This window comes from Rhinopithecus bieti, unplaced genomic scaffold (assembly GCF_001698545.2).
Source record: "Rhinopithecus bieti isolate Rb0 unplaced genomic scaffold, ASM169854v2 scaffold_53, whole genome shotgun sequence".
Lineage (NCBI taxonomy): Eukaryota > Metazoa > Chordata > Mammalia > Primates > Cercopithecidae > Rhinopithecus > Rhinopithecus bieti.
Window position 1 is genome coordinate 461,243 of NW_016803161.1, and position 67,293 is coordinate 528,535.

At 38.5% G+C, this 67,293-nt stretch overlaps 1 protein-coding gene and 1 pseudogene across 6 annotated transcripts; both read right to left on the reverse strand.

The window, feature by feature from the left end:
- Window positions 1-2,397: 2,397 nt before the first annotated feature.
- On the reverse strand, window positions 2,398-46,362 carry STAMBPL1 (STAM binding protein like 1). 6 transcript variants are annotated; one of them, XM_017867452.1, is made up of 12 exons: window positions 46,276-46,362; window positions 45,665-46,033; window positions 24,777-24,859; window positions 20,812-21,029; window positions 17,746-17,821; window positions 15,190-15,285; window positions 12,771-13,128; window positions 11,569-11,693; window positions 9,373-9,510; window positions 4,795-4,907; window positions 3,754-3,853; window positions 2,398-2,717 (listed from the first exon to the last, which is right to left on the reverse strand). In XM_017867452.1, exons 3-12 carry the CDS (start codon window positions 24,804-24,806, stop codon window positions 2,661-2,663), a joined length of 1,311 nt encoding a protein of 436 aa, XP_017722941.1. In that variant the 5' UTR covers window positions 24,807-24,859; window positions 45,665-46,033; window positions 46,276-46,362; the 3' UTR covers window positions 2,398-2,660. The 6 variants fall into 6 exon arrangements, with proteins under 6 accessions (XP_017722941.1, XP_017722948.1, XP_017722974.1 ...); XM_017867459.1 differs by lacking the exons at window positions 45,665-46,033; window positions 46,276-46,362 and adding exons at window positions 43,685-43,845; window positions 45,425-45,580; XM_017867485.1 differs by lacking the exon at window positions 46,276-46,362 and having other exon boundaries at window positions 12,975-13,128; window positions 45,665-46,235.
- A 2,894-nt stretch (window positions 46,363-49,256) lies between these two features.
- Window positions 49,257-49,974, reverse strand: LOC108526461 (pentatricopeptide repeat-containing protein 2, mitochondrial pseudogene; annotated as a pseudogene).
- Window positions 49,975-67,293: the final 17,319 nt, after the last annotated feature.

Here is a 67,293-nt window from a genome sequence, read left to right on the forward strand (position 1 = left end):
AAAAAAAAAAAAAAAAAAAAAAAAAAACCTACCAAAAAACTACAAAAAATGTGCCAAGAATGTCTCCCTTATTTATGAAATGCAATATACTTTCTTAGTGAAAAATGGGTTCTCTTCTAACTTGCTATTCAGAAGGGACATAATGGTTTTGCATACTCATAACTTCTCTTTCTAATCTTTCTGGAAATCTAAGATGCTAAATGTTCTTGGCTCTCAACTGAGTCCTTTCTATCTTTAGGCACCATTCAATGTCCATAGCTTTTTCATCGGACAACTCTCATTTTACATCCTCTTAGTGTGTTACCATAATTTTTAATTCTATAAGGAGGATCTCACTCATTTCTCAACTATCCATTGTCCCAACAATTATTTTTACTTGAATAAAGTATATAATATTTTCCTTTGATTAAGTATATCAGAATATCATTGTGTGTTTAAGTGTTAAGACACTGAGGACAGCACCACTCAGGAAAAAGTGAGGTGTCTATGGAGCTAGCCTTGCAGAGTTAATCTGCTCTTAACTAGTGGTGGCCATAGACTAAAGTGTCCATGCACAAGGCAAGCCAAGCTCTACTTCTGAAGTCTGAGACTTCAGCTCTCCATAGCTAGAAGATGCCATGAAACAGAAACAAGCCATTGATCTGCCCATAGTAGGTGATTCTGTATAAATGAGAACAAGAACAGAATTCAGGTGACACGATACCAGAATTGAGGACTAGACAAGCAGGGAGGGATGCTGCATTAGTCCATTTTCACGCTCCTATAAAGAACTGACCAAGGCTGAGTAATTTCTAAAGGAAAGAGGTCTAATTGACTCACAATTCTGCATTGCTGGGGAGGCCCCAAGAAACTTACCATCATTGCAGAAAGGGAAGCAAAACACGTCTTTCTTCACATAATGGCAGGAAGAAGTGCTGAGCAAAAGGGAAAAAGTCCCTTATGAAACCATCAGATATCCTGAGAACTCACTCACTATCACGAGAACAGCATGGAGGTAACCACCCCAATGATTCAATTACCTCCCACCAGGTCCCTCCTACTATGATTTAAGATGAAATTTGAGTTGGGACACAGCCAAACCATATCAGATGTTAACCCATCCAAGCACAGTGCACAGGAAATACCACTCTTTGGAATGTGGAAATCATTGAACTAAGCAGTGGAAGCTAGTACATGGAAACATGAGTTGTTTAGGCAACTCAGATACAATGTCATGAGGAAAGCAAAGGAAGGGAGAGCTGAGGCTGGCACAGAAGACAGTGGGAAGACAGAAGGTTACATAGGATTAGTTTGGCCCTGTTGAAAAGTCATGGAGATCCAGGAAGAGATGGCTGGAGAAGGAAACTTAAGCGCTGAAAAGAAAAAAGAAGAAAGCTGGACTAGAGTAAGGCAAGGCCCTAAAGGATGAGAAGGGAGATTAAGAAGTGATCACAAGTTTCTTGATCAAGGAAAGGGTTGTCAGCCCAGGATTTCCCAACGTGCCTGGGAGCAATGTCTTCCAAGATAAAGATGTCACCTGCAGAACTAGTCTTCAGTGTCCTGAAGGACCTATTCTCGAAGAACTCAACAATATCACTTCCATTCTGCCCTCTGTGTATCTGCAGCTAACATTTCTCCACATTGCGTCCATCCTCAGGTTTTTCCCACCAACTCGGCTTGCTAACAGAGTACCCAAGTTTCTCATTCCTTCTATTTAATCTGTCTCTTTTTATCCAGGTAAATGCTTGTACTATCTAGGTAATAGCCACAAATGCCATTTCACACCTTACTAAAACATTACATTTATGTCACCCTATTCAGTTTCCAACTTATTTGATTCTCTTTCTCTGGGGACTAATTTATATAGAGATACCTTTAATGACAAAACTTTCCAAACTATTTTCTGATTCATTCTTTTCGACTAAGAATTACCAGTTATCTCTTATGTCTCATTTCTTCTTCCTATCACCTCTGTTCATGTTCACAGTAACAGGCTTCGTACTTTTATCTGAGCCCTTTTTAAAAAATTCCTCTCTCAAGCTTCTCTACTTTTAGTCTTCTAAATCAAGTTAATGAATTGTCTGCTATCTCAGGCCCTCTGACACCTGATCCCCTGAGTAGAAGCCTTTTGTTCTTGTATCTTACACAGTGATTCACTGCAGAGATACCTCTCCGAGCCTGGGATTTCATGACACTGAAAACATAGAACAAGCTTTATAAATGGCAGCCATATTTCATCTACACATGGAAGCTGCTCACCTACCTCAGGGGAAGGTTTCAGAAACAGATGGTCTGCTTTGGAGACTACATACACTCAGAATTTCTTATTTGGAATTACATTTTACATGAATAAAAAATACAGCAAATCATCTAAAGCTCTAAAAATGTATGCAGAGACCTCTATAAATATCAGACATGTTGTTTGCAGCACAATTTATTATCTGGTCATAGTATTTGGGCAAATTATTAGGTACCGATTTAACACCATGTAACCTCTCTTGACACAGAGCAACCCAAAAAGAAAACTTCAAAATGTGCAACAGCAATAAATATCAAGCTTTCTGATCTAAAATGTATAAATATAAAATATCAGTCATTTCTGGAAACATCTTAAGAAAATCCGGCAACCACATGTCCGTGAGTAGGTGTCTGATGTTGACGGTGCTTACATTCACAACATATCACCTCAGATCCAACACAATTATTTTTATGTCTTTTACCAACACATGTTTGCATATCTAGGAAAGAAAAAATTGGTTTTACTATATGTTTGATTTTATCATAATGTTTACCATATGATTTTCTTTAGGGAGGGAGTATAGATTTCTTAATTTTAAATTGTTCCTGATTTTTAAAATATTTCCAATCAGAACAAATACAATCACATTTATTAATTTCTTTTTTTTTTTTTGAGACGGAGTCTCGCTCTATGGCCCAGGCTGGAGTGCAGTGGCCGGATCTCAGCTCACTGCAAGCTCCGCCTCCTGGGTTTACGCCATTCTCCTGCCTCAGCCTCCCGAGTAGCTGGGACTACAGGCGCCCGCCACCTCGCCCGGCTAGTTTTTTGTAATTTGTTTTTTAGTAGAGACGGGGTTTCACCGTGTTAGCCAGGATGGTCTCGATCTCCTGACCTTGTGATCCACCCGTCCCAAAGTGCTGGGATTACAGGCTTGAGCCACCGCGCCCGGCCACATTTATTAATTTCAACAAAAACAAAAATATTTACAGGTGTTGCCAAATAATTTTCATTTTAAGTAAATTCTAATTTCAATATAATGTTCTCTGATGTTGCAGCCACACAACTGCCAAAAAATTAGGAAAAAAAAGACGTAGTCAAATGTTTCTTTTGGACTATGCAAAAGTAATCAAGAAATATGATCGTAGTTTTCATACAATTGCTATGAAAAAACTAATTTGGCCATATCAAGCAGAAAGAATTCATGCAACATTTTTAAATGCCGTTTTCTATGATAATTGTTTACTTATTTGGACTCTGAAGAAAACTTTTAAATATCATACATATATATAAGTGCAAAAGTAACTTTGTGCACCATTAATTCTGCTATAGAAATATTGATGTTTCCTTGTAAATACAATTATTTTGAGAATAAACCAGAAATTAAGTATACAGATGGATTAATTTTCTCAGATAAAACTCCAAACTAAGCAGTACAGTATTTTATCTTATATTAGACTGCTACTATTTATTTAAAAACAGGTTGGGGGGCAGTGAATAAGAAATACCTGGAAAAATAACTAATATGATGTACTCACACTGAACAGCCTGGGCTCCTTGGTGTGTGGATGAAAGCCCTTTTTTTTACAAGCAGAAACCTCAAGCATGCCAGCATTGGTGAGCCTGAAGATGCCAGTGCTAAATTTCAGAGTGAAAACAGGTAGAAAAATTAAGGATCATTTGGGCATTCCAGATGCTTTATTTGAACAGCACACACACACATATTTCTCAAATGGGATTGAGAACTCACAAACTAGGAATTCCATAGTGATTTTTTTTTTTTTAACCAGTGACTGGCCCAGAGGAGAGAAACCCAGGAGGAGACAATGCTGTTGCTAGGAGCCTGCAGGACCGTTAAGGGGACAAGGCAAATAAGCTATTGTGTGTGACCCCACAGGAAAAGCCAAGGCCCCACCAGAGAGTTCCATGAGAGGAAATTACAAGTGGCAGATATTTCGAATTCTTCTAACAACGTTAATACAGATTATAGCAATAGCAAATATGTATTGAGTGCCTGCTGTGGTACCAGGCACTATGCTAAGCACTATATATAGACTATTATCTAATTTCATCTTTACATCCATCCCTGATGGGCAGGTATCAGGGATGAAGAGGCAAAAGCCCACAGTGGTCAAGTATCCTGCCTTATACAACACTTGAGGGGTGGAGCCATGATTTCCATATGTTTGTTTGATTCCCATGCTCATTAACTACTCTACAATAATCAGTGTCCCCAAAGCTAGAAAGGTTTTTTCTCAGCTAAGGCTAGAACATTTCTTATGGTAGAACATAATACAGTAGAAATAAGTCCTAAAAAGGCTAACTGGGATAGCATCCTTCTTAAATGTTATTCACTTCAAGGTCATGCTAACTGAATAAAGAAAATCAGTAATTCTGCCACAGAATGGACCTTAAACTGCAGAGCTGCAGGTCGATGGCAGCTGACTGCCACCCATCCCTTTTTCCCGAGGGTGTTGTGTGTTGCCAATCCAAGTACCACAACCTGGTGTCTGGACACACAGGAACCCAGCAGCCCTAGACAAAGCCTTCTTTGGGCTCCCCTGAAGAGTCACACTTACTCTTGATGCTTTGGTGAGCAAACAATGGCAATGGCCTCTGGTAACATGAGTTGATAGGAACAGTGAGTGTGAAGATCAACGCTGGATAAGAATGCAGTTTGAGTGGGATGTGTCTATAAATAGAAAAGAAGACAATCTTACTAGGATAGCTGTCTTAGGCAAGGCCACAGCTTATTTTAATAGAAAATTCTATTTATCTGTTTTTTTAAAATTATGTTTAACCATCAATCAAATAAAGGATTTTTAAAAAGGTTTTGCTGACATAATCCTTCCCTTTATGCATTCCTATTATTTGCTATTTTGGAATAACTATGACTTTGAGAAGAGGCTCCTAGAAGTGTTGGTGTACTTTCTTCTTTTGGGGAAAGAAAGAGCTGGAAATTAATTTGCTAGGGGCTTTAAATAAATTCTCATATAATTATCACAACTCATTTATGAGATACTTATTTTATTATCTGAATTTTACATACAAGGATCCCAAAACTAAGGGAGGTTACATAATGTGCCTGTGGTCACACAGCTGGTAAGGAGCAGAACTGTGATTGGAAACCCTGGGCACAAGATATGTATATACAACATTAGGAACATTAAAAGGAAGTTTTCACTAAATAGACCACATGTTGCTGTGTATCGTTTTGTGGATTGCCATTTCCTATAAATGGGAGAATGGGAGACTCCAAGTTGTTAAAGGTATTTGGGACTAATCTTGCATAGCAACTAAATATATTCGGAGGAAAAAAGGGGGATTACAAATTAAAAGAAATCTGCCAAGTTTCTGGCTACATACAAATGTGTTTATGCATGGTCAATCAGAGGTTCATATTTGAATATAAAAATAAATGCACATCTAGTTATTTTAAAAATTCATATTAAACCCTAATTACTCTTGAAAAAAAGAATGTGACTATTTTAATCATGAAACAAAGATTCTTGGCACCACTGTCTAGGTCCTGACTCCATTACTCACTAGCTATATGACACTGTGAAGATTACTCAGCCTTCTCTTGCCCATTTCATCATCTGTAAAATTGGGATAATATTTTCTGCATGGGATTGTTATGAAGATGAAATATGACAGTCCATTAAAACTTTTGGAACAGTGCTTAGCACACAGAAATAAAAGTTATTAGCTGTTGTTATTGCTGTTGTTATTTTAATGTCTTTATTAACTAAAAGGCATAGATCCATAGTAGTAGCTAAATGTCTTTACACAAAACTATATTCTATTAAAGAAATGTAAGATTTTAAAACGATTTTTAGGCCAGGCATAGTGGCTCATGCCTGTAATCCCCACTTTGAGTGGCCAAGGTGAGAGGATCAGTTGAGCCCAAGAGTTCAAGACCAGCCTGGACAATATAGGTAGACTCCATCTCTACCAAAAAAAAAAAAAAATTGTTTTAATTAGCTAGACATGGTAGCACGTGCCTGTAGTCTCAACTACTTGAGGGGGCTGAGGTGAGAGGAGCACTTGAGCCAGGGAGGTTGAGGCTACAGTGAGCTGTGATCACTCTACTGCACTCCAACCTGGACAACAGAGCAAGACTCTGTCTTGGAAAAAAAAAAAAAATCAAGAAAATGTTTTTTTCTGCTTTAATAGAATGAAGGCAAAATCAGATGATTATTTACAGAAAGGTACATGTTCTGCAAGGAAAAAAATAACACTTGGCCTATAAAAACTTAGATCAACAAAGGAATGGAAATTATCCTAACTTTTAAAATGCAAATCTTCAGTAGGGGGTACGAGTGGGAGTATCTGACAGCCTGTTATCTTACAAGGAATATCTTCTCTTTGTAAAATAGAGGCTTCTATGTCTTTGTGAGAAATTAAAAATTGTTCAAAGAAACTATAGTGCTGTGGAGGCAGCAAGCAGGTTATCATACAGACAAATCACTCTGTTTGTCAATTTATTTCCACACGGAATGCACACCACATGACCTGAGTCCTTCATTTCTGCCAAAGGGAATTATGTCTATTCCAATGAGAACAGTTTTCCCATGGGAGAATGAGGCTCCCATTCCCTCACTCTACGGAAATGAAAATGATGATGACAATGATAACAATGGCAGCAGATGCCATTTATTGCAACTGTATAATGTGAACTAATCACTTTCCATGAGTCATATCATTGAATTCTCACAGCAACAAGATAAGTGCTATTATTATCTCCATTTTGCAAGTGAGGAAACTGAGGTAAACAGGAAAGTGAGTAACTTGTGGATGCTCATAAAGCTAGTTAAACCAGAAAGTCCAAATTCAAATACATGTCTGTCTGATTATGTTTCAGACCTTTTTTCCCTATGACTAATTTGTATTTGAAAAAAGCCAGCTCTAGAATTTGTTGCTATTATTATACTTAATAAAAAACATCATAAAAAGTCATTACAATCACTGAGGTTTAGAAATGTAACATTTTTGTATTTTCATCCAACCACAATAATTTGATACAGTGAAATGAGTTTAACAAAAAGTCCTAGAATTCAAGAATTACGCTAAACTTATTAAACAACTTACCTTCATAATTGCATGCAGTATGTTCACAGTAGGTCATAAGGGGAAAATTTTTGTTTCTAATTTGGAAAATGTTTTGTTAGATAAACTAACATTGACTTGTCAATGTAAATGCATAATTTAATGGACTGTCATTCTTGCTAGAATTTGTTTTGCTTTAAAATGCACTCTTGTTACAGAAATCATGTTAAGCTAAATAAGGCATTCTTTTTACAGAAATCATGTTAAGCTAAATAATACAGCAATTTCCAGGCAAACTGTAATGCATATTACTTACTGTTAAGTAAAGCAAATACACATATGTAGAGTTTTACAAACTCTTCATTATAAATAATTTCTTGCATTTGAGAGGCAGTTTATACTTTCCAAAGAGTTTTTTGCAAAGAGTTTTTGCATATCACACCTGGTATCTTGTTTCCTGTTTACAGAAATCCAGTGAGGAGAGAAGGCATTCATTAGCCTCACTCAGCCAATGAGGGAATCTGGAAACTAGGCTAGAAGTCCTGACTGATAGAACATAATAATTTACAGATGGAGTTGAGACTAAAGTCTCCTGTACCCTTCAGAACTGCATAATACCAAATGCTTAGGAAGTGTGTGTGTGTGCGTGCGCGCGTGTGTGTATGCTGCCCCTCCCCAGTGCTTCTCTATAAAGCAAGTAAAAATGATCATGTATCATTCCTCAAGGGCACTTGGAGGTCCCCAGAATGTGTCCCGGAAATTTTCTTGGCCAGTATCCCATCTCAGAGGGATGGCTTATCCCAGCCTGCTATGGTTTGAATGGTGGGGTCTCCACCAATATTCATGATGAAACTTAATCCTCAATGCAACAGTATTAAGAAGTGTGGTCTTTGGGAGGTGATTAATCACAAGGACTCGACTCTAATGAATGGTATTAAGACCCTTGTGAAAGGGCTTAAGGTTGAAGGGAGTGCTCTCTTGCCCTTCTGCCTTCCACCCTGTGAGGACACAGCAACAAGGTGCCATTGGTGTCTAGTGAAGGCTGCTTGTGGAAGCTGAGAGCAGCCCTCACTAGACACCAATGCTGGTGCCTTGATCTTGGACTTCCCAGCCTCTAGGACCAGACAACACAAACTTCTGTTCTTTTTAAATTACTCTATATCAGGCATTTTGTTATAGCAGCAAAAACACACCAAGACATTATCCTAGATCCAGCTTATGTGAGACTGAATGGAAAAAATTTCCCTCAGCTGGATTACACTATGGCTAGAAAGGATAGATTATTATCACCAATTACAACAGGTACAATTTTCTGAGTCCCTCAAAAAATGTGCTGTGAAATTCACCAATAGTATCTCATTTAATATGAAACATCCTGTGAAGTCAAGTATTATGATCTCCATTTTATGGATGATAAAACTAATGCTCAGATTGCTTAATAACTTACCGATGCTTCTACAATAAATTCTTAGCACAGCCAAGATTTAACCTCACGTCTATTTGACTGGCTCCTATGATGGCCTGGTGGATGTTAGAATTCAATGTTTTGGGCCCGATCCTCTTGCCTTACTCTGTGGCTGTTTATACAGTGATGCATACATCGTTTGCCTATCTGAGGGGTGTCAGGGAGTGTAGCTGATATATACAAACATGTTTAAAAGAAACATTTTCAGATATTTTCTTAAAATAATCTAATTTAGACCCACATTAAGAGTTGTGTAGCCAAATCAGTTAACAAGTTGGCTAAGCCTTCATTAGGCTATGTAAAATCATCTAAAACAAGTCACCTGATTTCCAAGTGTTACTCTCTTTCTTCCTACATCTTTTAACTTTAGATGATACAAAACAGCAAAACACACACGTTCTCCAAATCCAGATGTGACAGATTTAGACACAGTCTAACACTGAAAAACATGCCATAATATGATGAACTTTATTTTTTTAATATCTGTTATTCTTTTCTCTTTGCTTGAGAACCACTACTTAAATGATGACCTTTATTACATTTGAAAATTTAAAAGAAGCTATTTAAATGAAGCCAAACTTTTTCAAGGAGGAAAATAGCATGCCACACAAAAATAAACTGAAACCCAAAAGGTCAAACGTACATGGATCCATCCCAGAGTGAGGAGATCATGTTGATCCTGCACATTGAATAATTCCTCTACATTCTCCACGTCACAATAGTCTGGTCCCGCAGACTGCTTTGGCACAATTACATGAGTAATAGTAAATTCATTATGTGTCTAAAAAACAAGTAGCAGAAAGAATGACATGCATCTGACAGAAAAACAAACAAACAAACAAACAAAAAAAACAACTGAACAGGAAGTGCAATGTTTAAGACTAAAGAGTCCCCCAATAGGGGTGTGTGTCCAGGTACAGGGACCACTTACATTTATCACTCCCTGTACCTGGACACACAACCGTTCTCAATTCAAAAACAAAGTCCTAACAGTAAAAATGGATTCTTTGCCAAAAGTTTGAGACTCAGTTGTTTGTAGCTTGAAACCCACTTTCACAATAGAAAACATAACATAAATAGGAATTTGCATGCCAGGCTTCTGTGGAAGTTTAGTTAATAAATGATGTCTTGATATATCTGTAATGGAAAAACTGAACAAAACAAGGACAGATTTGTTTGGAGGGGGAGATTCTAGTTAAATAATTTTGTGGTGTTACCAAAAGGCATTTCTTAGGGTTGTGAAGGTTGATGGTTTTGTTTTTATATTATTAATTATATTTAATGTCACTTCAAGATTTAAGACATTCTTCGAATGTTGCGAGGACTCACTAGGATCTTCTGTAATTAAGATAATGTTTTGGATTTGCAATCAGATGAAGAGAAAGGAAAAAACAAATTACCCCCCTTTGGCAAAAGATAAGAGTTGAGAGGAAGAGGGTTGTGAAGTGCCATGGGATCCTGAAGGAAGAGATGTTTGTGCAGTGAGAGGCTGTCTTCCCCCAGGCAGGCTGGCCTTTCTCCGTCCAGAGGATCATCCTCTCTCTAGCCTTAGGGCTTTCCTGCACACTATGCACTGCTCCTTTGCCCTGATTTCAACTCTTCCCTCCATCCAACCTCCTCCTTTATGTATTCTTCAGGCCTAGCTCAAACATCACTTCTCAGGGAAACCCTTCTCGACCCTTCAGACAAGGTTAGATTTACCAGTTACACACTCCCATGATTCCCTGCACTTGCACAGACAACACTCAGTCCCACTTATCATTAGTCATCTGTCTGGGTCTTCACAGCATCATAAGTATCGTGAGGCAGGCTGTTGCAGGACACCAACTGCTGATACCCAGCACATTGCCTGGCACATTTAGATATTCGGTAAATGTTTGTCTGACAACGGAGTGAATGAATCACTAATGAATCAATAAATCAATCTGAATACAACACATGATGTGGGGGTGGATGCTTCAATAGCACACTGTCTCCTTAAGTGCAACAGAGGTGACTGTAGATGCCCATTCTCCTGTGCTTATGGCTTCCTCTCTCTTGGAGGGAAAGCGATGACAGAATACTGGAATGCAGGAGGAGATTGTGTACTGAATACAATGTAGTATTATTCAATAAAGCAGAGGTTCCTAAGCTAAATTTTGAGGACTGAAAATATACCTGGACCCAGATATATAAACTGGCACTCAAAACAGACTATGAAAGGACACGCCCAAAGAAACATTATTTATCTTTGTTATAGATAGGAAATAGAATGCATCTCCTTTCTTTCATCTCCTTCTATTATGACATTGTCTTTCATCACATACTTATGATGACATCTTCCATAATTAAATATGTCCTCGCCTATACGCTTTTGTTGAAACTACTGCCTTAAACTAAGGAAACAATAAAATCCTAGTTTTATTCCATGTATATCTCAAAAAGGACAGCAAGATAATACATGCCACAGATAAAGTTAATTATACGAATGTATGTGAAGCTAACAATTGTAATGAAAATTTGATTTGGCAACCAGATAGATCTGGAAATCTGAAGACCTATATTTCATACCATTTTTCTAATCAAAGATTTAATTTATAGGTTGATCCTTAGGACAAGTTTTATAGAGTCTCTGAAATTTTACAATCTATTTTCTTGAAGGATCATTCCATTAATAATGACAGTAGTTTTATAAAGTTAATCTGTGTAATGTTAATTTCATAATACTGCTAACTCTTAGCATGCTTTTATTCTGTTCCACTTATCAGAAGAAATCTAGTACTATTAAAAGTATCCTATGCAGATATATATATACACACACACACATATATATATATATATATAAATATAAAGATCATACCAGTTTTCCACAGAGTATTCCACAGGTTTCTATTCCTCTCACTGTATTAGATTCTGCCAGCTGCAGAAATTTGTGGCAAAGATCTTTTGGCAAAACTACACATCGCAGTCCTTCAACCACTAAATCTAAGAAACAAAAAACAGAGAAAAGGCTAAAAAACAAATTGTATGTCCCATCTTTCAAAATTGTTATTGGCAAGCAGCTGCAGTTGGACATAAATTTCAAAAATAAAAGTATCAGGTGTTCCACTTTCCATATTTTATTTTAAAACTCTTAGAAGTAAACATTAACTAGAAGTAAAATTAAATTATGTATATAAATTATTTTATAAGCAAAGTGAGGAGGTACCAGCACTTTTACATGTTTGTACCTTGGGTCAACTACTTACATGTTATTTTATCTTTTGGCATGAAGCAAATATAGGGTTAAATGCATAGGCTGCGTAGAATGCATCTCATACCCCGTAAGACATATGATAAATATTGTGTTTTACCACGTTACTTATATCTTTATGAAAGTTGGTGATCAGCAAGTAAAAGCACAACGTTTTGGTAAACAATTAGCAGTAAAGTAACTTTAAAAATGGTTGCCTATTATCACTCATTTCAAATAAATGGGAACACAAACTCCATCTGACAGTGTCTGTGAAGAATAATTCTGTATTTTGGAAACCTGCCAGCACTGATCTGGCAGTACGGAGCAGCACTAATTCTTGCAGAAACACACAGGCCATTTGGAGGTTAATTATCTATGTGTATGAGATTCTCTCAGTCTAAGGATGATGCTAAACATACTGAGTATAAACATTTACTGCTGAGCAAAGGTCTGGATAAACAATTTTCTCAACACCTTTTCTCTTCAGAAAGATGGATGTATTTAAGATGTATGTATTTCTTAGACAAAATACATAGAAGACAAAAGTACTTGAAATTCTTCTCATTTAAAATCTCTTCAATGACAAAATACTTCCCATTAATGACAGAGTCTCTGCTCTATCGGGGGCATCATATTTCCTGAATTTTAAGGTTATATACAGTAAAAGCCAGAGAGTATTGAAAGGTTAGTTCTGTCATGCATACCATATTATGCAGGGGTCCTACTACAATTAGTAATGAAATGAGGAGGACCCTCCCAGATGCTATAGAAATATGGTTCCATCCGATGAGCCTCAGTGTCTCACGGGGGTGCATTTCATCACTTACTCTGAACAGCACTTAGAGTAGCAGCTGGCGTTAAGGCCCTGTTTACAGGAGGAGAGTGGCTAGCATAATTGGTTGCATCACTTTTATTAGGTTGATCTGCAAATACATTCAGCAAGGAATTGTTCTGGTGTGTGGAAAAGCAGGACAAAGCGCTCCCATCAATCTGCTCCGACAGCCCCGAGGTTTGCTGACTTCGCATCTGACCTCGGGCTAACTCTTGCTTCTTGAGTTGATCTTCGAAAAACAGAAACTGCTCCGATTCTAGCTGCTGCTGGCGCATCTGAGCAATCCGCTTCCTTTCTGCCTCTATCAATCTCTGATGCTCCAGTTTTTTGAGAATTTCAGCTTTATATTTGTTCTATAAAGTGTGGCAGCCAGAAGAGAAGGTTAGTTTCCAAGGAAAAACATTGAACTGGAATTAGACATTTTCAGTCTTCAAGCAGACAAGAGAAAAGGCTAGATACTTTGATATACCCACAGGGACACTCAGGGAACAGTGAGAGAAATACATAACATCAGGGCAAAAGCCCCTTGATCTGATTAAGATAGCAGTTCTAAATCCACTGATACTTTACCAGAGACAGGCCATGACAATCAGGATCCCTCCATTCCCTTATGCTTTTAAATACGGGATAATCAACGTTAAGGTTGTTTGCTCAGTCAGACTGACAAGACCATATGAAACAAAATACCTCACCCCTACTGCACTTTCAATATAGTGACCACTAGCCACATGTGGTTATTTGAACTTGATTAAAATTAAACAAAATTAGAAATTCAGCACCTCAGGCACACTAGTCACATTTAAGTACCCAGTAGCCACATGTGGCTAGGGGGTACCATATTGGAAAGTGTCAAACAGAACATTTCCATCATCACAGGGAGTTCTATTGAACAGTGTTGCCCTAGAACCTTTTGCATTTGACTCTAGAACTCATACTCTGCTGGAAATTTATGGATAAGAAGGAATCACTAAAAAAAAAAAAATGGTTATTAAAATGTGTTCCAACCTTCTCTGTCACCACTAACCAAGAGTTTTGCTAAAAATGAGGAGTCCCAAGCTCTCCAGTCCTAACAAAATATTCAGGCTTATTAGGTCAGATAATATGAAGTATTAATGAGCCTTTCAAGTGATTTTGATAGAAGCTAGATTTGGGAGCTACCATAAGATGGCGGTAGCATAGGGGACACAGCTTATAGCTGCACATTCAGGTGCATACAAATCACCCTGGGGCTAATTGCAGTTGCAAATCCTGATTCAGAAGGTCTGGGATGGGGCCTGAGATTCTGCATGTCTAACAGTCTTCCAAATGATGCTAACGCTGGCTGAAGCAAGGGCTCACAGGCATCGCTGTTCATCTCTCTTAGGCTCAGTCCTGCTATTCTAACCCCACAGAGATTTCTACATGGGACACTACCGTAGGCTATGAAGTGACTGGTATCAAAGGCAGAACATGCAACAGCTGCAGAGCCTGTTCCTCCCAGGAAGATCATGAAGAGGAAGATCACACACATTGCCGACTGTGGAAGGGAGACTTGAACTGGGCTTTCGTCTGCCTTGCTGTTGCTTTGTCTTACCCTCCAAGATCATTTCTATCTTTCATATACACACTTCAGGGACAATTCCAATTTCAACATTCCCTCTACCACTTCGCTAAAACTTACCACTCAAATCAGCCTTCCACCTTTGCCCATAGAAAGTCAAAAAGCTCAACGAGCATTCTCAGAGCTGATGAGATTGAACTGAAGTGGGAGTCAGTGAAGGTGGTAACTTCCAAAGCAAATAAAACACAAACAAAAAAGCAAAATAGCTTTATAATAATGCTATGTTGAATGTGAGTATCCGATACACTGACTGGCCAATTTCTTCTTCCAATGCCTTTCTGCCTCTCAGACATTATCATAATGTTCACTGTTTATTCATAACAATCCAGAAGCCACCACTTTTGGGTGATACAATTACATTTCAACCACATGGTTAGCTGTTATTCCATCTCAAAGCAATCCTGACTGTAACATTCTAAGAATCAAATTCACATTTCTGAGGCCTACATCATTAGGCATACCAAAAACTATATACTGCTCTCCCTACCTCCTACTGGCTGTTCATCTGGCAAAAGAGCAGCCATCTGGCTCAAGGTTACATTGGCAAGAGTCGATCAAAAAGTTCTACTTAAATCGCTGTAGGAAATCTCTTTTCTAACACATTGCTTTGTTAGATGTAGGGAAATAGAAATACCACATTGTTGGTGCAACTGCTTAACCTGGATATCAGCATAAATTTTGTATTGCTTTCACATCACTGCATCTTTAATTTTAATTTAAATGCACAGAACATTTCAAAACTCATCACATAAAATGAAATTCAAAACACTTGTACATAAAATAGTCATGAAATAAATGTACCAAATGAACTTACTTTGCTTTGCAAATATTCTTGGTATTCTACGTTATATTTCTTTAAAAGGTCGTTTTTCAATTCATCTGTCCTTGGGAATGCAATCTCCTTCAGTTTCTTTTAAAAATATATATACATATTGATTAGTGGGATTTTCAATACACTCTTTCAGATCATCAGGTGAGAAAGAAAAACAGCTGGTAGGTGTGTTGCAAATAAAGTCATAAGTAACCAAAGATGATGGCAGAAAAATAAATCTTTTTTATGGGTCCAAAATATAACTTTCCAGTAGAAAAGAAACACTATTATTCCTTTTGTAAGAACTTTATTGGCCCCACTGATTAGATAAGCATTTTGTTATAGCCCAATGCTATACAAAGTAAATAGCTAGAACTTCGTGGCTACCTTTGTGGTACCCCATTTTTAGACAGTGAGTTTGAGATCAATCATTCGTTCTACAGTACATAAATCATGCAGCATCAGAATTAGAAGGGATGTGAGAGAATATATGGTGGATAGGGATTTCTACACATGCTAGACTGTAAAAGAACAGCTGGGGCACTTTTGTAAAATACAGATTCCCAAGCCTAATCCAGATCTACTCAATTAACACCTAGAGAAGCGGTCTGGGAATCTGGATCTTAAACAGCTTCCTCAGAGATTCTTAATGGCAGGAATATCTGGTAATTCTTATAAAGTCCAACTACCTCTTCCTTTTTAGAGGTGAAGAAGCAAAGGCCTGGAGAGATTGAAAGTCCTGTTCGGTATCATGCAACCAGCTAGTGGCCCATTTAGGACTGGAACTCAAGTCTCCTGACTCTCTAGCTCTTTCACCAAATTTCGATTCTCTTAATCCTTTGTCATTCATTTATGTATTTATTCATATATCTATTCAATAAGCATAAACAAGGGAGATGTATATGGTTTTGGAGAATTTTTCTCCTACAAAAAAAAATAAGCATAACCCTAAATTATAGTACATGAGTCACCTTGACAGCCTGGCACCTTTGGTTTCCAAACAGAACTCCCTGAGGTTGAATGAACAAGAGAATTGAGGGGAAGTGTTACACAAAGACATGATAATAAATGATACTTCAGGTAAGTGACTGTAGACATTAAAAAAGTTGACTGGGCGTGGTGGCTCATGCCTGTAATCCTAACACTTCAGGAGGCAGAGGCAGGCAGATCACCTGAGGTGAGGAGTTCGAGACCAGCCTAGCCAACATGGTGAAACTCCATCTCTATTAAAAATACAAAAATTAGGCTGGGCGCGGTGGCTCACGCCTGTAATCCCAGGACTTTGGGAGGCCGAGGCAGGTGGATCACTAGGTCAGAAGTTCGAGACTATCCTGGCTAACATGGTGAAACCCCGTCTCTACTAAAAATACCAAAAAATTAGCCAGGCATGGTGGTGTACACCTGTAGTCCCAGCTGCTGGGGAGGCTGAGGCAGGAGAACGGTGTGAACCTGGGAGGCGGAGCTTGCAGTGAGCCTAGATCGTGCCACTGCACTCCAGCCTGGGTGACAGAGTGAGACTCTGTTTCAAAAACAAAACAAAACAAAAAAACCCCAAAAATTAGCTGGGCATGGTGGCAGGTGCCTGTAATCCCAACTACTCAGTAGGCTGAGGCAGGAGAATTGCTTGAACCCGGGAGGCGGACATTGCAGTGAGCCGAGATTGCGCCACTTCACTCCAGCCTAGGTGACAGAGCAAGACTCTGACTCAAAACAAACAAATAAATAAATAAATAATGTAGATGACCATTTGACAAAATGTGCATTTTGCTTATGCATCCTCAGGTCTGAAAAGACTCATAGGAAAGCCTTTATTTCATTATTTGGTGAAGTGTTTTCAAAATTATTTAAAATTTCATGCTACAATTAGCTTTGTGTACATGATTTTATCTTCCTTCATAGAAGACCAACACAAGCTATTAAAGACAAATAAATGGGAAACATTGTAAATGCTTATCTAAAAGAATATATTCACGGCCAGACATAACCAAAATTATAGATATAGCAATTATTGGTGATAAACAAATCATTTAAAATTGATGATAAATTGCAACACTCTTTTTCCTTGATAGTATTTTAGCCTTCCACCTCCTGCTTCCCCCACAACACTTTATAATCTATAGTTACAGTTCTATAAGATGTAAATAGCTAGAACTTCGTGGTTGCCTTAATAACTAACACTAATTTTCAAACAGTTATTGAGTTCAGGGCTGTATAAAATAATCAAAAGCAGCCAAAATGACTGTCTGCAAAAAGTTCGGAGAAATATACAACATTCTCTTAATCTCTGGGAGAGATTATTGTAAAATAATTCCTTCTTCACACCATTAGGTAACATTTTTCTTTCTTTCTTTTCCCCCAGCATCAATTAGACAAACCACAGTGGCTCAGTGATGATCATTAAACGTCTAAGAAAAAAATCGAAACATCATGGTTAATGGAATGAATTTCTCGTGCTCAAACTCTCAAGAGAAAGAGAAAGGGGAGGAAGGGGAAGGATGAATCAATAATGGATACTTATAGAGCATTTGATTCCACAGTGGATAAGCAAACCCATAATACCTTCATAATATCCTGCTTTTCAGGTACTGCACATTGCTGGTAATCTCGATGGTTAGGAAGCTTTTCTACAAACAAGCTAAGAAAGAGAAAACATGTTCTTAGCATTATGTAACAGCAAAAGCTCAATAATGCTTTCTAATAAGGGAATGAGCATCCTTTTTCAAAAATGACATGTTTAATAACTTATTTACCTACAGTCCTTCCGTCTGCCTTTTCACTAAAGTCTGGCATGAGTATTATTTTGGTATTAACGGTTAAGCTCAACAAATTAAGCACCAGAGCTAACAAGGTTAAGGTCAGGGTACTCTCTAAACAGATCAAGTTGTTTGATCTTTCTCAGGTACTGCATGCTTAACCCCAAAAGAGCACCACCTTACTTTTGTGTACTGCTGGCAACACAGAGAATCACATAAAAATATCAGAGCATGGAAAGAGTGGTGTAAATGCCTTCTCACTCTTGAAAAGAACTCAAATGACCACTGATGAACCAGCAGCGCCATCATGTGTGTATCAAAAAACTCTTAACTGAAAACTCGTAACTAAAAAAAGTAACAACCAGAATCCCTAGTGAATTAGGAGGTGCTAATTAGGAATTCATTATTTTTCATCACCATTTGAGGAACAAGAGACAGCAGCAGTGAAAGGAAATTCCTACAGGAAACCAGGTGCATCGCTTCCAGGTAAAGTGAAGAAACTGCTACCACAAGGGCAGGGAATTCTCTTTTTTATGCACCGATGTATCCTCAGCCTGAAGAATAGAATCCAGCTCATAATAAGTGCTCAATAAATATTTGCAAAATGAATGAATAACCCTTCCTTGAAAAATCATAATGAGCTGTAAATGCTGTTTCTGATCAAGTAATATGCCTTATACTTACTGATTCTGTAAACCAAATAATACACACGTATACTCATCATTTAATTTCCTCTGACGACAGGCTATAGGTTAAACAGAAATGTTACAGTAATTCCCATTTTAAATGAGAAAATTAAGGCTTAAAGAAGCTTTAAAAGTTGTTAGCTATCTAAGCCTTTATAAATAGAATAAATTCAAAGACATTTAGAGTAGAGGGGACCTCAGAGATTTTCTCCCCTAAATCTTTCATTTGTAGATGATGAACTAAGGCCCAGGAAGAATGAGTGAATTACAAATTATCACACAAGAGAATTCAAATATTTTGATTACACAATAATTCTGAGATATAGGGGCCTTTTCCCTTTCACCAGGCTCACAATTACATAGGAGCATATGCAAGATCAGAGCAGAAGGTGAAAAAGAAATACTATTAATTGGTAACTTATTCAGAAACAAAATTTATTGGAAAAGCTTGGCTATCAATGGTGGAGAATAAAGTGGTTTTCCCAGGTAGGGTAAATACTGCCAACCATTCTCTAAATTTTCAAGTTCAGTAACTTGGATAAAATTCAGATCTCAATTTGTATACGATGTAAACCACCTCTAATTTTGCCCTTGGTAAAATCATGGAAGGCAATTTTTAAAATATTGTATCTTTCAACTTCTTAAATGTTCTCAGGCTAAGCCCCTGACTAAGCTAGTGAAATTATATGTGAAATAAGCCAGGCACAGAAACACAAACACTGCATGATCTCACTTACAATGTAGAAGGAATCTAAAATAGTTGAATTTATAGCAGGGCAGAGAGTAGTAAGGCAGCTATTAGAGTTCCAGTGGGTGAGGATAAGGTAAGGGGTGAGATGTTGGTCAAAGGATACAAAATTTCAGTTAGACAGGAGGAATAAGTTCAAGAGGTCCAGTGTATACGATGATTATAGTTAATAACAATGTATTGCATAATTATGCAGCTTGGGTCTGGCACAGTAGCTCATGCCTATACTCCCAGGACTTTGGGAGGCCAAAGCAGGAGGATCACTTGCATCCAGGAGCTGGAGATCAGCCTGGGCAACATAGTAAGATCCCATCTCTACAAAAATAAAAAATTAGATGAGCATGGTGACACATGCCTGTACTCCCAGCTACTTGGGAGGCTGAGGTGGGAGGATCACTTGAGCCTGGGAGGTCGAGGCTGCAGTGAGCTATGATTGTGCTGCTGCACTCAGCCTGTGCAACAGGGAGGCCCTGTCTCAATAAAAGGTCTGTGAGGTAATAAATATGTTAATTGGCTTGACTTGGTCATTCTACAATATAAGCATATATGTATCAAAACATGTTGCACACCCACAATATATATATAATTTTTGTCAATTTAAATCAAATTAATAATAAGCTAGCAAAAGTAATCGACATGTGACTTTCAATTAAAATAAAAAAAAAGAAGGTTCAGCTTAGAAGATATAATTATTGATAACAGGACATCCTTTCAACTAGTAAGTTACCAGATTTATAGTAAGGCAAGTCCAAGTCCCACTTCCATTAACTCTTCAACTAGGATATGGCACTAACAAATATCTGTCTAATAGGAAATTTGATAGTTTGATATGGCTGTTTTGATGTAGCCACTTTTACTCAACATTTTGACAGCTCTTTTGTACATAGTGCTCTTCACAGCCAAATAAAATGTTTTTAAAAAAGAAATAATAAATGCTATATGAAACTTGAATGAGTTTCCTGAACCTATCCCTGAACCTGAATCAGATCTTTCCTGTGTCTCCCAACTTGTTCCCCAGACTCAAACCACCAAATCAATTTTTTTAAATGTTGATGACATGCTCTAGGTGTTTTAAGTAGAGCTGCACTGTAGTTCCTGCTTTCATAAAGCTTCAGTTTCTGAAAATCGCATGAAAAAATGCGATGGAAAATCGCATGAAAAAATAAATTATATTTATGAAGAGTGAAGCATGTATTAAATAGATTATTGTGCTGGCCTTGGAGCCTCCTGCCTTCCCTGACCCTAAGCGTCAGACATGGTGTTGGGATGCCTGTGAGTACATTAGTCGGTAATTTAAAAACCTGAACATTTAAAGCTCTTAGAGACTGTGCAATTGGTCTGAATATGAAAACATTACTGATACTCAAACTGCCACATCAAAATAACTATGTAAATATTTTTCCAATTTTCTCACTTCAGAGGCCTTTAAAAAACTTACGTTATAAATTTATTATAAAGAACAAAGGCATTTTCCAAATTTCCTTCTTCCAAATACACAGACGCCATCCTCTCCATCTCTACTCCAGACCTAAAGTAACGTCGTGGAGTGATGTCTTCACTGATGGTGATATTGCAACCAAGTTTGCTTAGGGCACGGACTCGTTCTTCTGGGCTTAGGGAAACATCTGTATGGTCAGGCATAGCAGCTAACTTTTTCTGCAAAGCAAAATTTAAATCTCTGATTAATTGCTGATTATAGTAAGAAAAGGATATGACTAATATTACAGATGTATTTTCTTTATGAGGAACCTAACACCATCATCTAAGGAAATCTTTTCATAAGTTAATGATATGATCAAAGTAAAGCACTTTTGGGTAAACACATGGTTTATACAACAAAAAGACAAACCTCCAGGGTAAACATACAGTTTTATTGGAGTGGGATCTCACTTTAGGTTTCAGGGTACAATTATCTGGAAGTTCCAGGGTATGCAAATGTTTCAGGTCATTTTAGGTAAAATATCATTGCTCCTCATATCCCTGTGCATGCTTCTATCTGGGATCATGTGAAGCAGGTCATAAGATGAATTCCTGCCATTGTAGGGTTCATGTCAGTCTACTCTGAACGGTCTCCAAGGAGGTAACTCGGTTTCAAGTTACTGTAAAGATTCAGTTCTATTCCAGAATAAGTGTTGTTTAGTAAGAAGTTTTCAGGGCCTCTCTGCATCTTCGTTGAGTTAAAAGAAAAAAAAAAAAAAAAAAAAAAAAAAAAACCAAAAAACACAAGTAAGTACTGGAGAAACCTTTTCAAGCATAAGGATGCCCCTCCCATTTTTTTAAAACATAAAAAGAACCTCAGACGTCCGTATAATAGTGATTACACTGTTAAATTAGTCCTTAACCAAGAAAATAATGATATGTTACTAAGAAATGTCAGTGATAGTAATTTGAATTTTGTTAATAAAAACAGCGTCTATACACTTTTGGTAAAGCACAGAACATACACAATTCAGAATGATTATTCAATAAAAAGTCAGTGCTTCAGAAAGGAAATTTTCTCTGTTAAGTGCCAGATAGCAAGTATCTTAGGCTCTGCTAGCCATATGGTTTCCATTGCAACTTGAATTCAGCTCTCAGCATGAAAGTCACCATAAACAATATGGAAAAAAATGACCCTGGCTGTGTTCCCCCAATTTTTATTTATAAAAACAAGCAGGTGGTTTGGCTCTTAGACCATAGTTTGCTGACCCCTGCTTTAGATCAGCATGTTTCAAAGCATGGTCCATGTACTGGCATCAGCATCAACTGGGAGTTTCTTATAAATGCAAATTCCTAACAGGTCTCACCTCAGACCTACAGTAAGGATCTCAGGATCTCTGGAGTTAGGCTGGAGAACTAATGCTTTAATCCATCTTTCCAGAGGTACTTATGCACGTACAGTTTGAGAAGCAAGGCTTTAGACCAACCACTTCTACTATTGCTGGATGCTCCCAGAACAGAGTGAGCCTAGAGCAAATTTAGCTTCTCAAGGCCTCCTTGGTCAGTTAAGGGTAGGTTGCAAGTCTGACTACTGTGTGGGTGGAGCACTTAATTCAGGTCTGTAGAAAGCTATGAAAGAAGTCAAGGTAAGCATACTTTTAGTCTAGCCATGAATTACTGAGCCAACCTTCAGGGGCAGGGCATAGTGAATTAGATATCTGGAGTTCTTCCAATGCCATCTGGGCTACTTTGGTGGTAAATGTATAGCCAATAGAACCCTAGAGATCTGAAATGATTCTTGGTCCTAAAGGTTTAACATGTAACCGGAGACCCATAAACTTGTTTCTCAAGGCTTCATTAAGTAAGAACCATACCATGTCCCTTGTACGTTTTATTATATGGCTTCACCACATCAGAGACAGAAATTGGAGTTCTGAACTATGAGCCTCAGGCTTCAGTATATGGTCTTTTCCAGTTGAGATGTCTCAAATCCTACAGCAATCCATCCACTTTTCCCTAACCATACTCACCTATAGAACTTGACAGTACCAAAAGAAAATATTGTCATTTGACCACAGATAATTGCTTCAATGACATCAGAAAATGACTAGAAAAAAAAATCTATGAAAATCAGAATGTCTTCTAAAGGGGGTTCCAGCCTCTCGTATGTATAAAAGAAATGTGTTCATATTTTACTACTATATAGTCCACACTGAGTTACAATTATTTCTGTACAAATGTGTCCGATCCCTTATGAACTCCTTGGGTTTTTAAAAGGGATCACTTTCCATTTATCTCTGTTCCCCGTAGCATCTTCCCTGCCACATATGTGATAATAAGTATATCAAATAAAAGAGAGAAAGAAGTGAGGGAAGGAAGCAACAAGAGATTATAATTAGTTTTTTCCCTGAAAATGAAAATTAGATTGATTTTTCCTCTTCTAAATGGTCCTATCCTTCCCAAATTTAAAATTGATTTCAAAGATAAGCTAGAAAATAACCTAAAGTCTTCATCAATCTATAGTTTTTTTTTTTTTTTTTTTTTTTTTGAGACAGAGTCTCATTCTGTCGCCCAGGCTGGAAGTGCAGTGGTGCAATCTCAGCTCCTGCAACCTCCACTTCCCGGGTTCACACCATTCTCCTGCCTTAGCCTCCCAAGGAGCTGGGACTACAGGCGCCTGCCACCGCACCCGGCTAATTTTTTGTATTTTTAGTAGAGACAGGGTTTCACGGTGTTACCAGGATGGTCTCAATCTCCTGACCTCGTGATCTGCCCACCGTGGCCTCCCAAAGTGCTGGGATTACAGGTGTGAGCCACCGCGCTCGGCCAATCTATAATATTTCATTTGCATGCAAGCTTCTTAGATGAAAACACAAATTTTCCAGATACAAAGTCTTTGTGTTCATTTTCACAGTGACATATACAATAAAAATTGTAATTATTGTTATATAATGTTCTAGAAAAACACAGAAGACATCTCATAAGGATGACTCCTTCCTCTGAAGAGGTGGACATGGGTCAGTCTTTATTAACCATAGTGGAACAACAACATGGGGACAGAAAATGAAAACATTTCTGCAACTGTCTACTTTCCAAACATACTCTGAAGACAACTAAGCTCTGTGAAGCACTTTCTTGGTCAAGAAAAAACATCAGGTCAGAACCTATTTCAGTGCAAGAACCAGGCCCTCTCTCTCTTTATGTCCTGGTGCTAGTCTCTGTGGGTACAGGGTATTTAGTATACTGCAGCCCATGGGGCTACTGGTACAAGGTCGCTGTGAGTGGTTGGGAAGGGTCATCGGGAGGAGGAAAATGGGAATGACAGTTTCCATTTATTGTACCATCCTGGTAGGCTAGGAGCATCAAAAAATATTGTTTCCAATTGTCATTGGGCAAAAAGTACAAAATTAGGGCCATGGAGATTACATAATGTGTCTATATTCACACTCAGAGACTGATCTAGGACACAGAATAAGCCCATGTGATGTAGCTAGAGAAAGTGTGCACAGTGCTGGGCAGTGAGGGGAAAAGTGAGAAGAACAAGAGCTTCAAGTACAAAGACATTTACACAAGGATCCAAAGCAATACCTAGGTGTTATGTATGTTTTTCTCAGCTAACGCCACACAAGGTGAGCCTCCAATTTTTATCTATATAAAGAAGCTGAAACACAAAGAGTTTTAAGTAGCTCCTCAGATATCAACTCTGAAATTCTTCTCTCTGGTGTTTTGCCAAAGGACTACACTCCTGGAATCTAGCTAGATAAACTAAAATTTTAGACTTTTGTGGAAAATAAAAAGTATTTTTAAGTCTTACAAAGATAGCTTTATTAGTCACTTCCTCAAAGGAGACAACCACACAGATGGATGAAAAACTACAAGTGCTAAACTTCTTAAAGTAATTGTGACTCATTTCACATTTGTATGTTTCTGTTCTTCTTTTTGGGCTTTCCAACCAAATGTTAGATATCAGCTGGTGCGACCTACCAGAGAATTCACAGTAAAAGGCTGATCCATGCTGTCTTATCTGTGAAATGAGGATGTTCACTGTTTCTTCTCAATCACTTCATCTGTTTCAAAAACAAGAAGCAGAACTAAAGTTATTTTTGGAGACCCAAGTTTGAAATCCCAAATCCCAGGGCTATCTCTGCCTCAGACAAACAGGAGCAAATGGAAATAACTTATATAACCTTAAGTTATAAGTTCAGAGTGTTCAGAGAGACTGTGGGAAATCTCTTCCTGAAAATATAAAACTGCAAGTGGTTATGGTTTCTCGAAGCTGACCTCTGAAAGTGAAAGTGTGAAAATAATTAACATTTGACTGGCACCCAGTATGAATCTTCTGGGGGATACCTTACTTAGAACTCTATGCAAGGTTATAAAGTAGGTTCGCTTTCTTCAAAGGAATAAAGAAGATCATATTGATTATGAGCATGGACTGTTAAACCTAGAGCCGGTCTGGATTTAAACTCAACCTCAGAACTATGACAGGCAAAATTCTAAGATACCTCTGTGATTCCTGCCTCTTGATATCTGTCGGTTTGTATAATCCTCTCTGCTTGAGTGTGGTTAAGACCCATAATTGGCTTCTAACCAACAGAAGATAGCAAAGGTCATGTAATATTATTCCCATGATTATGTTGAATCATATGGCAAAGATGAAGAGATATTGTAAATATATGAGTCCCCCCTAATAATGTTAAGTTAATTAAAAGAAAAATTATCCTGAGTGGTCTGGATCTAATCAGGTAAGACCTCTAAAAGAAGTAGATTCTCTCCTGTTGGCCTTAAACACTCAGCCACCACAAGTTCCAAAGCTGCAAGGAAATTAATTCTGCCAATGACCACACAAGCTTGGAACATGACTCCAAGCCTCTGATGAGACTCTAGCCCATCTCAACAAGTCAGCTGCTGCCTTGTGAGACCATGAGCAGGGGACCTAGATAAGCTGTGCCTAGACTCGTGACCCAAAAAGCAGCAAGATAATACATGTATATTTAAGCCATTAATTTCATAAAAATTTGTAAAGCAGCAATAGAAAACAAATACGTTTAGCTGTGTGACTGTAGGGAAGTTATGTAGACTGTCTGCGCATCTACAAAATTGGTGAAACAGTGGTTCCTACATCACATGGTTGTGCTAGGATCAAATGAGTTAGCACATAAAGTCCTTAGAGTATCAATAGCTCCCAGCATACAGTCAATATTTTATCAATGTTAGCTATTATTAGAATCTTTATTTTATAGTTGAGACAATTGAGGCTCAGAGAAGTCAAGTGAATGTACCTAAGTTCAAATATTAATTCAATAAATATTAGTAATTCCCATCCTTTTTATGCTCGTTTAGGTCAAGCTCTGCCTCACCACTTTCCACTTCTAAATTTATTTTGTCCTTTATACCCCACTCATCACTTAGATGACTTTGAACATGGATCATCTCCTGACTTCCTCATTTAGGAAACAAGGGGTTAAGACGGATTATTTTCAGTTATAATATTCAGTGATTCTAGAAATCTCAGAAGTAGATCAATCAACACCTCCAGTGCTATTTTCTGGCCTAAATCCATGGTGGAGGAACCCTTCAAGAAAAATTACTTTTGTATTCCAGTCTTTCTCCTCCATTGTCTCCAGTAATCCCTGGGGTAAACACTGAACTCTAAGCCTGCAGGCTACAAAAATGCCCAAGAAAGAGAAAACATGGTTCATCACAGTGCAGTTTAGAAGTCGAGTTAACAATTTTGGCACCACTGAATGTAGGCAATACCAACTGAGGAATTAAAACTTCTCAGTGAGAAGAAGTAAATCAGGAAAAGACGTTAAAAGAATTAAAAAGACAGAGCAAAGGTTTATGGGGAATGTGAAGCCGGGGAGGGAGGGGAACAAGGAAACACTAGTAAGTCATTTATTAGGACCTTATAAAAGAGTAGAATTGGCCAGACACAGTGATTCACACCTGTAATCCCAGCACTTTGCGAGGTCGAGGCAGGCGGTTCACCTGAGGTCAGGAGTTCAAGACCAGCCTGGGCAACATGGTGTAACTCCGTCTGTACTGAAAATACAAAAATTAGCCAGGTGTGGTAGTGCACACCTGTAATCCCAGCTACTAGGGAGGCTGAGGCAGGAGAATTGCTTGAATCCATGGGGCAGAGGATGCAGTGAGCCGAGATCACGCCACTGCACTCCAGCCTGGGTGACAGAGCAAGACTCCAGCTCAAAAATAAAATAAAATATAAATAAAAAAGAGTTGAATTATTCTTTTGATGATTGCTCAGATTCATAAAGAGAGAGCATAGACTTTAAAAAGTTGAAAATACTAGGATAGGGGTTTTTAAACTTTACTGCATCTAAAATCACATAACCCTGAGATCTGTTTAAAATACAGTTTCCTAAGACCTACTCTAAGGATTCTGAATCCATCGGTTTTAAGCCCACAAGTAGGTATTGTCAGATATGGCCCAGTGATTCCAACACATGAGGTTTCCAAACAATACTTTGACAGACACTGCATTTCAGAATGAATTAAGCAGGATTCTTAGTTGCAGGCAAAGGTCTGACTCTTGAATTCACAGAAGGATAACGAAGAAACACAAACTTCTAGGAGGGCCAGAGAAATCAGGTTTGGAAGCTACATATCCAAGAACACTGCCCCAGACTACACAGCAGCATTGGTCTGGTGAAAACACCTCTGCTATCTCTATCACTTGATGAACAGAGGATTCTACAGCTTCTACTACCAACCAGCAACTCTAGCAACTAGCTGCTACCCTGGGAATAATGTGCAGCTGCCATGTACTTCTCTATGTCTCTAGTTTCTATTTCAAAGCATGAGATGCAGGTGTCTGACTGGCAGAGTCTGGGTCCCATGCCTGCAGCCTGGCTGAAAAGATGGCCGAAGATGTAAATATCTAGCACTTTATCCTCCTGTAGGAGGCAGTGGGATATGCCAAGAGGGTAGAGGTGGATTCAGGGCTGGTTGACCAAAAAACAATGGTAAGTGTGAGCAGAAACAATGAAATAAACATCTCTGTAATGAGCTTCCATATGTATGAAATGTTTAAACATATTTTAAACATCAGAGTTTATTAAATTACTATAGATAAAAATTATTCACTCCCACATATGAATATATTCAAAATTCAGAAATAGAAGCCAACTCCCCTCAAATCTAAGATGAAAGAAGTTTACAGACTGGTCAGTAACTATTTTTTAAGCCATTTATTACCTGATGGTCTTGCCTTAATTCCTTTATTTTTTGCCCCCAGTCCTGGCACTTACAGTTGCATTATAAACAATTGCCAATATCAACATACACAGGTGTGTTTTCTAGTTCAGTGGCTCTCAAAATATGGTCGAGGTTCCCCACAATCCTGTCAGGGAGTCTGTGAGGTCAATATTACTTTCATAATATTACTAAAACATTATTTGACTTTTAAAATATCAATCTTTCACAGTTGTATAGTGGAGATTTCCAGAGGGTACAAGAGTTAATGGAATGCTTACTTGCATACTCTTATAAATGTCTGTTTTGATTTTTAATACAGTAAATATAAATAGATATAACTCACACAAACAAAGTCTTTTAGTGTCCTTAGTACTTAAGAGTGTAAAGGGGTTCCAAGACCAATAAAGTTTGAAAACCATGGCTCTAGATCAACAATGCAAAGAAATAAACAAAATAAAAACTCACCATGCTACCTCAATCTAATCAGAAATAAAGTGGGCCAGGAGAATCTAAAACAGGAAACATTAATGGCAAGTACCACTTTCCATTTGTGCTACTGTGGTCTTACTAAAACAATTAGAAAATTTGAACTGAGGGTACAGTAAGAGGTACTTCACCTCATAGTACTTGAGATCCACAGATGCTAACTAATGGGAAGTATTCAGTATCATGCAAGAATAAAACAAATTCCCCCTCCAAAGTGGCGGTCCAAAGTGCTAGAAAGCACATGGTGCAAACAGCCTTTGAAGTGAGATAAGCCTGGGTGTGAGTCTAGGCTCTATCATTCGTCTGCTAAATATCCTTTACCGAGCCCCCTCCAAGGTTTACTTTCCTCATTCGCCAGGGGGCTTGTCCCGGCCCCACTTTACCGCTTTCAGCGTGGTTTAGAACTAATGGAAAACATTAATCAGAAATGCCTGTTTTAATCTCAGCCTACTCCCTAACCTCTACTTCACATTCTTGTGGCTTGATAACAACTGAAGATCTGAACTGCAGCCTTGTGATCTATTTAACCTGTAAGATACCTCTTGACAGTTCTTGCTTCAGAGCTCTTGCCTTCTTGCTTTTATTGCTAGCCCCTTTTCCTGACCATAATCTCCAAAGACATCATCTTTTTTCTTTAATCTGTCCTTTTATAGAAGAATAGGGGAGTGTCTGATTTCTGTTAATCCTGACTCACAAGAATGAGGGGAATCACGATGTCAGGATCCTACATATTCACAGTGAGCACATGGAGGCCAACTCCTGTCCCAAAGATTCAGCTAACAAGTAGCTCCCAGAACCAACTGAGCAGTCGACTGTGCCCAGAGGGGATGTGGCAAAAACGTTCTCATTCATGAGTGGCCTGGGAGGGGGCAGGTATCCTCTCCAAATTGATATTTCACAGCTCTAAGCTTGTAACAGTTTACTCTCTATATAACCATAGCAAAATCCTCTTGGCTTTTGTGTCCCTGCAATGTCTCCAAGTCTGAAGTCCCCCATGGAAACATGGAAGAGTCTCAACAATTCTGCCCTTTAAAACTAGCAGCAAACAATGCAAGAATGAACAGAGGAAAATATCTGACCTAGCATGGTGCTTATTTTGTGATTTTTTTCAGCCTTAATTTCCTTAACTTCTTCTTTCCTTCCTTCATTCCTTCCTTCCTTTTTCTTTTTTCTTAAAATAGGGTGTGTGTGTGTGTGTGTGTGTGTGTGTGTGTGTGTGTGGCAAAGTTCAGAATCCTGACCCATTTTCATCCACAGAGAAATATTTTCCAGATTTCAGAAAGGAGGTGACTATCAGGCAGCGAACGGTCTCCTAAGAGACTCAGCATACAGTAAAGAGCCAGCGAGACCATTACCCAAATGTGCCATTTTCCCCCAGGCACTTCTTTTGACTTGAGTGCCCTAGTGACCTGGATAAGGAGATGTGGCCCACTGGCAGTTAAGAGAGGACAGAGTACCTTATACTTCCTCCTGGAGTCTCATTTCTAATTGGCCAAACCAACAGCCACTGGGTTAGTGGTCATGTTTTCCAGGAAGAATATGGTGCAATTTACTCAGTTGGAGATAGATAAAGAAAATTATTGTAACTGAGCCTATAGGCTTCAATGACCTAATCTAATTTAGATAAAGGGAGGTAAAGCATCATTCCCAGGTCTAAATGACAGAGACACAAAGAAGGATCTCCTGAGTCACAGTCTTACAGATTGAGCCCTACTTCAGGAAAAATAAATAAATCTAGGCCCACCCTTCATTTCCCTTTTGAAGGATTTTAAAAATTCAGACGTCAAAAGCAAAGATTACATTGATTTGTTTTTACACTTATCTTCTGTAATATCTGCAATCAGCAATATGCTGTGACCTAGATGATACATTATCTGTACTAAAATATTGATAAGATAAAAATGAAATGATCATAATATTAGAAATAGCTTTTATTGGATTTTTTCCCATAATTGTAAGTACTATATATGATCATTTACAAGATGCCAGGTACTTGTCTGTTACTTTTAGAGGTATATTCCACATTAAATATACCAGTCACAACAGAATGGTTTCTATCAGATCAATGAGCAAGAATGCAGTTGTTACAGGAAAGATGATTAAATAAACCACTCCTGATGTATGTGTTAAATTACTTGGAGGTAGATCTAGGCTACTCTGAGTGCAAGCAAGTCACACACTGGGCCATAAAATAATTATTTTGCATAGCATAATACAAACTTTTTATCCAGCCACCAAGATGAAGTGGTTCGGTGCCCTTAGCATGAAGAGCTCAGGTTTGGGGACCATATACTACTTTAGGAGGATCCAGTTTCTATCACTAGTCGGGAGTGTTAGAGCAGCTTATTTAACCTTTTTGTGCACCTTAGCTTCATCTATTAAATAGGGCTAACAACAGCTTTCCAGAAGAATTTAACTAAAGCTTAAATGAGGTAATATATAAAAGTTCCATTATAGTTCCCAGCTTGCAGGAAGAAACTCAAAGAAAATCAGTTCTTTCTCGCAGAAAATGTTGGAAAGGTGAGGTTAATGACCTCTGCTAAAAGTTGACTTCTATTACAGCTATCAGATGGTTGGCTGATGTGTAACTACTTGTTTCTTTGCAATGAGCTTTTGACAACAGTTATCTATCCCCTAGCCACCACTACTTCTTCCTCGCCAGCAGGGCCCAGTCCCACTAGAGATAGTCACTTTCTCAGTCTCCCTTGTAGTCAGGACTTGGCTGGTTGGCAGGTGACCAAATATCGGACAATGAGACCTGAGGGGAAATCTGTTGGGAGGATTCTGTGAGAAATTTCCATCTCTAATGCAAAGAGACATCCTAGGGAATATATGCCTTTTCATCAGCTGAACATGTGACTTCACATAAGTCTTAAAAGGCAGCAGCCATTTTGCAACCTAGAAGGGTCAAGCCCAAGGACAGCCAGTGTCTGGAGGATGGCAGAGTCCAAGGGTGGAATGAGCCTGGCTCCTTGCTCACATGGCTGGGCTGCTGATCTCACCCTGCAACCGTTCTCTTCTAAAGTGTTATTATATAAGATTTAAAATGCCATTACATAAGACACTTAGGATTCTGTAATATGCTCCCTAATTAGTATAGGATTCCTCTAGAAATACAAGAAAATCTTTAGCTATATGAATCCCATGACAAAAGAGGTGATTCTGAATAGTAAAATAGTAAACAATAATAATAAAATATTGTGAGATTTAAATATTTTTGAAGGGAAACAGTTCTAAGATATATTATTTACTCCTTAACTTAATATAGAAACATTAACCTTTTCTTGATAATTCAACATTTTATTTCAATGTACCTGCCAATAACAATGCTTCCCTCCATTTCTTATTTGCTCCGTTTAATCTGTCATTCATTTAGAAAACAATCAATTAAAAGGCCACTTATTTACTAAACTTCTTGACTTCGGTCTTTTTCCTCCTTTAATCTATTTGCTCTCACTGATAAAATTATTTGAGACTATTTATGAATTAAAGTGTAGACTGGGTGTGCATCAGGAGAGATCTTCTGTGTGAACCACCTGCTGGTTACAGTGAATGTGCTACATGATTTCTAATTTTGCTGCTCAAAAAGCCTTTTATCTTACTTGTTTTTTTCCTAGACTGTCTTCTAGGTAAGAGTGAGCTGAATTCTGAGCAGGTGAGGTACTATGTCGCCTTCAATAGAAAAAGATAGCAAAAACAAACAAACAAACAAAAAACGAGGCTATATAATAACAACAGGTACCATTAACAGAATGCTTTCCTTCCCTGGCTAATGGATGCATGAACACACACGATCTCAGTTAGCCTTTTCCAATAGAAGGCAGTTGAGCCTTGGGATTAGACATGTAGTCTCCAGGGTTAGAACATCTGAATTCAAATTCTGGCTCCAGGAACCACTGATTGCAGAATTGCAGCTTCCCAAACTGCAAAGGAGGTTGACAATTGTATCTAATGAATAGAGGTACTGAGAAGGTGAAGTGAGATAATGCTTGCAAAACATATAGCACAATGCTTGGTGACAGTAAACACTCAACAAATGATTACGACCATGAATTCCATTTTACAGATAAGAAAACTAAAGCCTAGAAGTGACAAGTAACTCAAGTAAATGACAGAGCAGGGACTCCAGATGCACAGGAGTCCAGAGCTCATACTCACAGTCATACAGCAACACTAACGACTGGCCTCTCATAGTAATCGGGAAAATCCAAGAGAAGGTCACATCCTTGGGCCTTGGACAAGAATGACAAAATTTACTGTGGAAATGAAGATTTCAGTTCAGCATTACAAATATCTGATTCATAATCTCCTCCCTGCCAGAGAAATAAAAGGAAATTCATTCCCTTCACCGTTTTTTTCCTGGAGAGGGAGTTTCACTCTTGTTGCCCAGGCTGGAGAGCAGTGGTACAATCTCAGCTCACTGTAACCTCCACTTCCTAAGTTCAAGCAATTCCCCTCTTTCAGCTTCCTGAGTAGCTGGGATTACAGGCATGGGCTACCATGCCTGGCTAATTTTGTATTTTTAGTAGAGACGGGGGTTTCACTATGTTAGCCAGGCTGGTCTCGAACTCCTGATCTCAGGTGATCGACCCGCCTCAGCCTCCCAAATTGCTGGGATTACAGGTGTGAGCCACCGTGCCCAGCCCCCTTCACTTTTTTTTTATCGGCACAATGATTTAGTGTCTGTGAACTACATGGTATATAGAGTTAAGAAATTCAAATCCATCATTATTCTATCTAGACACAGTTCAATTCAAAATATTTGCTGGTTTTAATATAAATTCTACATTTTGTGGTATATGAAAGGCATTTCATATGCTCATCAATGTACTCATTTTAGATTCTTTTCTAAATGTGATGATTCAATTAATATGCATTACAAAACACTTGGCAAATGAATTTGAGGTGCTGGAGAGAGATTCACATTTGTACACAGATATTTTTTCACCATAAATTCATATGAACTTGCTAACTGTGCTCTCCTCCTGTTAAAATACTTAAAATTCCTGGAAATTTCTAAAGATAAGCTACCCATAAGGCACTAAACTTTAATGTACATTTTAATATACTTCCTTTTTTACTGCAATTTGCTTTTAAGAAAATACTATCCAAAAAATACTTAGTTCAATGAAGTATAATGAGTCACAAATAAATGTTTTAAATAGCATCATTTTCCTGCCTGCCAGTTGCCTGAAAGCTCAGAAATGGAGTTAGTCCTTGGGCATTATTAATCAATTCATTTAATTTTCATAACTTTCTTAAGGACAGTAGTTCAACAAAATGAAGTGAGTCCAGCACTATTATTCAAAAACAAAAGAGGGCTATCCTGAAGTACTTCTCATTCACTGCTTCTCCAGTGTTCTCCAACCATAAGAATCTTAACTGTCCCAATGGAGGCTGTATTCCAGTGTTCTCCAACCATAAAAATCTTAACATGTCCCAACGGAGGCTGTATTCATATGTTTGGTTGTGCACTGGACAATCTCTTCAATGCAGTAGGCAGAAGCAGAAAAGACAGTTCCCTTCTTAACTTTTGCTGGCAATCCATTTTAAAGAGTTTTCTTGAAGAGCTCCTTATTCTGGCAAAGTTGTTAGCAAGTGGTCATCTGCTGTTCCTATTTGCTCACCACTCATTCGCTTCCTACCTTCCGACCCTAGAGCTGACATCCCCCTGATTTTGATGCCACGTTCCCTCTGAGAGTGGTTCCTGGATAACCTGCTTGCATTATAATGACTTGGTGGAGGAGAGGTGTGCTGGCCACACACACAGACACACACACACACAGACACACACACAAACCCCACAGATTTCTAGGCCCCACTGAATCAAAATTTCTGGGAAGGGTGCTCCAGGGATCTCTAGTTTTTGTCAAGCAGCCCAGGATGTTTTTATGCACACTAAAACTTGAGACTCACTGCATTAAACAGTTACAAACCCCCACAAAGTACCTGGCCCTGAGCTGCTGAACATTCCCTATTTAAAATCAACTCCTGCCTTGGCCTCTCTGAAGTGGAGGTGTTTCCTTTCTCCTCCCTCACCCTGCATCTCAAATATTAATATTCCATCTTTTTCTCTTGATACATCTTTATTCTACAAGACACTTTTTTTTTTTTTTTAAATTGTGGCTTCGGCTTAATTTGAGCTTTAGCATTGTACCTTCAAATGTCCTCCATCCATTTCCACCAGGATACCCAACTGTGATTTTTCATTCGATACAGTCCAAGGCTAGATGGATCTTTCCTATAAATATTGATAGCTCCAAATAAATGTATTCATTCATTCATTTATTCAATGTTACTTATAAAGCCCCTACTTTGTGCTTTTATGGATCTTACATTCTGCTAGGGGCCAGGAATGGGGCAGAAAGGTGTAAAAGTAACAAACAATTATGTACACAATTATCTAATAAAGATTGTGGTAACTGTGACAAAGATGAAATACAGAAAACAATGAGAGTTACGCGTTTTTTTTTGGCAAAAATACCTTATAAGTGATAGTGTATCCTTCATAATGTATCAGGAGACATACGTTATTGATTTGTTCAACTATTAATGATGTTAATCTTGATCTTTGTTTAAGTTATATCGGTCAGGTTCTCCCCGATACTATTTTTCTCTTTACAATTGAAAAGTATCTTGTAGGGAGACTATGCAAATATACCATTGCCCACTAATTTTAGCATCCAAAGATGTTTTTCCCCGAGACAATTATTGTGGTGTTTGAAAGTGGCCATTTTTCTATTTCCATTATTCCTTCTATAATTATTAGTTCAGTTGACATTCTTGTTGAAAGTTGTTTAATTTTTACATAGAATTAATGTTTAAGCTTTCAAGCGGACCTATTTTCTTTATGGTATCTAGGTTTCTCAACATTCTTTAAAAAGTCTTCAAATAAATATGTCTACCAATCTTTTCTTCTGGTACTTCTGTGGTTAGCCATTTTTGGATAAATATATTTGATCTGTGTGCAATTTATTTTTATGTAAGGAGTGAAAGAAGAATATGGACCTTTCTTGACCGCTAGGCAGAATGGCCTTTTCCTTCTGCCTCAATTATAACTGGGAATTGACTCCAGTTATCTAAAATATACTTAACTTACTTAACTCCCAACTCTTCCCAACAAGGTGATCTGCCCTAACGAGGCACTTAGTACATAATTATTAAATGCAAATACCCTGGAAGCGATGGATAAAGTTACATAGAAGAAAGGAATTGGAAGCCCAGAGAGGAAGCAAGTATGCAACGCTGGAATGAGGAAACCCTTGTCCAAACTGAAGAGCAATGAAAGAAATGGAGAAGGACAAACAGTTATTGGGGAAGATTCTGAGGAAAAACCATAGAACTTGGAAGCTAGGTGGCTGTAACGAGATACAGGAGCATAAATAAGCAAAGATATTGTAAATGTTGACATCTAAAAGAATTGGAGATAGTGATGCTTCCGACTTCACTATCAGAAGGTGAAGAATTGTCTCTTTCATCTCCATGGATGGTACCAACATCAAGTCACTTACACAAAATCTGGCAAACTCTGATATTAGCAATCCTGCACCTACCCTTTCCCTTAACCCCACATCCAATCTACCATCTGCATGTGCAGATTCAGATTTGCCCTCCAAAGCATCTCTCAAAACTGCAGGTTTTCACCATCTTTGCGGGGAGGCTCTTTAATGTACACACCACCCTTTTCTCTGCCTGCATTGCTAGAATTGCCTTCTAATTGTTGTATTTGTTTCTGTCTTGCTCCCCATCGATTAATTCTACCTGGTGAAGAATCTACCTGTGGTGATCTTTAAAAAACTGATTCAGATATTGCCATTCCTTTGCTTAAAGCACTTGAATGATGTTCTATTGCTGTTAATATCCTATATCCTTAATGAGTCCCACAAAGCTGGGTCTGACCAGACTGCCTCCTTAGAGCCTCCTTTCACACTACCTCCTCCACTGGCTTCTTTCAGTTGCTGAGATGCACTATGCAAAGTCAATGCAAAGGCACTCCATCCTCAGTTCACACTTCCACTTTCTACCCATCTTTCCAGTGTTACCTTAAACATCTCCTTTTCAGGCAAGTTATTTTTGACCATCATCAGACTAGGTCACTCTCTTGATTACATACTCATGAAGAAACATCAAATAAACCCAAATCAAGGTATTTTCTATGAAACAATCAGTCAGTGCTCTTAAAAAGTGTCAAGATCATGAAAGACAGAAAGACTTAGGAACTGTTGCAGATTAAAAGAGACTAAGGAGGCATAACAAATGAAATGTATGATCCCCGATAGGATCCTTGCCCAGAAGGACTTCAGTGAAACTTGAATAAGATCTGCAGATTAGACAATAGTACTGTATCAGTGTTAATTTACTGGTTTTGACAACTACTGTGGTTTTGCAAGGTGTTAATATTTGAGGAATATGGGTAAAGGTTGTATAAAAGCTTTGCGTACTATTTCCAAAATCTTTTGAAAGTCTAAAATTATTTTAAAGTAAAATATTTTGTAAATGCTTGAATAGTACTTTTAAAAATCTTTTCAACAAGTAAAAGAATAAAAAAGTTTGCACCACTGACAGCTATAATATCTATTATCTCTAAACTATAGGAATCATTTGCATAACAGTAAGAAAGAGTTGAGTAAAAGTGGGCAAGTGACATGAGCAAGTAATAAGAGAAATATAAACAGTTAAGTCACAAGAAATAAACATCTAAATTCACTAGTAATTAAGAAACTGAATTTAAGCCAGGTATTTAATGTATTTGATTGATAAAATTTACGTGATTGGGCCAACTCAATATGGATGAGGATTGAAAAAACTGTCAAGTTTTAAAATAATATGCACTCATGTTGACTAAGCAATTCCAATTCTAAGATCTCCCCACAGATTTCCCTGACCGTTTAATATATACACACACACACTGCGGCATGATTTTAACATATTAAAATTTTGGAAATAAAAATAAATAGCCATCAAAAGAGGAATATTTAAAATAAATAATCTCTAGCATATGAAGCTGCTAGAAATGACTTACATTTATTTGTACTGAACCAGGATGTCATCCAAGTTAGAGCATTAAGTGAAAACAGCTAGCTATGGAATAACATATAAAATATAGCTCCATCCTTGTAATATGAATACACATGTATTTATTACGTATACTGGAATTTTTCAAGAAACAAGTCTGGAACAACATTTACTGAATTTTTCTCAGCTGTTGTCTCAAGGGTGGGATCATGAGGGACTTTCACTTTTTATTTGTTCGTTGCTATACAATTTGTTATAAGTATGTATCACTTTGTAATAAAATTACACTTTTTTAAAAAACCTACAAGTTTTGGATAGGTTGCCCTGAATTTGAATCCTAGCCCTGCCAATTTCTACATGTGTAAATTCTGGTAAATTACTTAACTCTCTGAATCTATTTCTCTGGTCCAAAGTTAAGAATAATTGAGGTTTCCTTGCCTCACAATATTAAGGTACTGGTAGTTGTAGAAATTATTCAAGGACTTCCCAAATCCTGGCCTGAGGCTGAGCTGGGTGGCCTTCATGTACACACCATAACATCAATAGCAGAAAAAAGCAATTTACCAAAAAGCTATAGACCTTTAGGAATACAGAGTTGGAGAACCCTACTGCATAAACCCTTGAAAGTCAGTCCTATCAAATTCTGGGCCCCAAGTCCTCACCCTTGTTTCTTTCTGCCTTTATGGTGACAAACCAGCCTGCTTCACCCACCTGTTCCTTGATCCTCTGTTTCTGGACCAGGTACTGTGTGTCTCTAGCTCAGGTGTGCACTTGTTTGCATCCAGTTAGTCCCCAACTCAAAAATCGCACTGCAGCAACCCAGTGCCTGCCAGAAGAGATCTAAACCCTCGTCAGCCCTTCAGTGGCCTCTGTTATCTGAGCCTTTCCCCTTCTCTGTGTCTTCCACTACTCACTAATATGTCTTCTCTACATTCCTTTGATCAAAACCATCTCTGCCCTATCCAAATATCTGCCACTCAGAAGAATGTACATTATCTCTAAAAATTCCCACCAACCCTGTGGTTTCCTCATTCCACCCATCAAAAGATAGATCATATTAAGACTAGGAAAGGCAATATATCGTACCTTCATAAGAACTCCAAGGCAGCACTGACATATATGTTATTACATGAAGATGTCTATCGAAATCAGGAGGAACAAATGCTCAAAACATAAAAGTAGAAGAAAGAATTTGAATGTAAGATTAGATTTAGCTCTTAAGTAGATTCTTCTCAAAAGGGTGGTTTACTGAGCACCTGCATCAGAATCTCCTGAGAAGACTGCCAAAAGGAAGGCTACTGGGCATGGTGGTTCATGTCTGTGATCCCAGTACTCTGAATGGTTGAGGTGGAAAGATCACTTGAGCCCAGAAATTCAAGATCAGCCTCGGCAACACAGTGAAACCTCATCTCTACAAAACAAATATTTTAAAAAAATAGCTAGGTGTGGCAGCACACACCTGTAGTCCCAGCTACTTAGAAGGCTGAGGTGGGAGGATCACTTGAACCCATGAGGTCAAGGCTGCAGTGAGCTATGATCACACCATTGCATTCCTGCCTGGGTGACAGAGTAAGACCCTTGTTTTAAAAAGATAAAAAGGAAGGCTGCCAGGCTCTACCCAAATCTTTTGAATAATCATCTCTAGGGGTGGAATGGAGGACAGTTTCTTATTTTGAGCCTAGTTTGAGAATCACAGCCCTAGTTACCTAAGTTATTCAATAATATTGTATTTGACAAAAGAAAAATAACTAAGTGTGCCATAAGAATACGATATATTGCTTTCAAGATTCATATTTTAATTTATTGAATTTTTCATGAATTGAAAAAAAAGTTCTAAACCCACCAATGATTTTGAGTGATTTTCATCTTATTTATTAATTTATTTATTTAGCTTAAATACTTTATAGATTAAGTAAGCAGTTTCTTTGCCCAGGTTAACAGGAACATTAGCCTAGGAAGGGCATATTTCAGGCCTCTCTTTCCCAATCTCGTTCCATCCACCACGTCCATTTGTTCCTATAGTTAAAGAAAACTTATCTTGTGGAACAATTTATAAACCAACCTTTCAAGGACAGAACAGATTGGGAAAAAAGCCAGAGTCAACCCACCAGAAGACCGAATCATGGGCCCAAAGGCAGAACGACTTCTCTGTATTTCTAGTGTTAAATGATAGCTGTAGTGACAGGATAAATAGACTCACAGGGTCCTTAGATGAGCCAAATTTAGCCATAATCATCATTCCTGGCTATAGTTTTTCCTACACTTTTAATTAAAAGTGCATAGCTGATGAGTGCACTAGCCAGGCAAGTTTGAAATGTAACACTCTCAAAGTGAACCCGCACCTGAGCCTGTCTCTGAACACAGGCAAATGCAAAACAGGCAGGCAGGGTTCACAGGGAGCTAGAAAGGGTTAAAAATGAGTCATCACTGGCTTCCTGTTTCTAAATTAACCCAGAGAAGCATCAGATCACACAATTAAAATGAATAATTCCTGATGGACCTCTTAACAGTTATCTCTTGCATGAGCTTTTGCTGAATCTGGTTTAGTTACTGTGATGCCACTGAAACCTAAGTATCACAACAGTTTAAAAAACAAAGAGCCAAATTCACCAAATCTCAAATTCTTTCATCTTTAATCAGATTTAGACTCATGAAATTTAAAATGTTTCTTTAAAAGAATTGAACTTTTGCCAAATAATATAATGTGTAATTTACACAAAAGGTAAATTAAAGGATGTACAGTATATTTTTAACAGTGAGATTTCAAAATTTCCATCAGCAAAATTATTAGTGTTTTATACTTGCATGCTGGGTACTGAGGATAGCGACTGGAGCAAGAAAAGTGGGGGCTTGCCCTCATGGCACTTCAGGGTTCCAACCATCCCCAAAGTAAATCTATCATCTTCAATGTAAAATCAGTACCCAGATGATTGCTAGTTTTCCTTGACGTTTTGGTATTTTGTAAGCAATGCTTTTATTAAGTTCTTTATTAAAAAGTGTTCCAATTTGCGTTTTCACATATGCTTTAAAAAATTGATTATTTTGTTTTTGTTTTGCCTAACACTGTTGGCATACACAACACATATATCTCTCCATATACTCAATGATTCTTTGCTGGAGGCAAATTCAGCTTTACACAAGACCAAGAAAAAGTTTCATCTACTTAGAAGAAAACAATACTAGCTATAGATTTCCGAGAGTTATAAGAACAAACATTTATAAGAATTAATGCAATAAAGTCAAAATACAGGAATCAGTGATGGCAGATTCCATCCTAAAGCTCTGAAGGAGTTAAGAATTGCTTAGTCTTCACTGCCACAGGAGTCTTCCCACCTATAAATAAAATCTGGCTTCTTATAATTAGACATGATTACTTCAACAAGTCAAAGAACAACTAAAACTTGCTTTGCCATTACTCTATAAAATATACTGAATACGTTGAATTAAAGGATGGTTAGAAATGTCATTCTCACTCCACCACAGCTTACAATGCGAGATATCTGAGACTCTGGGAGTGTGGAAGTAAGTGGATGGCATATAAGTTTTTCAGAGTACTAAAACTTGCCCCAGAATCTGATACATTATATGAGGCAGGCATAAGAAGCCTTGAGTATAAGGAGAGACATGAGTATTGTATATGCCAACTGTGTTAGGGTAAAGATCCAGAAAATAATCCATTTTTAAAGCATATATGAAAACACAAATTAGAGCACTTCTTAATAAAGAACTTAATAAAAACATTACCTACAAAATACCAAAACATCAAGGAAAAACAGTTATAATCCGGCTACTAATTCTACATTGGAGATGACAGATCTACATTGCAGAGGAATGGAACACTGAAGCTCCATGAGGACAAGCCCCTACTTTTCTTGCTCCAATCAGTATCCCCAGCACCCGGTATGCAGTATAGGAGACAGGGATCCATACAAGTCAGGACAAGAGGTGTTGGAGTCATATTGCCTGGGTTTGATGGCCAGTTCTATCATTTACCAGCCTATGATGGTAAGCAATTCACATAGCTCCTCTGTACATCCATTTTTTAAATCTGCAAAATGGTACTTAGGCATAAGGTTGTTTAAAGAATAGTAACAAGAATAACAACGAACACATATAGCACTTAATTTTGTGCCAGACATTGTTCTAAACACTTTGTATTTACAGCTATTTATTTAACCCTCCCTAAAACCTTCTGAGATAGAAACTAATGTTTCAATTGAAAAGCAAGGAAACTGAGACTCACAGAAGTCAGTAACTTGTCCAAGGACACACAACTAGAAAGCGGGGGGAAAAAATCCTGTTTCCAACCACTCCATCACCATTGAGATAAACTTGTGTTAAAGCAGTACAGTGCCTGGCATATAACACATCTTCAATAATGAAGAGCTATTAATAAATATTTGTCAAATGTTTGCAAGATTCTGAGGTTACACCAGGGCTCCACAGGAAAGAATGCTGTAATCCACTGGTGATGTCCCTGTGGGTATGGAAGGTATTAGTGATCACACTTGTGCCACAGGTTTTCAATCTCTTTCACATAAAACAAAGAATCCTGATATCTGCCTGAGGTTTTCTTTTCTCCATCGCAATGGGATCTGAGATCAGGCTGTCACCATCAGACACTGGATTGTCGCCTCCACTCGCTAACACTAATCCACTCTCCACCAAACTGCCAAAGTGTTCTTCTGACCAGATGCTTTTGGCAACTACTCCCTTTCAAGGAACCTACAATCGGCTACCACCTCATATCAAAATTCCTCCCCCAGCTTTCAAGGGCCTTAATACGACATGGAGGAAACCTGCTTTTAACTCCTGTTCAAGTGCTCAAGAGCCTACTTATCAAATAAATACTTGATAGGAATGGCCACGTTTCATTATGCAGACAATAGCAGTGTTTGTGCTACTTCAGAACAGTGATAAGCAGTTTTTCATTTTACATAATATTTTAGTTTTATGTATTTATCTTTGGACATAGCCCAATTTTTAAAAATAAATTGAGAATCTTATTTTACTTTTGTTCAGGATGAAACAAGCTTGATCAGAGAAGGACATAAAAGGAAGAATTTCAAGAATAAAATTTGATTATTATTACCCACTAGAAAGTTAATATCCAGGCAAATTTCAGATAGCTTTCTAATCCGTCATCCTGAAACTGGAACCTGAATAACCGGGAGACTTTCTAATGATGGGAGATGGAAAGTCAGAATTAAAACAAACAAAAAAAAGGAGTCATAACATCCTTAATATTCAAGACAATGGACCCATTTCCAAAAGAGTACCTTGAAAGGTTAACTAGAGCAAATCAAGACATAAGAATTACTGGTGTTTATATCAATGGGCTTCTTTTAATAAACACAAGTTACTAAGTAACCACCAGTCTAATTTAATGTCTCTAAGCCAATCACATCAATGGAAAAAATAACATGGATTTAATTTAAAAGTTAGAGAATCAAACATGTGTTTTGAAGACTCAGCAATATGCCAAATGTTAAACTGGCCTGTCCACTTGACATGCAGAGATGCAAGACTGTACTAGAAGTTAATCTGATTTGCTTAGAAATGCAAATAATTTCTGACAAAAGCCACATCCAGATGTAGCTACATCCAGATTATTCCTGAGTTGAACATTCTGATGTCAACTCAGGATTTCTGAATGTACATTCACACGTTCAACTGGACAGTTCACATGTTCAGATAGCTGGAATAAGCAAGTCAACAGGTACCAACAGTATTTTTTGTTTGTTTTTGTTTTGCTTTCGAGAGTTTTGTTTGTTTTTGTTTTGTTTTGATTTTATTATTGTTTCTTCAATCGAGGATGTTGGCCTTCTTAGTTGATTATATGAACTGGGATTCAATTTGATGAAATGTTTGGTGACCCATATAAAGTTATGATTTAAAAAATCAATAGCAAAAGAGGTGATGTAGTTTGGTTAGGAAGACAGCCTAACATTTTTCATTTATTTAAATATTTATCAAAGAGCTGCTATGCATCAGCCCTAAGGAATGGAAAGCTGGCTCTAATATCTTCAGGGATAACCATGAGTCATTTCCTGTAATTTCAGTTGAAGCCATCTATAAATCTTTCATAAGGTCAAGAAAAAGATGTTAGTAGTAGACAGAATCGCAAACCCAGTAGATTAATTAAAATGTCTCTAATTGGTAAATGTACCCACCAGGAAAGCACCTAGCACTTCCTGGACGGAATCTACATTATTTTCTCTCACATTCCTTCTACTTCTCATGTTTTGGGCAAGAATTATCAGCCTTCTTTTCTTGTAAAATGCAATCTCATTTCTTGGATTGTAGCAGTACATTCTTACAGCTGAGAAGGGTCCTAAAGGAAGGAAATGATCAAACGGTGTTAAGTCCTATGTGCTGAAAGTAAGAAGAGGGAACTATTATTAACAATTCTTTATAACTATATTTATCAGTCCTTCTTAGGAACCAACCCCAAAGACACTCTCTCCTCCAGAAGCAAATCTCTCTACTGAGGACAACCTTAGGAAACAGGTCCCTAATTACTCCCTTCAAGTCTCCCACAAACCTTAAGACTCCTATGAAACAGGGAAAGAGTACCAAGAAACAGGCCTTGAAGGTTGAGATAGAGGTAAAGGACTTAGGTTATCTGTCTTATAATTTAAATTTTGGTGCTTACTTTACAGGTGGGGATAAGAAAACAAGTTTCTTCTTGAAATTCCCAAGAACCAGTTGCTACATAAATTACAGCCAAAGTATATGCAAAAGCAGATTCTCACTGGCAATTTGCTGCATGCGTTTCTGAACAGAAAACAATCAGCCAATTCATTTTCCAGGTAGATTCCAGTAACATTTTACGCCTTTGAATGGAGAAGCTCTCACGGTGCAAATGGTAAACAAAAAGAGTCTACTGCTCAGCGACATTAACTTGTATTAAAAATAAAGATATGTATAGTGTAGTTACACAATGCCCACTATAATCCAGTGGTAGAGTATATTTTTTGAGGTACAATGTAGCATCCATCCTGAAAACACAAAATTTCCAATGGAAACAAGGTCGGGATAAAAACAAAACACAGTGGCTTAATTTCCGTGTAAAACAACCGTCAACCCACCCTCAAAAATATTGACACGGACAATCAAACATTCAGGTATAATTCATCAGCTGGAACAAATCTACGTTAATGACCTTGACAGGGCCTTAAATCATGAGACCATAAACCAGCATCCTAGTGATATCTATTATGTCTTCGGAAATAGCTTAAAATCCAGGACTTCATGTTATTCTCAGTAATGAGCAGGATGTTTGGAAAGCAGTGTGCTCACTGGGGCTTACTTTGAAAGCTGTCTTTTTTACTTACTACCGAACACAGATTTCCAGGAAGCAAGCCACCCCACCCCACTTCCCAGGCACTTGATTTTTTTTTTTTTTCAAACCTCAAGATTGGGTTCTGTTTCCTGAATTACTTATTCCTTGTATAAATTTTCTTTTAAACTTCAGCAATTATGGCACCTTCGGCTCTGGGGGGTATCAGCAGCGTGAGCTGTTTTAGAGAAAGTTCTAAAAAAAATATGTTTTGGAGACATTCCATTTCTTTGTGCATCTCACTGGGGGCTTTAGGTGAAGGCTTTAAGTTATTCAGGTGAAGGGCAATGTCTTAGTCGCTCATAAACGGCACAAAAGTAACATCATCTGGAAAGGCATGGCACCTGTTCCGCCAGATTAAAGGTCCGTTTTTCTAACCCTCGCCCTTCCCTCCTCCACACCGCGCCGCTAGAGACAGTGCAGTGGTCTCTCCCAAGGTCGACATCATGTCCAGGGCTGCAACCCAGGGCTGAACCAGAAAAACAGGCGCACCCACGTATAGGTCAGGCCAGAGTTCCGCCCCGCCACCAGCAGCCAGGGCTTCCTGCCCCCCTATCAAGGTGAAACTAACCCCAAGAGCCCCGCGGAGGGGCGCATGCAGGCGGCGCCGTTGGAGGCGGCCGATCGCAGGACTGGCAGGAAGGAAGCGATCAGCCGCCAAAGTGCCTTTTTCCTTCCCCAGAGCCAGCCCGGGACCGGACGCTGCCAGCGGAAGGGCCGGCGCGCGCCAGGCCACGAGGCACACGCACCAGCCGTGCGTACTTCCCCGTCCGGTGCGCGCTCTCACTCAAGCGCGCGCGCCGCTACTCACCAGCAACCCTTGGTGTCCGCAGCCCGCGTGGGACGGCGACTGCGACGGCTGCCCCCGCGCCTGTCGTGTGGCCTTGGCATCCGTCCGGCCGCTGCAACCCGGGCCGCGGTGGCTTTTTCTGGAAGGCGTTGCAGCGGGGTGATACCGGCACCCGGCGACTAGGCGTTCGCTGGTTTGCCTCGGCCGTGCCTCCTCCCCCTTCTCCTGTGCCGACCGATGGAGCTTTGCTGGTTCCACTCGCGCGGGCTCCGTGCGTCGCTCTCCTCCTCACTGTCTGACACCCCAGCGCAGGGGACGAACAGCTTCCTCGCAAACCCACGCGCAGGCCGGCCGACCCCGAACCTTCAGCAGCCGTCCCTGCTGCCGCTGCTGCAGGAAAATAAATTGTCGCTGCGATGGTCCCGGCCTCCCCTGCCCCGGCCCCTGGGTGCCGCCTCCGCCTCTGCCTCCGCCCCCTCCTCCCTGGCGGCTGCGGCTTCCCGCATTCTGCAGAAAAAGCTCGCAGGTGGAAGGAAGCAGGGCCCCTGCGGATGGCCTAGAGCGAGAGTGAAGCGGTTGGGTGCCACTTTCGCATCTGAAACCCTGCATGTCTTCTCCCCACCCGGAACCACCTAAAGTCCCTTTTGCTCCACCATCAATTTCACCGAGATAGACAGGAGTGGTGCCTTTGAAGACTGCACAGTACACAAACCTTGATGCAGCTGACCGTTAAACTGTCACTGGAGTCTGGGGAAGGATAGGGTTTTGGTTGAAAATCCCACTCATACCTCATATCAGGAATTCCTTTTGATATGTATCCACAACTGGCTACGCCCACCATGAAGCACCTTAGTTCTTCCCCCTACCCCCAATTTGTGTGTACTTGGAAAATACGAATTATTAGAATATCTCTTGGATGTTATGTTACTATCACATGCAGTGTTCTTACTACAGTTCTGGCACTGTGTTAGGCAGTCGGTACACAAAATCTTATTCCATCTGCTACAACCTATATATAAAAGGGACTCATTTTTTGTTTTTGTTTTTTCCATGAACGAGAGACAGAGAAGTAAAATAATTTATCCCAGGTTAATCACCTAGAAAGTAGTAGAAGCTTAAATTTAAACTCTGATCCAATACTGAAAGCTGTTTCTATTGGCTTGACATTAATTGATAATGTCATTAATTGACAAACATTTTATGAAGGTTGCTGCTGCTGGATGAAATAGAGTCGCTTTTCTTGAGCTTGGTTGGGAGCTTACCTCCAAGTGAGAGAAATGGCTGCAAAGTGGGGTGGGAAAACACTGGCTTTTTTCTTAGCCTTTCCTCTGGAAACCAAAATTCTAGCCCTGACTCAGCCACCAACTGAGTTGCTTGGTCTCAGGCATTTCACCTTCTTAAGCCTCATCTTCCTGAATTCTTTTCTTTTAAATGAGGAGGTCTGATTGTTGGAGGCAGCCTGCAGCCTTGATTTTTAAGAAGTAACAGTGTTGTTTTTCTTAGTTTGAAGTTGGTTCCAAATGTTGAAGTTAGGAGATTTCACAGAAATTCAGACTTTTCACATTTTCTGTAAAATTGTAACATCAGATATTCGGTCCAAGGCGAGTTCTAGCAGCCATCAGCTGGAGCTGAATAGCGGGTGTCCCCTTTAGACTGTGAAGACACTCTTCAGTTTTCCACAGTCCCCACCACTCCCATACACCCCCACCTCACTGACATTTGAGAATATGGTAGGCATTTGAGTTTGCAGTATTGGACCGGATAATCTCATGATCTCCTGGACAATTTAAAATTCAGTGATAATTAAGAAGGTTAGCCAGATTCCTAAAAAGCATTATGAAACAAAAAATTCCACATACATATTTAGAGCGGTCATTGATCCTGGTCTTGCTATCTGGCATCCAAATTCATATAAAAGCCAAAAGGGCCCAATATCCACCGTCTCCCGCTTCCTGGCAGCTAGAGTACCATCTTGTGACCCAACACCAGCCTCAGAGACTCCTGTACCTTTATTTGAGTCTGGAGTATGTGTTTCAAGAAAAAACATTTTAGAAATGTCTTCATTATCTGTGAAGTGGGTTTTGTGTTCAGAGACAGTAGTGCCAGAGGTGACACTGTGGCAATGCCAGTGGTGTCCTAAGTGAGCTGTTTGAATGGTGTGATGACCCACCAGTTCTAATTTCAGCCGCTAAGCTTCCCTTCCTGTGGAAGGAGCCTAATTTGCCAAACTTCCTGTCTCTTTGGTGTGCTACTTAATGACTTTCCAATATATTTATCTTCTGATTCAGTCAGCCAGAAATGATTTCAGTGTTGCGACCAAGAACTCTGATATAGCAACTTTAGGTATGATTTAAGCTATTTCCCTTTTATTAATTGAGTTAATGAAGAGCAAGCACCAGTGTATTTATACAACTTTTATCTTAGAGAATTTTTAAGTGACCTATAGTTTTACTTGCATTTTTAAAGATTCAATCTCAGTAGTAATTTAAAATCCAGATTTTGTTTTGCTCCAGAACCTTCATTTCTCTTATTTTTGAGAAAATTTTACCCTACTAAACCTTGAATGAAGATTTCAAATCTATATGCAAATACACATAAGCACTCTTATTTTGCAGATGAGAAAATGAGGGTGCAAGTTACAGAATACATGAAGGCAGAGCAGTGAGGAAATCCTGGGCTATTTTCTGATATGGTAGAATAGGGTTTCGGAACTCCTGAATTCAGCAAGGGTATAATTTGCAAGTAATTACTCCCTTGTAAATCAGAGTTGACCACACTTGTAGTGAAATTCTTTCCTGATGGTGCCTACGGGGTTCCACTCCAGTACTGGAAGCTGGACTGGAAACAGTGACCATGTTCCTTTAAGGATCCTCAATAGTGTGCACAGGGGAAGCCTGCTTTCTGCTGGTATCTAGATCTTCACTGTGACACGACATAACTTCTCAGAGAGCAGCATGCCACCATTCAGTGATCTTAGGGAGGAAATCAAGTGTCACTGTAGTGTCTGCTGAAGTGTGATGCCTGTTTCTTAGGGAAGCCAATAACTCACTAGAAGCAGGCCCTTCATACCCACGGGTGGACTGAAACTAGGATTTACTCAGCCAACAGGGACTGGCAGAGAGGGTGGAAGGTCTAACTGGTGACCATCCTGTTGTTTTGCGGCAACATGTGGGATTTCCCGTCCCTTGCATTTTTAAAGGGATGTCGCAGGGCAGAGGATCCAAAGTCTAAGTGGTGACCTGGACAACGACATGCAGTTTTCCATACATCTCATGATATCTGACCACAAAGACAAGCACATCTTTCCCTTTTTTCCTCACTTTGGCCAGCAGTTCCTCTGAGAACTCACGTCCTTCAAATCTTGATACATTTCCTTCTGCAACACCCTTTGTTATCTCTATCACAGTTGCTAACATATTTGACTGGATATGGATTATCATATCTAAATTAGTAAACTTTATGCTTTCTGGATTCATGATGTGAGAAAAAATGGGCATAGCTTTTGCCACCTGGTTCTAATGCCACAGGAAACAGGATGCTCTCCTGGAGAGAACTCTTTTGATTGAGGTCTCATTTCTTAATGTAGTACAGACTTTGAAAGATTCAGAGCTATTCAGTTTGTAGCCAATTGCAAAAGCAAGAACATAGGTATACTGGTGAACTTCACATCTGGGTTTTTCATCTCTGTCAATATTTCCAAAGCACTTATATATTTGCTTTTGGTAAATAATATATCCATCAAAATAGTAAATTGTGTGGAGTCTGAGAACCCTTGTAAATGCTCATCTTTCATGAGCTCCATTGCAGATTCCTCAAGATTCGAGTCATAACACAGTCTTATGAAAAGTGGTCCAAACTTATATTCCACCAAAGTGACATTTCTGTTTTCTGTATGCTACTTGCAAGTGACATTTTTAGCCAGTTCGATGTGGTCCCAGGACTCACACAAATGAAGTAGGGTTCTTAACTTCCCCTTCAAGATGGGCTTGTTCTAGGTCAGTTTCTCTTCCAAGTTTCTAAAACAGATTTATTTGGTGCCAGGAAGATTATATGCAACAACCATCTTCTTATGCTGAAATTTTTATAATTTCACAATATTATCTGTAAGTAGATATCTTTTAGCTCCAAGAGGACAGTGGCAGCAGGTGGAGGCGGAGTCTCTCATCCCAGGATACACTGAAATCTGTAGTGCTGGCGGAAGAACTTAATCTGAAAGACCAAAATGCCGCAGCCATACTGTCTCAGACTAAACCAACTCCAGACTTTTTTAAAAGATAAGGCTTTTTTTCCCCTTCCAGTAATATTAACAAATGTTGCTTATCGATAAACATTTCTTCATTACTGGTGAGGGTCCAATGAAATCAGCCCTCTTATCTGGTGGTGTGATTTTGCTACACTGCTGGAAAGGAATGTGTCAGTGTGTCAAGGAACGTTCTGAAATGTACTCTTCCCATTGCCCGCAGTAATTCCACTTCTAAGAAGCAATTTATCCTAAGGAAATCTGAAATAAAGAATAAGATTCCTGCACTGAGATATTTATCACCAACTTTGGGTATTAAAATTATGTTTATGACGGACTTTTAATGACGTTGAAAGTGCTTATGATACAATGTTAAGCAAACAAGAATACAAAATTGCGTGCATATATATCTCAAGTATGTAAATCTCAAATGGATAAGAATATAGGAGCAAATCCAGGATAAATTATTTAAATGGCCTCCTAGAGATTGGTTATGGGTGATTATGATTGACTTCTTTCTACTTTACTCTATCTTTAATTTTTCTATAAAGGACATACTTTCCTTTTATTTTGGAAGAAAAAGCATTTAGTAATTAAAAATAAACAGGCCTGGCGTGATGACTCACGCCTGTAATCCTAGCACTTTGGGTGGCTGAGGAGGGTGGATCACGTGAGCCCAGGAATTCAAGACCAGCCTCTAGTAAAAATACAAAAAATTAGCCAGGTATGGTGGTGCACGCCTGTAGTTCCAGCTACTCAGGAGGCAGACATGGGGGAATCACCTGAGCCCGAGAGGTTGAGGCTGCCGTGTGCTGTGATAGTGCCACTGCGCTCCAGCCTGGGCAAAAGAGTGAGACCCTGTCTCCAAAAATAAAAAATGGAAAAAAAGAGAAACGAGATTTGGCAGCCAGATAAATATGAGGTGGAATCTACCACAGTACCTCATTCATGATGGGTACAATTTAAGTATTTGAGAAAAGGACAAAGGTAAGAATAAAGAAGAGAGGGAGGAAGGAAAGGAACATTATTTCATGAAGAAGAGTGATAAATTGAGTGATGGTGACTGCCTTGTCGTTTGCTTAGTTTATGCCATACCTAGAAATAGGCCATTACATTCTAAATTGGTTCATTAACTAATGCTGTATTTGAGTATTTCCCAACTGATGACAAGTGACAAGACATTAAAACCTTTCTCACTGAATGGGGAATATGGAGCCAGCTCTCAGATTTTTTTCTGTTTCACAATGTCAGAGCTAGATCTGTTCTGAGAAGCTGGCATAGCCTCAAAGTGTTGGTATTCCAGACAAAGAGGACCTTTCCTGCCTCTGACTGGTCTTAATATGGAGGTCTGTCACTCTATCTTTAAGGCACCCCGAAGTCCACGAGCTTGGAGTAATCTCTCATCTCCCCATCTGGCAACGCCCTACTAGGATCTTATTTCTTAGAACTGATGGTACAAAAAGAGAACATTTAGTGTTGAATTTACCTTAATCAGGAGATTAAAACTATTTTCATATACTGTACTGGAGTTGTTTGGTGTATGCACACAAAGTGGTGTTCTCATTGACTGTTCTTCCTGACACTAGATAGGCTGGAGTCCTTGTTCTTTGTTTTAAATTTAGAATTTCCTGGCTCTGGATTATCTCTAAAGACAAAGCATCCAGGGAAAGAAAAGAACTAGGACTCAAATGATTATATTGGAAAAAAATATCCTTCTCAGAGATCATTATGCACTTAAAAGTATGTATGTCAGAAATTGTTATATTATTGAAAACACATGTTCTTAAAATTCTGGCTTTGTTATTGTTTATACTAGTAGTTCTCAAAATATGGCTCAGGGATCCCTGACAGCCTGTAAGATCCAAACTATTAAAAAAAAAACACAAACATATTATTTGGCTTTTTCACTCTCATTCTCATGGATTTGCAGTGGAATGTCTCAGCTACATGTATGATATCACCACAGCTAGAATGCAAATGCAGATAGGAGAATCCAGTCATCTCTTAAGCCAGACTCAAAAGACATTTGTAAAATAGAAAGCAATGACAGTTTTCTCACTAATTTTGTTTTGGGAAATAAATTGTAATAAAATGTGAATATTTAGTTTAACACGTCATTAATTTACTATTTTTAATAAATTAATAAAATATTTTAAAGTTTCTGCTTTATTTTCAATGCAGTAAACATGGGTAGATATAACCCATGAAAACAAAAGCTCTCTGGAATCCTCAATCATTTTAAAGATAGTTTTAAAACATAAAGAAACCTTTAGGCCAAAATGTTTGAGAAACACTCGTCTATGCTATTAAAGAGTAGTAAGTTCCAAATAACCTATTCTTTTTAGTTGAGGAATTATAACTATGGTAATTTAGCCCATGTCATTAAATGCAGGAAGCAACTGCTTCAAAACTGGAAACGGCAGGCACAGTTGATTTTTTCCACTCATGTGATTTATTTTGGTGCTTTCTTCCTGTTACTTTAAACTAAGACAATTTTGTATCCATTGTGTCCCCATATCCAGATACTGAATGAGGTTTGGGAAATACATGGAATCTTTTCCTCTGCTGCCATTTACAAATTATCCTGGACCTAATCTACCTGAGGTTATTTTTTCCCATTGGAAAACGGGGAATAATGGCCCTAGATTGCTCTTAAGGTAGTTATGAAGGAAGTGAAAAGCATTCTGAAAATTATAATGTGCTTTGCAGGTATTAATATAAGGCTTAGTACTAGTAAACATTTCAATATACAGACATTTGATGAAAAATGTAAATTCTCTCTTCTGCTGATATTATTTAACCCCTTCGATTTAGGTACATAAGGCATTGTTGAATGTGGAGCAAATACTAATAGTGTTTGGGGTGTTAGATTTTTTTTAAATACTTTTTTTTTTGCAGGCTGTTTTACAAATGTAAAATATATGTTTACAAAGGCAGAAAGGTGGAAGGAGACCTGGCGGGAGGTCATAGAACAGCATCTAATCCCCACAATCAAAATATATAAATATACTCTGTAAAAATTGCATCTCCCCTGGGGCTGCTCCAGTGCAATAGAAACCCTTCCATCATAGACTTTTGCTGTTATGTAACACCTATATAGTAGGTTTGAGCAGCTTCCTTTTACAGAAAAGTGGTAGATATACAAGATGGTACTGTATTGGTATTTAAATTTTCTTTGGTCAGGAAAAAAAATTCTGTTTAAAGAAAAATGTGACCACTGGATATTTCACTGGAGTAAATAATACTATCTTAAAATACAACTCTTAAATTTATCTACGGCTATATCAGCAAAGACATGACCTTTTCAAGGACAAATATTAAAAATTGCAAATCCCTAAGTACATATTTGGGCATGTGCTTCTGGGCTTAACACTTAGGCTCATAATGCTGTAACACTATGTCTTAGTCTATTCAGGCTGCCATAACAAAATGTCACAGACTGGTTGGTTTAAACAACAGAAATCTATTTCTCACAGTTCTGGAGACAGAGAAGTCCAAGGTCAAGGTACCTGCTGATTCAGTCCTGGTGAGGGTCCTCTTCCTGGCTTGCAGATTGCTGCCTTCTAGCTATGCCCTCATAAGGCTGAGAGCGAGATCTCTGTAAGGTCAGCAGTCCTATCAGATTGGTACCTACCCGTATGACTTCATTTAACTTTACCTCCTAAAAACCCTTTCTCCAAATATAGTCATACTGGGGACTAGAACTTTAATGTATGAATTTTGGGAGGTTACATGTCATTTGCCATTTGAAAGTAAGTACAAAATAGACTTTGGATGAAGCCACATAGTTTCATACCAGTGTCTGAGGAACTACAGCATTACAAAGGAGTGTAATCATGGATTGGTCATTTTATACATTAATTTATTCCATTTTTCTGATTAAATGCCAAACTTTGTCATCATAATTCACTCTGTCATAATATATTATTTATATTTTCAGAGGCTTGAGTGAATACAAAGAAATGCATGCCCCTCTCCAAAAAGAGAAGGAGAACTTCTAATAAGTTGTTGATATTGTCTTTCTTTGACTTAATAATTTTATTAAGAGAAACTACTATCGTTCTTTGAGGTAGAAAACAGGGTGCCCTCTGAGCAAGAAAAGCCTTCTAGTTTTTAGTATCAGAAGGTACCAGAAATATCATTTAGTCCAATTTTCTTACTTTATAAAAGAGGAAACAGATCTTGAAAGTGCCAATAACTTATCCAAGTCATTGAAGACTGTACTACAGCTAGTTATCTGTTCCATTCTGATCAGGAAACTTGATTAGCTTGCTATTACCTAAGTTTCTTAGATTCTACTTTTACTAATTGCACATTATTTTCCCAGGCATGATATGAGTTGGTTCCCTTAACATTCCTGGGAGATAGGGAGACTCATATTAGGCCAAAGGATGAAAAGGATTTTGTTTCTAGAAGTGGTACACAGAAAGGAATTTATGAGAAGTAACTGCAAATCTGTAAAACGTGTGACAATAAGTGTTAAAATTAAAGTGGAACTGAAATGCCATGTGAAAGCAAATGGGCATTATTTACATATTATAAAGGAATACGTGATTATGAAAGTAAGATATCAAGTGGCAGAGTAAGCACAAAAAATGGGCACTTTTGGTTGAAAGGATTGTAGTTTAAGGGTAGGTTAATTAGTTTCTCTAAGTTTCATTTTTTTGATGAGTAAATACAATGGAACTCTCATGAAGATTAAATGAAATCACATTTATAATGCATCTAGTACTATGTCCAAGTGGAATGAAGTGAAGGAATCCAAGGTTTTTGAGTCCAGACTACAAAAGGAATGGTATTATCTTTATTAGAAATGAAAAAAAAAAAAAAAGCCGGGTGTGGTGGCTCATGCCTGTAATCCCAACATTTTGAGTGGCTGAGGCAGGCAGACTGCTCAAGTCCAGGAGTTTGAGACCAGCCTGGAAAACATTGTGAAACCCTGTCTCTATACAAAATACAAAAATTAGCTGGGTGTGGCAGCATGCACCTGTAATCCCAGTTACTCAGGAGGCTGAGGCGGGAGGATCACTTGAGCGTGGGAGGCAGAGATTGCAATGAGTTGAGATTGCACCACTGCACTGCAGCCTGGGTAACAGAGTGAGACCCTGTCTCAAAAACAAACAAACAAGCAAACAAAAAAGAAATCAAGCAATAGTATGGGCTATAGTGAGATCGTGATGTATTTGAGATGAATGCAGAGGAATCAAATGGAAATGCCTAGTAGTCCTGAGAAATTAATCTCATGGTATAAATTTAGGGTCATCTGCCCAGCGGTGATAGTTAAAACCAAGGTAATGGATCAAAGCCTCAAGGACAGTAATTGGGGAAGGCCTGAGCACCAAGGATTGAACCTTAACAAATGCCTATCTGTACCAGGCAATGGGAGGAAGAGGGCCCAGGAAAGTATGATCTCAGTAGTGAGCCAGAAATAACTGAGGATGGTAATAGTAATTACGGTTGCTAACCCTTACTGACCCTTCTTTTTGCCCAGCACGATGTGGAGGGATTTGTTTGCATCATCTCACTTAGTCCACACAATCCTATGAGATAGATCATGTTATCCCATTCCTCATTTGTTCATGAGATAATGGAGTGATGCAGCCATAATGACAGCTGGTGCTCTGAACCACCAGAGGGGAGAATCTCAGGGAGAGGGAACGATGAACAGGGCCATGTGCTGCAGAGATCACAAGAAGAACAAAGTCTGAAAGAAGGTAATTAGATTTGCAATTTACTGGTCATGGAGCATGAATTTTCAGAAAAGGAGTGGGCTCATAAGCCAGTTACAGGGAATTGAGAAATGAATTTTGAGAAGGAAATATGGGTGACAACTGTAGGCCAGTAATCCCAGAGGAAGGTGAGGACTAGATTAGTCATCCGGGGGCCATGAGGGCAGAGTAGCTTCTTCCTCTAGGTGGAGAAGCAGAGGAAAGGGGATGGTAGAAAGCGGGAAACAGAAGTCTATGGCAGATGGATAGAGCTATTGAAGAGAGTACGAACCTCAAGGAGGCAGGACAGGATGGGATCATGGGTGCAGGAAGGAGGATAGGTTTTTGGGAGGAAGAGGAACAAGCTAGAGTCAGTTCTGCTACCTTGTAACTGTTTCTTGGCACACTTTTGCATTCAAGAAATATTTATTCAGCATCCAAACTTTAGAGAGCAATGCAAATTTTACTGTGTGTCATAAAGATGCCGAGGAACGTGTTTGTGTAGTGCTAAAATTTTTTAGTATCTTATCAATGGCAGCTGCTCCAAGGTTTTTCTTGTATTCCTCCCCTACTCCAAACTTTACCAATATCTCTCAAACACAGCCTGTGCAGGGTTGTGTGTGTCTGTGTTTTCGTCTCCCCTTTCTGGTCTGGCTCTTTATTATGTAAATCAGTGTAGCCTCCTAGACTTATTTTCCATTATTTGCTGTCCTTATCCAGGTTTTAAACAAGAAAGGACCAGAAATTAGGTCGGCAAACAAGAAACCTCTCATTGCCTCCTGCTACTCTCCGAGTCCAAGAAGAGAGTGGACAATTGCAAAAATGTATAGACAGCTAAGTGCAATGGCATGCGCCTTAGTCCCAGCTACTCAAGAGGCTGAGGAAGGAGGACCATTTAAGCCAGGGAGTTTGAGGTTACAGTGAGCCATGATCCCACCACAGCACTCCAGTCTGGGCCATGGAGAAAGACCCTGTTTCTTTTTTCTTTTTTAATGTATAAACATGTATCCTTGCCACACATATACCCAAAGCAGAAGAAAAGAATGAAAAGTGCAGAGCCAAAAGTATGTGTTGGTATCCATTCCAATATGAAGTTCTTATATCTGAAATCCCATCAGTAGAGTCTGAGGGGAGACAGAAGTTATCTTACCAAATTGCTCGTATAAAAACTACAAGACCACAGTAACCAAAACAGCATGGTATTGGTACCAAAACATATATAGACCAATGGAACAGAACAGAGACCTCAGAAATAACACCACACGTCTACAACCATCTGATCTTTGACAAACCTGACAAAAACAAGCAGTGGGGAAATGATTCCCTGTTTAATAAGTGGTGTTGGGAAAACTGGCTAGCCATATGCAGAAAGCTGAGACTGGACCCTTTCCTTACACCTTATACAAAAATTAACTCAAGATGGATTACAGTTTTAAACGTGAGACCTAAAACCATAAAAACCCTAAAAGAAAACCTAGGCAGTACCATTCAGAACATAAGCATGGACAAAGCCTTCATGACTAAAACACCAGAGGAAATGTCAACAAAAGCCCAAATTGACAAATGGGATCTAATTAAACTAAAGAGCTTCTGCACAGCAAAAGAAACTATCATCAGTGAACAGACAACCTACAGAAAGGGAGAAAATTTTTGCAATCTATCCATCTGACAAAGGGCTAATATCCACAATCTACAAAGATCTTAAACAAATTTACAAGAAAAAAACAACCCCATCAAAAAGTGGGCAAAGGATATGAACAGACACTTTCAAAAGAAGACAGTTATGCGGCCAAAAAACATGTGAAAAAAACCTCATCAACACTGGTTGGTTGAGAAATTCAAATCAAAACCACAGTGAGATACCATCTCACACCAGTNTAAACTAAAGAGCTTCTGCACAGCAAAAGAAACTATCATCAGTGAACAGACAACCTACAGAAAGGGAGAAAATTTTGCAATCTATCCATCTGACAAAGGGCTAATATCCACAATCTACAAAGATCTTAAACAAATTTACAAGAAAAAAACAACCCCATCAAAAGTGGGCAAAGGATATGAACAGACACTTTCAAAAGAAGACAGTTATGCGGCCAAAAAACATGTGAAAAAAACCTCATCAACACTGGTTGGTTGAGAAATTCAAATCAAAACCACAGTGAGATACCATCTCACACCAGTTAGAATGGCAATTATTAAAAAGTCAGGAAACAATAGATGCTGCAGAGGATATGGAGAAATAGGAATGCTTTTACACTGTTGGTGGTAGTGTAAATTAATTCAACCATTGTGGAAGACAGTGTGGCAATTCTTCAAGGATCTAGAACTAGAAATACCGTTTGACCCAGCAATCTCATTACTGGGTGTATACCCAAAGGATTATAAACCATTCTGCTATAAAGACACATGTACACGTATGCTTATTGTTGCACTATTCACGATAGCAAAGGCATGGAACCAACCCAAATGCCCATCAATGACAGACTGGATAAAGTGTAGCACATATACAGCATGGAATACTATGCAGCCATGAAAGAGAATGAGTTCCTGTCCTTTGCAGGGACATGGATGATGCTGGAAACCATCATTCTTAGCAAACTAACACAGGAACAGAAAACCAAATACCGCATGTTCTCACTCATAAGTGGGAGTTGAACCATGAGAACATATGGGCACAGGGAGGGGAACATCATACACAGGGGCCTTTCAGGGGGAAGGGAGCAAGGTGAGGGATAACATTAGGATAAGTACCTAATGTAGATGACAGGTTGATGGGTGCAGCAAACCACCATGGCACGTGTATATCTATGTAAAAACTTGCACGTTCTGCACATGTATCCCAGAACTTAAAGTATATAAAAAAATTCAATAGGCACCTGTATTGAACCAAACAGCCATTATTGACCCCAAGAAAGTTGAATTTTAGGTCATCAGGTGTGATCTTTAGAAAATTAAGGTTGAGCCAATGATGATGACCCTTTACACTCTCTTGATCCAAAATGTTCTTCTGTACTTGGATTATTGGAACCATGAGCACAAGCCACTTTGGCAGAAAATGAAGCTATCTATTCCGACAGTTAAGAGAAAAAGCTCTGGAGCCAGATAGACCTGGGAAGCTTAGTTTGCCACTTTGCAGTCGTGTGGCCTTTGAGCCAGTAAATTAATTTCTGTTTCCTCATCTATACAACAGGGAGAATAATCCTACTTTAAAGAGAGTTTGTAAATATTAGTGAGCTAGTCCACTAAAGTGCTTAGCCTGTGTGGATACCCAACAAATTATCATCATCATGGTTAGTAGTAAAAGACAATTCTCAATTAGGAAGTAGTAGTTAAGGCTGAAACACATGAAGAGACATCTCTGAGCTATCCCGTAAGTTCATAAATTCACATATACAGCAATAAGAAGTTGTGTGTGGTGGGGGAAGCAAAATCTGTCTTTGTATTTACAGGGCATTTAGTATGCAAATTTCCAAGCTTACTTTTCTGGACAATGATGCACTTTACTTAAGTATTTCATTTCTCTTTCAGCCCTGATGGCAGGGCCGAAAAGAGACATTTTCAATGCAGCCTAGGAGATGAAACAAAATGCATCTATCAGCACACGTTTCATTAAGATTTGATAATAGCTTGATTAAAATCTGTATTGACTTAGCTTAAGGAAGCTTTTGCAATATAGATAACTTCCTCTGGCATGATCTCAGTGCCTGGAGAATGATTTGACTTCTGTAAGCTCTTGGATGATGGGGGATGGAATTATATGAGATCTTCAGTTTCTCTTTTTTTTCTTTATTTTTTGAATGGTATTATTTCTCTACTTTTCCAATATTTCTGAAAAAATATTATTTGTATAATGATAAAAATTTTAAAAGTTGTAAAAGAAATACATCTTCTCTCTTACTAATACACCTCTGTAAAAGGCCATTTTGAAAAGGGCTTCAGGCCACTGTGTTTAAGATGATTTGGAGAGGAGACAGACTCGAAGCAATCATCTGGGCTTAAGATGGTAAAACCTTAGGTCTTTCCCCAATATGTTCTTATTTTGGTCTTCCTGCTTACTGTAAAAAAAAAAAAAGAAAAAATATATCATTGAAGAATAAAGATATTTAATGCTTCAGGAGACAAATCTACATCAGTAAAGACACATAAAATCTAACTTTACATTTGATCATAGCCATACACACTGTATGCCTACCACTCCATTCAAATCTAAGGAAGCCCAATTCAAAATTGCTTTTGGGAAAAAATTAACGACAGACTATTCATATGAAAGTAAAAAATAAATTTGAAAACAATTTAATATCATACAATTATTTCATAAAACTTAACTTTTTTGTGGTGTTTAATACTGAATGTCAACTTGATTGGATTGAAGGGTGCAATGTTGATCCTGAGAGTGTCTGTGAGGGTGTTGCCAAAGGAGATTAACATTTGAGTCAGTGGGCTGGGGGAGGCAGACCCAGCCTTAACTGGGTGGGCACCATCTAATCAGCTGCCAGCAAACATAAAGCAGGCAGAAAAATGTGAAGAGACCAGGTGGGCCTAGCCTCCTTGCCTACATCTTTCTGCCGTGCTGGATGCTTTCTGTCCTCGAACATTGGACTCCAAGTTCTTCAGTTTTGGGACTTTCTCCTCTGCTTGCAGACATCCTATTGTGGGATATATATATATATCTCCTATTAGTTCTGTCCCTCTAAGAGAACCCTGACTAATACACTTTTCTCACCACTTAAGGGAAAGAGGGAGAACATCTTCACATCTTTAGAAGCATTGGCACTTAAATAACAAAAAATGACATGCAGCTTAGTGGTAAAACAATCAAGATGTAAATGAAATATGCATTTTAAATCAAAGCATGTGAAAATATACAAAGAGAGTAATAAAATGATTGGGAAAAATGCACACAGTTATTGATAGTGAATTTTCCCTGAATGAGTTTTTAGAATCATGTTTATTTTCCAATTAAAAAAATAAGCAAGTGTTACTTTTTCGCTTTGATTAAAATATAGCAAATGTTATGTTTAAAAAAAATAGTAGTACAAATAAGAATTTGTAGCATGTGGAATTCCCTCCTCCTTCTTCAGCTGAGCAGTAAACTAGAAGATGATCCATAAGGCCCCTTCTGACTCTAGCAGTCTATAATTCTTTAAGAGAGAGTGCAATGTGACATTTAACTAATGTAAACCATAGAAATGGGAACATAATCAAAGCAGCTTATCTTCGAAGGAAGATGATATAATATGTACAATTCACTTTGGAAGATTTCTAGAAAAATATTATTTTGTTTTACTATAAGGATGAGGCAGAACACTTTTCGATCAGAAAGTCTATATTATGAACTTTTTGAGAAGCAATTCTTCAGATATAGCACTTTATTTTATAATCTCAGCATTGAAGTGTACATTAAACAAGAAATGTTAAAACTTAGATCATTACCCAACTAGTATAAATGTACTTGTATAAATCAAGGAGCAAAAGTTGTATCTCACAAGAACTGAGAAACACTATTCTAGAAAGCCTTGTTGCAGAGTAAGCAATCAACCAACAGTCACTGTCGTCAGTGGTCCTCATGAAGAAGTGTTTTTTCATGTAGATTCAGATAAAATCTCTAAGATTCTAGAAACTTGCAGGTGAGGGATTTAACACTTTCAGAAATTATATTATTTGAAGATTTTACCCCAGGTCCAGGCCTTCTGGATGACATAAATACCCAGTTCCTTTTTCTTTAAGACTGAACCCAGGACAGATCTTATACCTGGCTTTAGTAAATGGGAAGGCAGATGATTTACCCAATGTCTAAGAAGCTAAATGAATCAACCAAAACAAAGGACAAGAAATGGGTGTGTATAGGCATTTTCTAAGGAGAAGCAACCACTTCTTTAGTGTTTTAGACATGATTAATAGTTGTGAATGAAAGAAACCAAGCAGAAAATATTGGCTAGAGCTCCCAAACTCCAGATGAGTCCAAGAATCAGGTTTGAAGACAATGCAGCCAGGGCCAATGATGAAAATTATGCAGGAGAACTGGTCTGGTGGATACACCACTGGCACCATTGTCAGGGTGAGTCACTAATCATTGAGCCAACACTGGCTATTGAAACCTGTCTTAGGAGACAATTCTTCATTGGTGTCTTGCATTTCTTCACATCTTGCAAGCAGAAGCAGAAGCAGAAGCACTGGTTTGCCTTTGTTCCAGATTAACTTTTCAAGTATGTTCATGTAGCAAAAGTCTTGGAAGATACAGTATTTTCCTTCAGAACAAAGGGCAGACATGCTTACTGCCCGTTATAAAGGATTCAGGTTCCTCTTTTATAACACAGCCATTGTGTGTTCAGGCATCTATGTGAGCCCATCCACATCACCTCTAAAAGAATGCAGGTCAAGGGCAACAGGGTACATGCTGATGTTCATGTAGTTTGATGTGCCTTGAGTAGTAGAGACTTTTTTCTATGACCCATGGGTCTCATGTCTTCTACCAGCATTCCTTAAAATGGCAGATTAACCTGGTAGCCAGTGAGTAGTGTAAAATCTCAAAACCTTCACAGTTTTTGCACCTTTCTGCTAGAATTGTTGCCATTACTGCTTTTAGAGATTAGAGGCAGACACTGGAATGGAAATGGCAGAATATCAACTACTTCTCTTCTGAGTTTCTAATGCCATGCTCAGACGGCAGGTACTTCTAATTGTTTTACAATCTTGGACACTAGGTCATATGTCTAAGGTGAAAAGGAGTCTGAGAAGTCTAATTTTTTTTTTTTTTTTTTTTTTTTTTTAGAATTTCCATGATAGGAAATTCTCCAAACATAGCTTGCTTGGGACCACAGCCAAAATCATAGACAAATGTCTACTGTTAGTAGTCTTTCTGTATTTTTTAGGTTGATACATAATAGGAACTTGACTCTGTCAAAGGCTCGTTCCGACAACAATAACAAAAATAGGTCTATAACATCCCTCAGGGAAAGGCCTTAAAGTCCATGGCTCTTAGCAGAGTTGTTTGTGTCACTTGGCAAAAATACACCAGATGGCACTCTAAGTTGTAATTCTACTTCTGTTTTCTTCTAACTAAGCTGAATGAAGTGTTTTCATCCCCCACAGCCTATTGATAGGAGGGCAAGTCAGTGCACATCAGAGTCCAGGAAAAGTAGGAAAAGTAGAGGAATACAACCCAGTTTTTCCTACCATGCTTCTTAAATAAGATTGTTTCCAGTGGTGCCGTAGGTGATTCAGAGCTTGGATGAGGCATGTGCTAAGGTTTTCCAAGCCCTTACATAACCATAGGTGGGACTGAGCCACTACTACCTGGGACAGCAAGAAGATAGAAAGACTGAGAATGGGAATTCTCTTAGAGGATGGAGAGTTAGTGGGAGTGGGAAAGCAGCATGCAGGGGAGAGGGTCCTAGAAAATCACAGTTCTTGGGAACTAATTTTAAGCCCATTTCTCCTGCTCGACCTGTGTGTGTGTGTGTGTGTGTGTGATTTTAAATTTAAGAGTAACATACATATAGAAACATATACAGATCATAAGGTCAATTGATTATCCTACAGTGAATATACCTATAAAATCACAACCCAAATCAAGAAGTAGAAAATTGCCAACACCCCAGAAACTCCCTAAAAGCTGTTTTCCAACTACCATCCCTTTTCATTCCTCAAAAGTAACCACTACTCTGATTTTAACATCATGCATTAGTTTGCCTCTTCTAAAATTTATCAAAATGGAATTATATCTTCTTTTGTGTCTGGCTTATTTGGTCAATATTACATTCGTGCAATTTATCTATGCTTATGCAGGTAATAATTTTTAAAATTTTATTGCTATGTAGTATTTCTTATGTTAGTGTATCAAATTTTATTTATCTGTTCCACAATTGATGGAATTGGGGTTGAACTAACATTTGTCTATTGCAAATAATGCTACTTGAACATTTTTGTATGTCTTGATGCAGGCATGTTTATATTTTGATTGGGTAAATTCTACCCAATCAATTGAGAGGGAAAAAATTAATATATGAAAGTAAGTAATTTGTTCTACAACAAGTGGACTCAACTCTGAGTTCAGACCATGTGCTTTTAATTTCTACACTGTACTATTGAAGAGAAGTGTTCAGTTTTTACACTAATTGATGAAGCTCCACCAAGATTAAGATACATAAAGAGCTATTGAGACAAGAGATGAATGGAGATTGGAAGGAGAGGAGATCCATTAAAAGGAGAATCCAAATGTTTTTCTGGGCTCTCTGAATCGCCGATGTATTGATGCAAATAAATTAGTGGCAGTTATTTCAACCAAGCATGTTGGACCTATCATTTAATATCCTGACTCCACCATATGGATGATCCAGCTGTGGGTCCAAGAAATTGAATTAACAGCAAAAGAAACATTCAAGGTCAGTGAGTTACCCCATCTAAGGCTGGTCCTTTGTTCATCCCAGATTTAACCTCTTCTTGAGTGCAGAGAACTGATATTAAGTGCACTTAATCAGGTTGGCTTCTCCCTCTGTTTCCAGGGTATGTTGTATCTGTTGAGAAATTTTGAATACACATACTACAGTCATATCCCTACTTTCTCCTATTCTGATTATATGGGAAAAATTTGGAGGACAGGGAAAGATAATGGCCGCTCATCATTTAGTAGCCTATTCTGGGTTTCTTTCTGTGGTGGCCGGATTTCAAAAGAAAGTAGAAAAGAAACTGGCAGACCTCTTAAGACTTAGGTGCGGAACTCGCATACCATCCCTTCTGGCACATCCTAGTGGTCAAAGCAAGTCCTTCTGCTAACCCATATTGATGGCAAGGGCAGCCTGCAGGCACAGATATGGGAGAAATTGTTGGTGGCCATCTTTGAAGACAATTTCCCACACTCTTCATATTCTTGGCACTTCAAATCATTAGTTCATCTAATTTTGATGACTATTCTTTCACTGTTCTGCAAATTTGATGGTTTTTTTTTTTTTAAAAAAAAAAACAAAGTCTTGCTATGTTGCCTAGGCTGATCTTGAACTCCACAGTTCAAGCAATCCTCATCAGACTCCCAAGTAGCTTGGATTATAAGCATAAGCCACTGTGCCCAGCTTATTCTTCCACTTTTCAGATGAAGAAACTTATGTTCAGAAATCTGTAGGTCAAATAAATGCCCAAAGTCATCAATCTTGTAATGATAAAGCCAGGGAAGGTATCTCCTTCTCTCTCTCTCTCTCTCTCTCTTTTTTTCTTTTTTCGAAGAAGATGGTGTTCTTTTTAGTTTCCTATAGCATTTCTCATTTTTGCAGTATTGCTGAGGATACAATTTGGGTGTAAATTTAAACAACTTTGAGTTCAAGGGCCAGATGAGAAAAGTGAAGCCTAAATAGGTTTAAATTCTTACAGGGATCAGAGCAGGAACTTGAACCAAGGTCTTATATTGGTCTTAGATATCCAAAGCCCCAGAGAAGCACCTGCCACTCCGGCTCACTGAAGTAACTCAGCATCTGTGGCCATGCCTGCAGGGCTCCCCATTATCTCATCTGAGTGTTACGACCTGCTGAGTGTCGAGCCCCTTGGGTGTGCTTGGCCATCCAGGAGACAGAGGTGAACTAATTATTGTTTCCACTTGTTCTATGTGATCAGGAGCCATGGGGGAGAGGAGCTCTAAGGTGAAGGACTGGGAAAATGTATAGAAAATCTCACATCAGCTACTAGCTAATTCAGCCTTCTTGTTGGAAAACCTATAATGGATTCTGCCTCATGCTGTTTGCCTCTGGGCTAGTGTCAGAGGGTTTTTGCTCTGAGAGGGAAAGATTAAGAATTGTGAATTTGCCCACCATCACATTTATATAGTGTTAATAACACCAGTGTTGTAATGCAACAGGACAATAGCTGGTTAAGTTGTATTTTATAGTAGAAAGGTCAGGGAGTGCAAGATCACAATTAGCAATATGGAGTGTCAATGGTTCAATGGTTCTTAGAGGCCAAAGCGTGTCAAGGTCTGGAAACCAAGAAACCATTATGATAGCAGAAAGTCTACTTGCCTTTAAGGAATGAAGCACATTCAAATGAAATAAACTACAGTTCCTAGAGGGAGCAGGAGTGTATAATAGTATGGTGGAGGACTTCAGAGGCAAACATCGGAGTTTGGGTCTAGGCTTTGCCACCTCATGTCTGTTCATCTTGAGCATATAATTTTACCTCTCAATCTTAATTTTCTTATCAGTAAAAAGGGAATAATAATAGTGTCAATCTTATAGGGCTACTGTAAAACAGCATTAAAGGCTGCCATGTGGATAAGGTTCGTGAGCTATGTCCAGTGAACAGGAATCACTCAATGAATACTAGCCATTATTACTATTTTTTACATACATTATTCTAAAAAGCCATTATTTTTCATTATTATCTAAAGACACTATTATGATAACTGAACTAGACAATATGTGTTAAGCACATGGCAGAGGGCTCAGCATATGCTGCGTGCTAAATAAATGAGGACTGTTTTATCAGTATCAAGTAAATGCTAGGTAGTCACTAAAAATGATATTGAAGCCTATTTTACAACATAGAAGGATGTCATTATATACTTTTAAAAGGCAAGTGTAGGTTGTAAAACATGCACAAAGTCTCATTTTTTGCAAATACATAAATTGCGTACATATCCATAGGAAGGAGATTAGGTTATATACCCAAAGAGATGCCATATACTTTAATGGTTAGAGTAATAGATACTGAAGCGAAATCTCCTGGCTTTGAATCCTTGTATTATCATTTATTAGCTGTGTGACCCTAGACAAATTACTTGATGTCTCTGTGTCTTAGCTTTCTCATCTGTTAAAAGGGGGTGATAATAGTACCTACCTCACAGGATTGTTGACCCTGTTGAAGGTGTTAATACATGTAAAGGGGTTAGACTATTTTCTGGTACAGCAAATACTATCTACATGTTTGAAGATGCTGTGTGTGTGTGTATTATATGTATGTGGCAGAATTCTTGGTATTTTCTTTCTTTTCTATTTTCCAAATTTCGAAGTTTTTATTTTAAAGACTAGAAAATCAATTGGGATCAGTCGAAGCAGTGTTTCTCAATCTTTTTTCATTGTTCCTCCCCAAGAAATCTTTGTAAACTTTTTCTTTTAAATTGTCCTTCCTCCATAAATTTTATTACCATATATATACTGTGTATCCATTTATGTACTTGAAGGGAACCAGAATATGCCGTTCCAAAGTATGCTACATTGGTAAAAAGATTATTTTAAGTTGAAGACATTTGAGATCAAACAAATTTAGAAAAGGGGAAAAAGAAAAAAGCAATTTTGAAGCTTCCCTTTTCTGACTAAAGGAGCGACTTCTGGGAAACAAGATTGCCACAAATCCTTTTCAGGGCAGATCTACTCCCAGAAGGGAGAAAACAAATAAAACCTACCCTAAATCTCTCCTCCAGGAGGTTTTATGACCCTTAAGGAGATGAAATACCATTTTGTCCTGTGTAGACATTTTCACAAACTTTCTTATTGCCTGTTTGTTCTCCTGCAAATGCATTTATCTTTCCAAAAAGTCATTTGTTTCCCATAAGTGCCTTTATCCCTTTACCTATTAAAATGGTATATTGGCCGGGCGCGGTGGCTCAAGCCTGTAATCCCAGCACTTTGGGAGGCCGAGACGGGTGGATCACGAGGTCAGGAGATCGAGACCATCCTGGCTAACACGGTGAAACCCCGTCTCTACTGAAAAATACAAAAAAA

Bases quoted from the DNA above. Each gene is read 5' to 3' on its own strand.
- STAMBPL1 (XM_017867452.1), bottom strand. From the start codon at position 24,806: ATGGATCAGCCTTTTACTGTGAATTCTCTG. The intron at 17,822-20,811 runs GTAAGTTTTTTA...TCTCTTTCTTAG, and splicing joins CTTTATAATAAATTTATAAC to CTTGTTTGTAGAAAAGCTTC. The intron at 9,511-11,568 runs GTATGATCTTTA...CTTGTTTTTTAG, and splicing joins GAATACTCTGTGGAAAACTG to ACACATAATGAATTTACTAT.